Source organism: Ammospiza nelsoni, chromosome Z (assembly GCF_027579445.1).
Source record: "Ammospiza nelsoni isolate bAmmNel1 chromosome Z, bAmmNel1.pri, whole genome shotgun sequence".
In the NCBI taxonomy this organism is placed as follows: domain Eukaryota; kingdom Metazoa; phylum Chordata; class Aves; order Passeriformes; family Passerellidae; genus Ammospiza; species Ammospiza nelsoni.
The window spans coordinates 6,245,219-6,315,977 of record NC_080669.1 but is presented as its reverse complement, the minus strand read 5'-3'; the positions used below and the strand labels follow the sequence as shown (position 1 = coordinate 6,315,977).

Genomic DNA, 70,759 nt, shown 5'->3' with positions numbered 1-70,759 from the left:
CGTGGCCCTGTGCTGGGGAGCACTGCGGCCACAGCTGGAGTGCTGTGTGCAGTTGTGGGCCCTGGGAAGCAGAAAGTCACTGATGGGCTTCAGCATGTGCACAGAAGGACACAGGAGCTGGGCAAGGGTGTGGAGCAGAGGCCCAGTGAGGAGATGCTGAGGGAGCTTTAACCTGGACAATGGGAGGCATAGGAGGGACCTTCAGCAGACTTCCAACAATCCCTGTGTGACAGTACTCACCACACGGGCTGTTTCCCTACTAAACATGCCCTCAGTGGAACCAAGTGCTTTCAACACTGGAGTGGGTGACACTTCACTCTTGTGACTTTTTGGCTTGTTGTTTTTCTAGGAGAGGTTTCCCTGTTAGTTTTCCCTTTTTCCAGCAACCAAAGAGTACTCTGCACAATGTCACCTGGCCCTTTCCAGCCCTGGATGAGATGGTGATCCTGTGGGAGTTTTCCGTGTCTGCAGCAGCAGCAGTAAAGGCGTTGCTGTCGTTTTCCTGCTTTGCCATTTCAGAGCATTCAAGAATTAAAATTTCTGTTTTGCTGAAACATGGTTGATTACTGATTGCAGCCAGGGAGGAATATCAACCTCATGAACACCCACAGTTCTCTTTAACGGGCCCGTTTTAACTTGGTCTGTGGGACTTTCATACCCTATGTCGCAACGGAATGTTCTGATTTCTCCTTAGAAGATGTGGTGGTAGATCTGAAAAGAAATGAGGTTCTGAATAAGAGTTGATAACTTGTCCTTCATGCTTCTCTCCCTGCCACAGCTGACCGAACCAAGAGCCGTCTCTCCTCTGGCTCCCTCTGCTCCTGGAGAAGAAGCCCAGGAGGAGCAAATTGAGGCGGAAGAGCTCACGTTTCCATCAGGGGTCACAGCAGAGCCTGGATATCCTGAGCCCGTAAGTGCCAGTTGTATGTGGTGCTGTCTTTAGAGCAAGGCAGAGGTGCAACTTTTGGAGCAGCCAGCACTTCATATTGCTGGCTGAGGATGCTGAGTGCTGGAGTGCTGCCAGGAGCTCGGGATATCCTGCAGGCAGCGACAGCAGAACTTGGCCTTAGACCTTTGATGTTGAGGCCCCCAAGGGCTGGTGCCTGTGGGAGAGCATCTGGCTGCTTGGCACAGGGAAGCTCTATCTCTGGCCTTCTGCAGTGCTATGGCCGAGGGCACAAGTGGTAGTGCTGGAGGTTCGAGGGCTTTGGTTGTTTTCCCTTGTTGGAAAGGTGTGGGTGGCTTGTGAGAGTGCTCTGCAGTATTCTTGAGTTAATCTTTAGTTCTGCAGAGTCTTTTGGCCCCGTTATCTTTTGGCTTTTGATCAAACTCAAGGAGATGGTTGCTATATGTATGAAGCTGTGTGGGGCCATTCTCATTCCATGTTGCCAAAGAAAGAAAGTGAGTGGTTAGGGAAGCCTCCTGGTGAGGCAAAATTTTTTGGGGAAGGTTTCTGTTGATGCATTTAGTGATGAAGTCTGGAGTTTTGGCAAGTGCCTTGGAGCCTGGAGTGCAGGTGAAGCTGCAAGTCCTTGACTGTTTTCTTATGTTGCTCAGAAGAGGAAGGCCATCTAGAAATGGGTGATGCTGTATTTGAAGTCAAATGTGCAACTCTGCGGCTGGGGAGCTGTGTGGGTCCAAAAGTCCCAGGGGTGTGGTAGAAGATCAGCTGAAGAAGAGCCAGCCTGGGACCAGGTGTCCAAGAAGGCCAAGGGCATGGTGGGCTGTGTCAGCAGCAGTGGGGCAGCAGGAGCAGGGCAGTGAGCGTGGCCCTGTGCTGGGGAGCACTGCGGCCACAGCTGGAGTGCTGTGTGCAGTTGTGGGCCCTGGGAAGCAGAAAGTCACTGATGGGCTTCAGCATGTGCACAGAAGGACACAGGAGCTGGGCAAGGGTGTGGAGCAGAGGCCCAGTGAGGAGATGCTGAGGGAGCTTTAACCTGGACAATGGGAGGCATAGGAGGGACCTTCAGCAGACTTCCAACAATCCCTGTGTGACAGTACTCACCACACGGGCTGTTTCCCTACTAAACATGCCCTCAGTGGAACCAAGTGCTTTCAACACTGGAGTGGGTGACACTTCACTCTTGTGACTTTTTGGCTTGTTGTTTTTCTAGGAGAGGTTTCCCTGTTAGTTTTCCCTTTTTCCAGCAACCAAAGAGTACTCTGCACAATGTCACCTGGCCCTTTCCAGCCCTGGATGAGATGGTGATCCTGTTGGAGTTTTCCGTGTCTGCAGCAGCAGCAGTAAAGGCGTTGCTGTCGTTTTCCTGCTTTTCCATTTCAGAGCATTCAAGAATTAAAAGTTCTGTTTTGCAGAAACAAGGTTGATTGCTGATAGCAGCCAGGGAGGAATATCAACCTCATGAACACCCACAGTTCTCTTTAACGGGCCTGTTTAAACTTGGTCTGTGGGACTTTCATACCCTATGTCGCAACGGAATGTTCTGATTTCTCCTTAGAAGATGTGGTGGTAGATCTGAAAAGAAATGAGGTTCTGAATAAGAGTTGATAACTTGTCCTTCATGCTTCTCTCCCTGCCACAGCTGACCGAACCAAGAGCCGTCTCTCCTCTGGCTCCCTCTGCTCCTGGAGAAGAAGCCCAGGAGGAGCAAATTGAGGCGGAAGAGCTCACGTTTCCATCAGGGGTCACAGCAGAGCCTGGATATCCTGAGCCCGTAAGTGCCAGTTGTATGTGGTGCTGTCTTTAGAGCAAGGCAGAGGTGCAACTTTTGGAGCAGCCAGCACTTCATATTGCTGGCTGAGGATGCTGAGTGCTGGAGTGCTGCCAGGAGCTCGGGATATCCTGCAGGCAGCGACAGCAGAACTTGGCCTTAGACCTGTGATGTTGAGGCCCCCAAGGGCTGGTGCCTGTGGGAGAGCATCTGGCTGCTTGGCACAGGGAAGCTCTATCTCTGGCCTTCTGCAGTGCTATGGCCGAGGGCACAGGTGGTAGTGCTGGAGGTTCGAGGGCTTTGGTTGTTTTCCCTTGTTGGAAAGGTGTGGGTGGCTTGTGAGAGTGCTCTGCAGTATTCTTGAGTTAATCTTTAGTTCTACAGAGTCTTTTGGCCCCGTTATCTTTTGGCTTTTGATTAAACTCAAGGAGATGGTTGCTATATGTATGAAGCTGTGTGGGGCCATTCTCATTCCATGTTGCCAAAGAAAGAAAGTGAGTGGTTAGGGAAGCCTCCTGGTGAGGCAAAATCAGTGGGGGCAAGTTTCTGTTGATGCATTTAGTGATGAAGTCTGGAGTTTTGGCAAGTGCCTTGGAGCCTGGAGTGCAGGTGAAGCTGCAAGTCCTTGACTGTTTTCTTATGTTGCTCAGAAGAGGAAGGCCATCTAGAAATGGGTGATGCTGTATTTGAAGTCAAATGTGCAACTCTGCGGCTGGGGAGCTGTGTGGGTCCAAAAGTCCCAGGGGTGTGGTAGAAGATCAGCTGAAGAAGAGCCAGCCTGGGACCAGGTGTCCAAGAAGGCCAAGGGCATGGTGGCTGTGCCAGCAGCAGTGTGGCAGCAGGAGCAGGGCAGCGAGCGTGGCCCTGTGCTGGGGAGCACTGCGGCCACAGCTGGAGTGCTGTGTGCAGTTGTGGGCCCTGGGAAGCAGAAAGTCACTGATGGGCTTCAGCATGTGCACAGAAGGACACAGGAGCTGGGCAAGGGTGTTCAGCAGAGGCCCAGTGAGGAGATGCTGAGGGAGCTTTAACCTGGACAATGGGAGGCATAGGAGGGACCTTCAGCAGACTTCCAACAATCCCTATGTGACAGTACTCACCACACGGGCTGTTTCCCTACTAAACATGCCCTCAGTGGAACCAAGTGCTTTCAACACTGGAGTGGGTGACACTTCACTCTTGTGACTTTTTGGCTTGTTGTTTTTCTAGGAGAGGTTTCCCTGTTAGTTTTCCCTTTTTCCAGCAACCAAAGATTACTCTGCACAATGTCACCTGGCCCTTTCCAGCCCTGGATGAGATGGTGATCCTGTTGGAGTTTTCCGTGTCTGCAGCAGCAGCAGTAAAGGCGTTGCTGTCGTTTTCCTGCTTTGCCATTTCAGAGCATTCAAGAATTAAAAGTTCTGTTTTGCAGAAACATGGTTGATTGCTGATAGCAGCCAGGGAGGAATATCAACCTCATGAACACCCACAGTTCTCTTTAACGGGCCCGTTTTAACTTGGTCTGTGGGACTTTCATACCCTATGTCGCAACGGAATGTTCTGATTTCTCCTTAGAAGATGTGGTGGTGAAAAGAAATGAGGTTCTGAATAAGAGTTGATAACTTGTCCTTCATGCTTCTCTCCCTGCCACAGCTGACCGAACCAAGAGCCGTCTCTCCTCTGGCTCCCTCTGCTCCTGGAGAAGAAGCCCTAGAGGAGCTAATTGAGGCTGACGAGCTCCAGCTTCCATCAGGGGTCACAGCAGAGCCTGAATATTCCGAGCCTGTAAGTGCCAGTTGTGGGTGGTGCTGTCTTTATTTCAATGCAGAGGTGCAAATTTCAGAGTAGCCATTGCTTCCTGTTGCAGGTTGAGGATGCTGAGTGCTGGAGTCCTGCTAGGAGCTAGGGATTTCTTGCAGGCAGCGACAGCAGAACTTGGCCTTTGACTTATGATGTTGAGGCCCCAAAGGGCTGGTGCCTGTGGGAGAGCATCTGGCTGCTTGGCTCAGGGAAGCTCTTTCTGTGGGCTTCTGCAGCGCTGTGGCCGACGGCACAGGTGGTAGTGCTGGAGGTTCGAGGGCTTTGTTTGTTTTTTTTTTTTTTCTCTTTTGCAAGGTGTGTTTTGCTTGTGTAACTGCTCTGCACTTTTCTTTAGTAAGTCTTCAGTTCTACACGCTCTTCTGGTCTTTTGGGTTTTGATAAGGTGCATGGTGGTGATTGTGTTGGTTTTCCTGTGTCTTTTTTTTGACATTTTCCAGCACTATGAGAAATTCTGCCTAAATTTTGTTTTGCCTGTTGACAGTTTTTTAAGATCCAATACATTTGCATGAGAACACTTAGTTTGAGACACACGTGTTCGTGCATATGGAACTTTTCTTGTTCCAGGGTAGTTAATTCACCTTGCACCTCCCATTCAAATTAACAGTACCTCTGTCTTTTTGCAGGCCATGTAAGCAGTTTTTGTTGTGCCTGGGTTTGGGCAGGAAATCAATGCCCTTGCATTCCAGCTGGTGCTCAGAAATCAGAGCAGCTAGGAGGGGCTGATTATAGCTCCCTATGCACCATGTGTGTGCTCAAGTTCAAGAGAAGAACTTGCCTGAGCACAGATGCACAAAGACTGCAGCTCCCAGTGCAATGCCCTGAGCCTGATCCTTTTCCACAAGGACTTACATGCTCCAGATTCCACAAGAATGTGGTTTTTGAGCAACAGGAAAGCAACCTCAGGATTTCTGCTGAGCAGGGCTCTGCGACAGAGTGTTGATGTGTGTAGCAACAGAGAGGACAGTAAACAGAGATGATAGTGGTGATATCCATCGGTCTGTCTGTCTATCTGTCTGTCTACACTATGTAACATTTGCATAATTGAATATTCCCGACTCTGGTCCAAGGCAGTTGGAGGTGCAAAGGTCACCTAAAGCATCCCTTTCAGGAGAGGATTAGAGACATGTTCCCTCGACCGATTCAGAGCAGGCAGAGATGTTTCCCCCTTCAGTTATTGTGGTTTTTTTCCCCTCAGAGCTGTTTTTCTCCTTCAGCCTCTTCTTCCCTGAAGCCCCCAGTTAATTCTTTAATTTTCTGCCTGTCTTAGAGTGGTGAAGTATTCCATGTTTTAGGTGGTGAAGAGAATATGAACTCTAGATGTGTCTCTCACAAGGAGTGAACTAACCCAGGAAGCACCTGCAGAGCCAGGATGGAGCTGTGGGACAGGGCAGGGTGTCAGTCACTACTGAAAGACAAACAGGACATGGCAGAAGCAGAAGGAGGTCCTCATCAGACCCTTGAGAAATGCCTCAACTTCCCTGTCAGCTGCCTGAGAGGCTCTTGCAGCTTCAGTCCCAGATGGCCCCTGATTGTAGGGCCAGGGTCACTTTGGAATCTGTGCCTCCCCTCAAAAAGAGAATGACCCAGGAGATCAGCAGAACAGTGCTTTGGGAATGTGTGAGCCCAGCAGTCTTTGAGTCTTGGCCCACAAAGTTTGTATGGGAAATTGAAACCCATCTTCTCTTGCTTTTCTGTGCAGGCGCTTCTAGAGAGAGAGCAGAAGCAGACTGCTTTAACTGAGATGCCATGGCAGACTCAGGGAGAGCTGTTCCCAGCCCAAGAGCAGGAAGAGCAGCTCGGGCAGCCGGTGGAAGAGCCACAGGAGAATGGCCAGGTAAGCCTGACTGACCAGGGCACAGAGGGAAGGGCAGGGAGAGGGGCATAAACCAGAGCTCTTGAAACTGAGGAGGCCAGGAATCCCACAGGCACTGGAAGCACAGAGCCTTGGAATCTGCAGAGATCAGTCCTGGGACAGGAGGGTTACATTGGAAGCAGATATGGGTAGGGAAGCAGAAAGAATTGGCTGAATAAATGTGATTTTGGGGCTGCAAGAGGAAAAAGCTGAGCCTGATGGCAGCTCCCAGTCACTTGCTCTGCATTTGTGTGTACAGAAGATCAAGGCAGAGCCACAAACAGAGCTGCCTGAAGCTCAGAGTGACATCATGGACATGAAGAGAAAGAGCAAGGAAGACTTGAGAAGTATTCAAGAGGAGAATCTCCATCAGCAGAGGGGCGATCAACAAAACCAGGTGAGTGAAAAAGTGGCAGGCACTCCACCCATGAAACATCCTCTCTCTTTTTTTTTAGAGAAGATGAAGGAACAGCTGAACGCAGAGCTTCAGACAGCTCAAACTCGGATGAAGGCAAGGCTGAAGAGGCTGGAGGATGAAATGAAAATCATCAGAAAGAAACTTAATCCCCTCCCTCAGGCTCTACAAAAGCAAGTGAGTGAATGAGTCACTGCAATCACCAAACTGGTGGTTTCTGCCCTTCTTGCCTTTCCACTCAGAGCAGCAGGGAGTGGGGTGATGCCATCCTGCTCTAGTGTGTATCACAGTCACTCTGAAGGACATTTCCTGGTGTGCTCAATCTCTTCTGCTGCCCTGGATAGAGGGACTTGTCCTTTGGCCTTTTGGCCAGCAGTCATCCAAATTGATTCCTCCTGGCCTGTTCCTGCTCTCTTGGTTTCTTGAGGTGTTTTTACAGGGGAACATGGTGACCCAGATGGAGGATTGAAACAAGCTGTCTGTATCTCTTGTCAATCTGTTCTTTCCCTTTCCTCAGAGTCGATGACTCCTGGCTGACAGGAAAAAGCTGTAGTGTCTGACTGCTTTGTTCTGTTTCATTTGAGGTGCAAGTGTTGACATCTGACTGGACAGCCTCTGAAGATTTCCAGCAAATGTCTGCCACTGAAGGGCCCCAGGTTAGGAGTGAGGCGCAGGAACAGTGCCCACCAGAAGTGCTGCAGGTTGGACATGACCTGAAGATGGTGCAGGAAAAGAGAACGCAGTGGGAGGAGGCAGAACTCTTAAACAAGGAGTTGCAAGTGTGTCTGCAGCTCTTGGAGGGGGAAAGGAATCCTTGAGAGGAAATAGAATGATGATTGTGGCAGTCATCCTTTGGAAAATCCACGAAAATGGAACATGAATCTGGCCATGAACTCGAGTAAAACTAGCCTGTGGTTTTGATCCATCCAGTTTGAGAAGTGGACATCAGAAAAAAGCCATTTAAAAGCCGTGCATGTTGCTGACAGCACACTTCTAAGGGCTTGCATTTCAAAAAGGGATCTCAGGGTAATTTCTGCCAGCCACCTTTCTGACATCAACTCATTTCTTGTCCCAGATCTACACGGGCTCTTTCACCAAACCTGCTGCAGCAGCAGCAGCATCGTCTAAAGGAGCCTTTTCTCCCCGACCTGAGAAGTGGAGCCAGGGCAGTTTGTTCACCTCCCGCGCTGACCCAGCTGCTGCTCAGCAACAGGAGGTCGAGGGTGACTCTCTGGAGCTACTGAGTACGTCTGCTGTGTTTCTTGTCTGAGGGACAGTGCATTGTGTGCAGGTGTCAGCATAGCCGTACCAAATGTTTCTCCTGAGTTTGGTGTCACAGGCACATTCAGGAGTCCCCACAGGAACTGCTGTAGAAAATCAGTCTCTGTGCTGGCCACCTGTGCTGCAGACCTGTCTGCCTGGTTGTTGTTGTTGTTACCCAGCTGAGCACAAAGGGCTCAGAGCTCCAGGCACTGGGGCTGCCTTTTGTATCTCCTGGAAGCTGAGGTCTCTGCTTTAATGTCAGCATCTTGCATTTTGTTTCCCTCAGGGAAAATAGTAAACAAGGAAAATCCCAGGATGAAATACACCAAACTGGAAGATATTGGCAGCGGGTGAGTCCAACCTCAGTGACTTCTACATAACCACGGGCCAGGTGTTTTTCTGGTGGAATGTCTATCCACCCTGCAGTCAGGCAAGCTGCAAACAGACAGGTATCCCCTGTTCCCGCACTAGGGATAGACCCATCTATCCCGGTGTCCCATCTCTCAGTGCTGCTCAGAATTTGTGTATTTGCTGCTCAGAAGGCACTGTCAGAGACACCTCCATGCTGCCAAAGTCTTGCCTGCAGCAGGGAACAGGACCTGGAAAATCTCATCTCTCAAGTGTGAGACACTTCTGTGTTAATTTCCTTAGCATTTTTTTATATCTCCAATTCATACTGCCATCCTAATAAAGAGGGAAGAAAGTTGCTTACCTGAAGGAGAAACCTACTCCCTGATAGCTGTCAGATAACAGTTCTCAGGAACATTTCTTTCTGAGAGTTTGCTGAAGGAAATACTCTGTGGTCAGGATAAAAACTGAACAGTTTAGAAACTGAAACCTGAGATGAAAGACGCAGCTTTATTTTTGAGCTGAGGCAGTAAACCCAAGAACTTCAGGAACAGGCCCAGTGCCTGCACTTGAGAGGAAAATCCATCATCTGTCTTCTGGCAGAGCTCTCCTGCATCCTGCAGGTTTTTGGCACTCATAGCAGAGACCTCCTGAGTGGGCTGGCTTTCCCTGAAAGATCTAAATGGCTTCTACTTTCCTCGCTGTTTTTTTTGTTTCTAGGACTTTTGGGGATGTGTGCAGAGCAGTTGACAATGCCACAGGAGGAGAGGTAAATGTCAACAGGCCCCGCAGACTCTGCTGCTCTTAGTGGCTTTCCCCTCTGGTGTGAGCTGTGGCTGGAGCTTTGGCTAGAGCCGTGCTGAAAAAGCACAAGAAGCACAGAGTGGTGCCAGCCTGCAAAATACATTTGGCACTTTGTCCTCCTCAGCTGCTGGGAGGGAGGCACGCAGGGCAGCGCTTCCTTTCAGAGAAGGACACGCTCACTCGCTCTCCATTGCTAAAACAAAGGTGGTGCCTTAGAGCACCTCACTGCTCTTTGGGGCTACAGCTTAAAGTCTTGCATTCTCATTTCTGGCTGCCAGCAAATCCATCTGAAAGTTACTGGTAGTTCCTTAGCCACCTGCAGTGCTGCACTTGAGAACTGCACATAGGGAGAGATCTGCAAGGTGTCCCTAAAAGCCCTAAGTCCTGCCCGTGGCCCAAGATGTATCCACGGAGTATTAAGGCATGGATTACTTCTTCTGAATCCCAAACAAAGCAGCAGAGAGTGTGGTCAGAGGTTTGGGGGTGATAGTTTAGACACCACTGTTACCAAGTGGTCAAGACAAAACGTCAGTGGCTGCAGGTGTCCTGTAACTGTCCCCCAAGGAAGCAGAGAAATGGGCTGTTGGAATGTCAGTTCCTAATTACTGCAGTGCCTAATCACAAGGCAGTTTGGCACAGCTCAGCTGTGTCATTGCAAAATCACTCGCTCCATGTGCGCTGTGGTCTCGTGCCACCAACTTCTCAAGTTACTGATTTTCAATGTCATTTTAGGTGGCCATAAAGAAAATAAATCTAAAAGGACTGAGGAAGAAGAAATTAAAAGTCAATGAACTCATGGTCATGAAAATTAATAGGAATCCCAACCTGGTCAACTATTTAGACAGGTGAGATTTTGTGAATGTTTCTTTACAGAGAGCAAACATGCAAGGTAAAATCCCACTTTGGTCAGTGGCAGAAAATAGAGCTGTAATTATTGGCCAATTATTATTGCTGTTCTCATCTCTAATGGATGGGAAGAGAGTGCATCTTGTCTGCATGAGTCTTCTCTGGCATACATAGTTTGAAAATTACTCAAAAACCGGGATCAGTCATATCTTACTAAATCAATAGCCTGTAAGTTCACAGCCACCACTTTGTTTTGGGGCTTGATTTTTATCAAGTGTCTTTTTCTGTCCAGATAGACTAATATAAATTTCCGTTGGATTGTGTCCCCTGTTTTTCCATTGCTCTGCATGCCAGGAAGACTAGGTGCTTATTTTCAGAAACACACAGTGTGACAGGTTTTTTATGTCTTAATAAACTGCATTTTTTACTTGCTGGCCATTTAAGTTCCTTTTTCACAGCTGTGCCTTTCTTCTTTGAGACTGCACAGATTGCAAACAATGCACAGCTGAGAGGGAATGTCTATTCCTTTGATTCTGTCCTAGTCACAAAGGAACCTGGAAACGAGAATCAATCAAGAACACACCCTAGCCATGCATGTTCATCTCCAAACCCTTGTTTCCTTCTTTCAGCTACCTTGTGGGTGATGAACTCTGGCTAGTAATGGAGTTCATGGATGGAGGCACTTTGAGCGACATCATCAGCAAGACTTGCCTGTCTGAAGACCAGATGGCAGCCATCTGTCAGGAGGTCAGAAATCCGATCTGTGTTTCTGAGGGCTTGGGCAGGATTGTCTGGGGCTCAGAACAGGAGAGGTTTCATGTGCCAAGCTTTGTTTCTGTGTAGCTGGTATGCTATGGGCCAGTAAAAGCACTTCAAGTGAAAGGCCTGCCAGTGCCCCTGCATTCACTGTACTCAGGTCCAGTACTCTTATCTCCTGCTGTTGTACGCTGACTCTTCCTCTTGTATTTGTATTTGCTGTTCTCCATTTTGCCTCTCTAAACTTGCCTGGAGCCTGTTTTCACTGCATTCCTTGCATGTGAAATCAAAGTTGCTGGTGGCAGGATTTGTAAAAAAGCAGCAAAGAAAAAAGAGAGACTCATTTCTCACAGTCCTCCGCTGAAAAGGATAGTAGTGCAGCCAAAATGCTCTTTACTTCAGGAAGGTGACTGATGTGACACTTCCAAGTCTGTGCTGAGGCCAGCAATATAACCTTTGTCATGCAGCCTCCCACCCAAAAGTGATCTGCTTCACACCAAAGGGAAGGACTTTTTCTTTCTCAGCAAAACCCTCATTTGTCTTCTGCATGGAGATAGCACATCCACTGCAGCAGCAGTCAACCTGGCTGGTTTGCAGGGGACAGTCTACAACAGCAGGTGCTGCTGCTCTTTCAAAAGCTGACATGCGTTTCCTCAGAAAGGTCCTGCTCTGCAAGTGTTGGAGCAGCAAGCTCTTGCTCTCAGTGGCACTGTGTTCTGCCGTTACTGCCCATTCCCCTGGAGAGGGAATCTTTTCGATTCTTTGTTTCCTTTCTTGTGTGATGAAATCCTATCACTTGTTTTTGCCCTCCTCTTTCTCTTTTCTATCTCAGTGCCTGCGAGGACTGTATTTTCTTCACTCAAACCATGTGATCTATCGAGATGTGAAGAGCTGCAACATCCTTCTCAGAACCAATGGTTCTGTCAAGCTGGGTCAGTATATTCTTGGTCAGGTGCAGCATTCCAGGGATGTGGGTGTAGGGCTGCTTTGAGTGACTGCCAGCGCCTCAAAAATGGGGCTGGTGGCAGTGCAGGGACCCCTGCTGTGAGTTGAGGGCACAGTTGCAATGTGCACAGAGGTATGAGAAGGAACCACAAGCAGTCAAGACTGCTCTTGGTCTGTGTGTGTCCCTTCCAGAGGGAGGGAGCTACAATCTAAAGCTTCAGGGGAATAAAGTCCACTGCTGGAGGGAGTGTTAAAAAACCTGGGGTTTTTTTGGATGTGGCCAACTTCATACTACCTTGGCTAAAGCCCCAAGGAAATCAAGCGTGGACAGTTCTCTGGGAGAATCAAGAGCACATTCTTAGACTGAGAGGGGGGAATTCTTTTGCTTGGTTTCCTAATTGGAGCTGGCTTTCATGGTTTGTTGTTTTCCCCACAGCTGACTTTGGCCTCTTTGCTCAGCTCACCCCTGAGCAGAGCAGACGGAGCTCCGTGGCCGGCACTTCTGGGTGGCTGGCGCCTGAAGTGGTGACAGGCCAACCATATGGCCCCAAAGTGGACATATGGTCTTTGGGAATCGTGGGCATTGAAATGGTGGAACAAGAAGTTCCTTGCAGGAATGCAACTCCTGTTTTGGTAAGGAACAAATAATGACTGATCCCTGTGTCTTTCTCACCTGTCCCATGTTCTGCATGTGCCATTGGACAAAATCCCATTGCCATCTGCTGGCCCCACTTCCACCAAGGTCCCCTTCTAAAAATGTCCCTGCAGCACATCAGCATCCACTATAGATTTGGTTGCATCAGAAGGGAAGTGGCAGTTCAGAAACCTAACCAGTTCAGAAAGTTGCCATTTTGGCCTCCAGCCATGCCTGACATTTCTCATTTGCTTTTTGAACCCTGTTGGAGCTGTGGCTCTTAAGGACAAGAATTTTTCAGTGGAACGGTTGGATGTGTGATAAATATCCTTTGAAATGGAGGTTGAGTCTTCCCAGTTACAATTTTACAGAAAAAGAACAAGTGAAAAAGAAACAACCAACAATGCAATGCCCAAGCAGTTCTGCTTTCTTTTCCCTTTTTGAACCAGAGCACATCAAATTTCCTCCATACTGTAGCATGTTTTTCAAATCCTGTGGGTCTTTGAAACTTTTAGATTTTCAAGTCATCTGTACATTGTTCAGTCATGTGTGTGGGATGCCTGGATGTGTTTAGGATGCGTTTTTCTCCAACTGCAGTTAGAATTGTACACCAAACCCTTGGCTGTTTCTTGGTACTTTAACAAGTTGATGAGCTTGCAGTCAGGTGCCTGGGCTGGGATCCAACGTGGGCAGTTGACGCCAGTGCTGTGTTTCTTTACCACAGGGGCAGGGCCATCCCTGGCCTGCACAGTTCTAATGACAGTGAGGACTCCAGCTCCCCACCATGGCCAGTGGCTGAGCAAGCTGCAGAGGGACAGGATAAAACCCCCTTTGTGACCTCTGGTGGTGTGGGAAAAGAAAGAAAGATGTCCTAATTATTTATAGTCAGGCAGAATGTGTTTGTTGTTTTAGGCCTGGAAATTTTCCTTTGGGTTGAAGAGGATAATAACAAAGTCTCTTTGGTCACCATCTATTTCAGTGCCACCAGCACAGAGATGTTTGCATTGTGATGGGCATTTTTATGGATACCAGGCCGCAGCCTGGGGTCATGGAGATGCTGCCAAACCTCCCATTTCTTACCCAATACTTTCTGCGATGGCCACACCTTTAATGCATTGACTTGAGCAAACAAATGAGCAGAGAGTGACCATAGGCATGGCACTTCTTCTTCTGATTTGACCATGAAAAGGTTTCCTTTTGCCACATAAAGAAGCAAAAATGTGCATTGAGAGACAGAGCTACAGGGGGCTCCTGTGCACCCAAGCAGGCATTTTCATCTCAATATATTTGTGCATGCATCTTAATGTGTCTGTGTTGAATATCAGATTCCAAATGTTTGTTTTCTTTTCCTGAGGAATAGCTGGTGGATTTCCTTTTTTTCCTTCCACTTACCACTGTTTTCTAGAAGAGGAAAAGAAGCTCAGTGAGATTTGTTTTATGGCAGTTGTGTTCCAGGGACCAACAAGCACTGCAGAGATGCCTTTCATGTACTAATCCTTGAAATTAGTTAGTATAGCAAAGTCCCTCTTCCAAAAAGCCTGTCAAGCTGGTGTGACTCCTTAGGGAAGCAAACATGCTTTGCTGATGTAGTTCCCACTAACTAGGTGAGTCAATGAAATCAGCTGTCAAGGCAAGATCTGCAGGATGGTGGAAAAGCTGTGGCTGCATCGGGGTTTGGGTTTTTGGTTGGTAAAGGAAAGTCATCTCTGGGTCTCTGCCAGGGCAGGAACTGCCACCGAAGAACAGAGGTTAAACAAAGAGATCTGGGAGAGTACCTAGAGATGTGAAAGTAGCAGGTGCAGCCTGGTGTTTCCTTTTACTGCAGGCACCACTCTTGACCGCCAGGGGAGAGAGACCACAGCTGCGGCAGCCCAACAGATTCTCGTCTTGCCTGCGTGACTTCCTGAGCTGCTGCCTGCAGATAGACGTGAAGTGTCGCTGGTCTGCCAAGGAGCTCCTGCAGGTAAAATGTGAAGGGACTGCGGGTGAAACAGGCTCTAAGGGATGGGCTCCTCCTCCACTCAAGTCCAAGTCATCAGCTGAGCCCCTTTCCTCCTCATCTCCACTCTTGCTGCTCTTGAAATGAAAATGGTGAGGAATCCTAGACTGGGCTGGGCTAGCAGGGCCCTGCAAAGGTCCTCCCTGGTTCAGTGAGCAAGGACATCTTTAAAGCAATCAGGTTTCTCAGAGCTCTTTGGCGCCTGACCTGGAATGGGGCACCTACAAGCTCTTGGGACAGCCTGTGCCAGTATTGCACTATGCTCTGAGTAAACAAGTTCTTCCTTAGACCTAGTCTGACTTGATCCGCATTTTGATTAAAAATATTCATCACATTCTGTTGTAACTGGACCTTTTAAAAAAGATGTCCCCACTTTCTTAAAAACCACCCTGAAGTCTTGGAAAGTGGCACAAGAGGAGCAGGGCATGGAAAGGTAGACACTGCTTTCTGTCCCTGTGGAAATTTGCACAGTGCCTTTCTTGCAAAGGCAGGGACCTATGTAAGTCATTGGAGTTTCCTGCAAGGAAGAAATCCCAGGGACAAAAAGCACCATTTCTAGAGCACCTGCAGGGCAAAAATCCCAGCAAGATGAAGACATCATAATAAACAGATGAGTGGGATTGCAGGCCAGGTTTGCCTGTGATGGCAAGGTCATGCACAGGATGATTGGAGGAGGAGATGGTCCCATTGCTGCTCTTTCTGGGTCTTTTTAGGATCTAGAGGAACCCTGACTGAGTCTCTGAAGCACTGAGCTTGGAAAGTCATGGTTCAATGTCCTTTGTTTTGTTTTTTTTCCTGTGGACAGCATCCATTTATACGTTCAGCCAAGCCAGCATGTATCCTAGCACCACTCATCAACGCAATCAAAAAGAAGAAGGAGGAGTGGAGAAAAAGAATGTAATAATCAAGGTCTTATCTCCATAACCAATTTAGAGTAGGATTGTAGAGTAGGACTCTAGGGTAGGATTGTTGAGTAGTTTTGGTTTATAGAGTAAGTTTATAGTTTAGGTTTATAGAGTAGGATTATTATTAAATAAAGTTTCTGAAACATCAACTCATTTGAAGATTCCCCTCCTTCAGACCCCTTCAGACAGCTCAGCATTTTCTTCTGAATGACCACTTGTTTTTTACTGGTGCTAAGTCACATGGCTTCTTTGGTGTGGTTTGTAAGTGGAGAAGGTTCTTCTTCATTCATCCTCTCCAGACTACACTGCCTTTGGAATATGGCCAACTGGCTGATTTTGGCACAGCTGTGGTATTTCTAGTTGAGGCAGAAAAAGTAATGGCATTTGCAGGCAAAACCAAAGGAGGGGTGAGGCAGCCAAGAAACCCTGTGTGGATTCAGGCCTTCAGTTGTCACTCAAGAGCATTTGAGTTCCTGCCACTTGGATTTGTATCCCTAAGGGCAATCTCATTGGCAGAAGGAGGGCCTTGCTCAAGTGAGAAAGCAGAAAGATCAGAGAGGGTGCTCGGGAAGGTCTCCTGTGGTGCAGAGCTTGACAATTCCCACAGAGAGGTACTCTGTTTTCTGACTGTTTCTGTTGCCTTGTTTTGTTTTTGTTACGCTGAATTTTCTGAAAGGAAGAAACCCCAGGGAGAGAAAGCACAATTTCTAGAGCACTGGCAGGGCAAAAATCCCAGCAAGATGAAGCAACAAGAACAAATGGATGAGTGTGTTTCTGGGCCAGGTTTACCTGTGATGGCAAGATCCTGCACATGAAGATGGAGGTGCAGATTGTCCTGTCTATGCTTATTCTACATCTTTCTCGGAAGTAGAGGAATCCTGATGGAGCCTGCCTGTGAAGCACTTGAGCTTTGAAAATCATGCTTCACTGTTTTTTACTGCTTTGGTTTTTATTTGTGAGCAGCATCCATTTGTAACATCAGCTGAGCCTGCTTCATTCCTGGTGCCACTCATCATTTCAGTGAAGAGGAGGAAGGAGACGTTAACACTGTGATAATGACATCAGGACCATTTACTCCATAACTAGCTTAGAGTAGGATTATAGAGTAGGACTGTAAATCAATAAATTGTCAGGAACTTCAACTCATCTGGAAGATTTCATTATTTCTCACCCTGTGAATAAGCTCAGCATTTCCTTCTGAGCTATCAGTTGTCTCTTAAATGTGTAAAGTGACATGGCTTTCTTTGGTGTGTCTTGAATGTGGGGAAGGATCTTCTTCGTTCATCCTCCCCAGAGCACACTGCCTTTGGAATAGGACCCACTGGCAGGTTTTTGCCTAGCTGTGATATTTCTAGTTGAGGTAGAAAGGGCAATGGCATTTGCAGGAAAAAGCAAAGGAAGAATGGGGCAGGCCAAACACCCTGCGTGGATTCAGGCATTGAGTTGTGACTCAAGCACATTTGGATTCCTGCCGCTTGGATTTGTATCCCTAAGTGCAATGTCTTTGGCGGAAGGAGAGCCTTGCTCAAGCGAGAAAGCAGAAAGATCAGAGATGGTGCTCGGGAAGGTCTCCTGTGGTGCAGAGCTGTCAGCGCCTGGGAGGTGAGAGCGGGCCCGGCCTTGGCCGGGGTGGAGCCCCAGCAGAGCGCCGGCAGAGGCTGGAGCAGGCTGAGCCCCGGCAGAGACAGGCTGGAAGGAGGCCCTTGGAGCTGCAAGAGGCAGCAGCCAGGCCCTGGGTGCCTGTTCGTGGGAGCGGGCGAATCCTCCGCTCTCAGAGCCCAGGTGGCAGCTGGCTGCTGCCGAGGGGAAGCGCAGCCGTGCTGGGCACAGCCCAGCCTGGAGGCATTGGCTGTCTGCAGTGTGCCCAGGAGCAGAGAAAGGCCCAGGGCAGCCGAAGGCCACTGGGCTGGCTGAGGATCCTCCTCTTCTGCCAGCTGCCCTGCAACTCCTGGTAAAGGTCAGCAGTGTGTGCAGCACTCTGGGCACCGGGGCAGGGAGCCGGGCTGCTCGGCAGGCTGGAGCACAGGGCAGCCTCCTTCAGGCCCAGCACTTGTGCCAGGGGAAGCGAGGCCAGCGTAAGGCAGGGACAGCTTGGCAGGGCACATCTGCAGGAGCCAGTGCCTCACGCAGCTCTGGGAGGAAGCGCCTGCAATCCTACAGTTCTGCACTGAGCCAGAGAAAAGGTGTGAGATGCAGAGTGTTTGGCAGAAATATTCAGGCCCACCATGCCAGCCTGCTTTGTGCTGTCTGGCACACAGCAAGCACTGTGCAATGCAGCTCTGAGCTGCTGGGAGATGTGAGGGTTTTCCCTGAGTAGTGATTAGGAAGGGAGCAGAATAATTTCAGTAGGCATTTTGTGTTTTCTACATTAATTTCAGAAAGAAATTTGTAATGTGTCTTCATTCATCAATAACACTTGCAGGACTTTATGACAAAATGTTTGTGTTTGATACCCACAATAGGAAGGAGAAGTGCTGGGAAAATATTTAAGTGTAATATCAAATGGGGCTTAGTCTTGTGAATTCCTTTAGCTTTAGCAGGCAACTTTTTCCTGTATTCCCCTATTACAGTACTTAATGTGTGCAAATGGGTATCTTGGCTTTGAGGATAGAGTCTTCCTTCTAAGAAGGTAGCTGGAATGCATTCAAGGGACAGAAAGTGTAATATATGGTAGAAATAATTCCTGCTATTAAAGAATGTATGTTATGAGGATTGTAAAATCCAAAACGTGTCTCTGACCACACACGGCCCCGACAGCAGATGTCCATTCAGATTCAAACGAATTCCCAGACACAGCTAAGATAATGATCAATGCTTTCGTGTAAGAATAGACGCTTCCAGGATGATGATCACCAGTATCTCGAGTCATCGGATACCGCCTAAGAGCAATCATTGCCCTGCTGATAGCATCAATCAAGATAGCCAGCGATGCCAGAATTATATATCTGAATACAAGGTTCTCCCAGAGCCCATCAACGCTTACTATCCACCTGGAGATGATCTTTGTCCCACTCTGCACACTGAAAGGAACAGCGATGAATGTGAAGAGTTACAAAAGAAATTTGGACTCCTTCGCCTCAGGCACAATAAACTGTATAAAACCTCACCGTAAGAAGCAGTTCTCATGAACTGGGGGGATTCCGATGTGATAGAGGTTGGATCCAGGTTTGACGCTGCCTCTTTGGCTATGGTGGTTTTGAAGACCATAATTCGGTCGTGTAGAAAGATTAATAGATCTTTTTGCAATTTTTGATAATTTGGCTCACAATTGATCATTTTTAACAATTCTGGTGACCCCAACATGATTTGAATTTGGGGTTCGTGGACCCCTTCCAAGCCAGAAGATGCCCCGCTGATTTCAGGAGTCTGAATGGGATTGGGAGTTTGTGAGACCAATCAAAAATCACTGAACCAAAACCAGAGCCACAGCCAAAGAGGGATAAAAACAGGCCCAGTTCTCGGAAACTCGGTACAATCGGAGGGGATCCACTCGGAAATCAACATGCACAAAGAATCCTCACGGGAAAGGAACCGTGAGTATCACGTGGTTGAGTGGGGTGTGACCGAGTGTGTGTGTGAGACGTGATTCTATCATGAAGCGAGTGTGGATTTCCACATAACACATTCCACACGATTGCATTTCTACTATCTCACGAGGGATGTGGTTGGTCAAGGGGGAAGCAGACGCTTTTTCTTAACACACGTGGGACCCAAGACTCATAGGGAGTTCAGGGGGGAATTGGTCACGGTTGGGTCAGAAAGGGGATAAAGACGGTCCTGGAAAATTCTGATAGCCTGTCTGCCTTCTGATCTGGAGGAACAGGTAAGAAAATCCGAGACCAGTTTAAAAGTCCGCGGAACGGTTCTCTGCGTGACTGGGTAAGACTGGTGGCGTTTCGCAAGCTCAGGAAATCGACATCGGACAGAGACTCGGGACCCACATCGAGCGTCCCAGCCGGAGGAGACAAGGTGAGAAAATTCGCAGGTGGGATTTTTGGAAAAATGGGGTTGGGAAAAAGCAGGTTCCAGAAAAAGCCCCAAGAAAAATCTCCCCAGGGTCCCGGGAAGGTTCTGCCAGAAATTCCAGGGGAAAATCCATTGGGATGGATGTTAGAACATTGGGACAACAGCCCCAGGAGAGTGGAGAGGTTCAAGGAAAAAATGATACATTTTTGCATGGAAAAATGGGGAGGAAAAGAGATCAGAAAAGATGTGGTTTGGCCAGTGTTCAGCACTTTTGAGGCGTGGACATGTGAGTCCCTGTACGACCATGTATTCAATCGCCGCCCGCAGGATTTCGAGGAAATTGAGTATGCTGAGATGTGGAGATATGCTTGTACGAGTTTATACCTGGTATGAGCTGGGGAAAGGAGTGGGAAGCCCTGGACAATCATCCCCTACCCCCTACCCCCTACCTTGTCCCTCCACCCCAGCCTGGACCAGCCCGGGTATCACTGGTGCCCACATTGCCTCCCGAGGTGGCAATCCCTCAGGGACTGGTCTCGGCATCGCCGCTCCCACTGGAGCAGGCTGCGGTGCCTTCCCTCCCATGTTAACAGGCAGTGGCGCCTCCGCCTCTATGTGAGCAGCCACTGCCACCAACCCTCCCCACGACCAAAGAAAATCAGGTAATTTTCCCCAAGAAAATCAGTCTCCCCTGGCCCATCAAACGATGCGGCAAACGAGAAGGGCAACCACTGGAGACAGTGAGGATGAGGAGGAGAAGCCTGGCATCTCTCCTTTATGGGAGGTGCTGACGGCTCCGGGAGTTATTGGTTTCGTACATGTGCCAGTTGATACTGGAGATGTGAGGGCGTTCAAGAAAGAGATGGGAAAATAGATGGACAATCCTTTGGGGGTGGCAGAAAGACTAGATGAATTTCTAGGAACCAGCACCTACACTTATGAGGATCTCAATGCGATCCTGAGGTTGCTGTTCAGTAATGAGGAGAGAGAGATGATCAGACAAGCCACAATCAAAGACTGGGAATGTAGAAATCCCAATGGGGAGAGCAGGGACCAGAGGTGGCCAAACCAGAAACCATCCTGGAGTGCCCAGACGGAGCAGGGGAGGCAGAAAATTATAAATCTAAGGAACGTGATAATTCAGGGTGTCAGAGAACCGCTACCCAAGGGGCAGAACATGAGTAAGGTATTCAGAGAATGCGAGGGAAAGGACAAAATGCCCAAGGAGTGGTTGGAGAGGCTCCGAAAGAGTCTGAGAATGTATTCAGGGACAGATCCTGATTCTCCGATTGGGGTGGTTTTGTTGAAAACTCAGTTTGTGGCAAAATCTTGGGAGAACATACAGAAAAAGTTAAAAAAGACAGACAGATAGCAGGACAAGGGATTGCAGGAATTGCTCCGAGAAGCCCAGAAGGTCTACACAGAAGAGACGAAGCAAAACAGAAGATTCAAGCAAAGGTATTGGGAGCTGCAGAAACAGGAACAGGTCAGAGACATGGCAAAAGCAGCACCGGCAAAGAAGCAAAACCCTTCTGAAGGAAAAGGATTGAATAAACAAAAGAAGGGCTTTGAGTGCTATTACTGAAAGCAAAAGGGACACATTCAAAGGAATTGTCCCAACAAAGCCAAGGACCAGGCGGTGTTTCAGGAAGATTAGGGGTGTCAGGGGCTTTTCAGTTTGGGGTCCAGAACACTGAGGTAGCCCTTGATAAAATTAAGAATAGGACCCTACAGGCAAGAGATGTGTTTTTTAGTAGATTCTGGGGCAGAACGAACTGCGGTGCAACAGCTACCGCAAGGGTGCTCTCTAAGCAACGACTCGATGGTAATTGGGGCAAAAGGGTATCATAAAGGTGTTGAGATAGAGACAGAAAACAAAATATATACAGGAAATATGTTATTGATAAAGGACGTGGACTTTAATTTGCTAGAGCAGGACTTGATGGTAGCCCTGGAAATTGGTTTGGCAGTGGAAAATTCCTGGTTCAGGGTGAGACTGTATAAACTCACCGTCCAGAATGAGGAGAAAATAGATCCGAAGGTCTGGTATGTCCAAGGGGAGGCTGGACACAGAGCCAATCCATGTTGAAACTGAGAGACCAGAGGACCCCATTTGGGTCAAACAGTACCCCATCTCCATGGAAGGGAGGAAGGGATTGAAACCGGTGATTGATGAATTAATGAAGAAAGGAACGTTGGAGCCATGCAGGTCCTGGCACAACACCCCAATTCTGGCTGTGAAAAAGACGGACGGTAGCTACAGGCTAGTGCAAGATTTAAGGGCTGTGAATCAGAGAACTAAGACTTTGTTCCCCATGTTCTCAAATCCTTACACCCTGCTGAATTACATTTCTCTTGAGGACACGTGGTACAGCGTGATGAATTTGAAAGATGCTTTCTGGACCTGTTCTTTAGCAGAGGACAGCAGAGATTATTTTGAATTTCAGTGGGAAGACCCGGAGACGAACAGAAAGCAGCAGCTCAGATGGACATCGTTGCCCCAGGTCTTCATTGATTCCCCAAACTTATTCAGGCAAGCAGTAGCAGGTACTGAGTCACATTGTACCAACAGAGGGGACAAAATTGCTACAATATGTAGATGATTTGTTGGTTGGAAGTCCAAGGGAGGAAGTTGTGTGGGCGAGTACCATTGAACTTTTGAACTTTTTAGGGGAAAAGGGGTTGAAGGTGTCGAAGTTGAAGTTGCAATTCACAGAGCCCGAGGTCAGGTACTTGGGACATTGGTTAACCAAGGGAAAAAAGAGATTAGATCCAGAAAGGGTGGCAGGGAATATTGCCTTACCACCCCTGCAAACAAAAAGGGAAGTCAGACAACTTTTGGGTCTGTTGGGATACTGCCAGCCGTGGATTGAAGGGTACAGTGAGAAGGTGAAGTTTCTATACAAGAAACTCACAACGGACAGAGTCAAATGGACAGAAAAAGACGAGGACAAATTTAGGGGAGTCAAGGAAGCACTCATGGCAGCACCAATGCTGAGCCTCCCTGATGTGAAGCAACCATTCCAGTTGTTCGTGGACTTGAGCAATCACACACCACATGGGGTGCTGACACAGGACTGGGCAGGGGTCAGGAAACCAGTAGGTTACTTGTCAAGGCTTTTGGACCCAGTCAGCAGAGGCTGGCCCACCTGCTTGCAAGCGATTGTCACTGCAGCATTGCTGGTGGAGGAAGCTAAGAAAGTAACCTTCAGGGCACCTTTGGTAGTATTTGCACTGCACAATGTGTGGGGCATACTACAACAGAAAGCAGACAAATGGCTCACTAATGCTAAATTTCTAAAGTATGAGGCCATTTTGATTCATTCACAGGATTTGGAATTGCAGACAACAACCACACAAAACCCTGCGCAGTTCTTGTTTGTGGAAGCTTTGGAGGAACTCGTTCACGATTGTGTGGAAGTGGTTGAGTTGCAGACAAAAATCAGAGAGGATTTGGAGGAGGAAGAATTAGATGAAGGGGGAAAAATGGTTTGTAGATGGGTCAAGCAGGGTTATTGACACGAAAAGAACGTCAGGGTCTGCAGTTGTGGATGGACAAATGGGAAAAGTGATTGAAGCGGGCCCCTGAGTGTGGGTTGGTCGGCACAGGCTTGCGAACTGTACGCAGTTGTCCTAGGGTGACATTATGATGCTTGTATCCCCATTCATGTGTTCTGTTAATGTTGGATATTATGTTCTGTACCTTTAAGACTGGCTCTGAATAGTGAAAGTTTTGTTTTGGTTTTCTTATCAGCCTGGCTGGGACATGGGGACTGCGACTTTTGCTGCTTTTCTCTTTGCTCTTGCTCTTGCTTGCTTCACTCCTGCTAGCTTTTGCTTCTGCTCATTACCTAGTTTAGCTAAACAGTCCAAATTGCTTCCTGGACTGTTTCTCCTCTCCTTTATTCGACCATCCCGAACCTGCTCTGGACTGGGACCTGGGAACACCGAGAGTTTACACCTTGTGGCCTGCAGCAGCTGCCCCAGCGCTGGAGGGACTGAGAACAGAGCGACCACTCCCTGAGAGAGACTTTCTGAATTTGTCATCTTTTTCAGAGTGGTGTCATCTGGTATTGTTCATTCTGTGTGCTGGGGGATGCAGTGCCTGTTAAATAAACTGGTTCTTTCCACTTCTCTCTGAAGAATTCTTCCTGAACCTGTTTGGGAAAAAGGCCGTGTGGGTTTGCTTTCTGGAGGGGCCCTCCTTTGGAAATTCTCTACCAAATTTGCCCAAAACCAGTACAGCAGTTCTGAGAGCCTTGAAAGTACTGAAGGGGAAGAAGGGAAAAATTTTTACAGACTAGCTATGCCTCTAGGGTGGTTCACACCTTCGGGAAAATCTGGGAAGAAAGGGGGTTGATCAACATGCGGGGAAAGGGACTGATGCATGGAGAATTGATCTGGTAAATCTAGGAAGCACTAAGGGGGCCAGAGGAAATTTTGGTGGTCCACATGAAGGGCATCAGGCAGGGATGCAGTTCCGAACCTGGGGAAATGCTGCTGGCAACTATATACATTCATGAATGAGACAGGGCACTCCAAACCAGTGTCGTGAGCTGTTTATTCAACACATCAGTCTCAGTACATTGTTAGGACAATGGAGACAGATTATGTTAACAGCTCTCTGATCCAAAGGAAATGCCAAGGGGGTGTTACATTACAGCATAACATAAAGCCATCCCAGCATAGGTTTCAGCCAATTACACATAGAGCAAGACATATTGACAAAAATTCTATCCAATCATATGAAACACACCTAATGGTAGTTAACACAATGGCTTGTTCATGAGAGACAAAGCACAGAGACTCATTCATACTAACCTTCTAAAGATATACATTAAAAAACCTTGTTGCAATCTATGAAGACATTACAAAAGTTTACTGTGCTATTTCTCACCTCTGCTCTACTGCTTAGAAAACTTTTTGCTGTATTAGCAATGTTCACAATTCTGCTGTCAGAGGCCTGCCTTTTTAACCACTTTTCTAAAAACCCTCTAATTTTATGAATCCCAGCAATTCCCCCTCTCTGTTGACTCAAAAAGAAACTTGCATTTTCTTGTCTTTTACTACTTGCTTTTCATAGCTCTACTATAAAATTTCTGCTTATTATCTGCTGGAGGCCTATCCACGCTGATCCTAAGCATTGCTCTGTTACAGTACAGCAACTTAATGCTCTGAAGACCCAGTCCTTGAAAGAGATATGAATCGCGTTTGACAATACTTACAAGTCATTGTTCAAAAAACTCTGGTCGATTCCAGGGTCTTAATTCAAAACCTTCCTCCATCTCTACACATTTGTCTACTACCTCCATGAGATTTTGAACACTCTCTGTGCTTCTACTTCCTAATTCTCTCTCTTGTATGACAAAAACTTCTCAGACCGTTTTGTTCATCTATTCGCCGTACACACTGAAGTATGCAGGGTATTACTATCAATATCAATACCAGAACACCCAATACATAAAGACGTATCTTGCAAAGTTGCCTTAGCCAAGGTGCAAAGCTCTATTCTTGAAACAAGTCATCCAGCCAGGAACCACCATCTTCTTTAATTTGAGCTGTCAGATCTTTCAGGTTTTGTACGCTTCTGTGAATGGATTCAGAATGATCGGACAAATTCATACAACACAATCCTTCAAATTCCTCACAACCATGCCCTTGTGCTAGTAAAAGAAAATCAATGGCTGCTCTATTTTGAAGAGTAGCATGTCTAACACTATCATCATCAGTTAACATATCACTAATTGCAGAGGATGTGACATTAGCTTGTTTGCTCAGCCAGCATCCAACTCGATCTAATTGTTTCAATGCCACTGCTGAAGCCAATTGGGGTAAAAACAAACCTGCTGAAACCCTTCTGGCAGCATTCCAAAGCATAAAATCACTCTGACAGTTCTCCTCATAATGAGGAACAGCTCCCGTTCTCCTTTGTTTCTTTTTCATAACTGCTTTGGCAGTGGGGGCAATTATAGTGAGCATACCAATGCTACAAGGGCCACCTTCAAGGTGTGCTGGAATACCTTGCCAAGATCTGTCTCCACAAATGAACCAATACCCCTTTGGCAATTGCCGTGGATATTGATCAGCCTCAGAAAGCACATCCCAACTGTTTGAAAAATTACACCAAAATATCAAATTCCTATATGCAAAATGGTGGGGGGTAACATTGTACTTTGGGGGATGACCTTTTCGCCAGGCACAAGCTATGCAAGTAAAGCAAAAATCCATGGTCAAAGAACCAAGGATTTCTAATTCTTGAGGTTCAGATGCTGCCTTGGGAAGTTTTTTGGACCAAACATTCCAGTTCAATGAGGGATTGTTTCCATTGTCAATTCCACCTGGCTTACCATTGGATTGTTTTTGACCAAAGGCAACTCTTTTACTGGCACACCAACCAGACAGGTTGAAAAAGGTTTTTCTGGTTCCGAGTTAGACAAACATATAGTATCCGAGCCAGCTGCCTTGGCTAAGGTCACCCAAACATTTGTTTTCGGTTGTTCCACAGGCAAATCTGCACAAAAAAAAAAACAATTAAAATCCACCAATACGAACATACAACTTGAATTTGCTCCATCTTTTTCATGAGCTAAGTTTTGGCAGAATCCTTACAAATATATCAATTTTAAAATTTTGTTCTTAACAAAAACAATAACCTAAACTTTTGCCAAAAATTAGCTCTGTTAAACAAACATTCAACATACAATCGACACACTCATAAATAACATTAACACAAAATCAGATTTTGCCAGTTGTACTGATGCACAAAGAACGTCAGGCACAAGGAACGTCAGGCGAGACCCGGGATCCCGCTGCTCGGCTCACGTCTGCGTACTTGCTTTCTCTGTTCTGGGTTCGTCAGCAGGTTCTGAGGTGCGATATGGCTTGACGTTTTTGGCAGGGACCCACTTAATTCCAGCACCTGTAGAGACAGAAGCATACCCTTTGTCCCATGTTATTAATCGAAAAGGACCTTCAATCTGTCCAGTTTCAGGGTTTCAAATTAGAAAAGCAGGATTTTCTTTCAGTTTTGCCTGTGTGTTATTTGAAAAGTGCCTAAAGATGGGTGGATCGGGTTCTGCACTTGAACTGTTTAGAAAATTAAAAACATACAGAGCCTTGTTCAGCCTCATCTGTGGTGTCATCTCCATTCACCCTCTCTGTTGATCTAAAATGCATTTTAGGGTTTGATGTGTCCTTTCAATAATTGCTTGGCTTGTGGGAGAATGGGGAATACCAAATATGTGCCGAACACCCCATTCGTTGAGAAACGTGGCCAATTTTTGAGATATGTATGCGGGACCATTGTCAGTTTTTACTTCTTGGGGTACACCCAGTGAAGCAAAAGCTTGCAGGAAATAATGACAGGCATGATTGCCTGTTTCACCTGTGTGAAGGGAAGCAAAAATTGCACCAGAAAACGTGTCCACTGAAACATGAATTTTTTTGAATTTACCAAAGGAAGGGTATTTAGTGATGTCTGTTTGCCACAACTGCAGGCTTTGCAAGCCTCAGGGTTTGACCGCTCCTGTAGAAGCAGGAGGTTGCACAAGCTGACAGTCAGGGCAAGTACTGATAGCTTTAGCTTGATTTTTAGAGATTTGAAACATTTGTACAAGTGCTTGTGCATTTTGGTGAAAAAAAGCATGACTCGATTTTGCTTGTTCAAAAATGTTTGGCAAAGTGTTTGAAATAACCATTGTCAGTTTGTCCGCTCTCACATTTCCTTCCACTAAAAATCCAGGAAGCAAAGAATGAGGCCTGATGTGAGAAACAAAATATGGATTAGGTCTATATTGCAAAGTTGTAAAAAGACATGAAAGCCAACAATATAAAATTTTGTTGCTAACATCCTTTAAAATTGTCCCTTCTAATCTCTTAACCACAGTAGCAACATAAGCAGAATCTGTGATTAAATTAAAAGGTTTGAGGGAAAAGCTGAAAATCTCGAATGACAGCAGGATTTTCCGTAACAGAGCAATGAGCTTGTCTTCTTTGGAGAGATGATTTCTCAGCCTTGGATGTTTGTTGTATCCTAGGATTTTGGTCATAAAAATGTCAAGTCCAGCAGGCTGGATTTCAGTCCCAACACTAGCACAGGTTTGCTGCATCTCTGTCTGCGTTGAAGCTGAAATGAGCAAATCATCTATGCCGTGGAGAATCTGGAATCTTGGAAACTTCTGTGAACTGAGGACAAAACTTATACAACAAGACATTAGCAGATCATATACATCATGTCAATCATATCTTATCACAGGTAGAAAGTTATTTTGGTTGAAACGTTTACACATGACAATCCTTTTTTAACATGACCAGGTTTACAACAAACAAAGCAATGAGGCCTTTTGTCAGAATCCAACTGCCAGTGCTAACAGCTTTTCAATTTTATCCATTCGTTGTGTCAAATTGTCTTCCAATATTTTTCCCAAAGCATTTACCTGTGAATTTGAAGGAACCCATAAGTCTACTGCAAGCTGTTAGCATCTGGGTAATGGTTGGAGGCTGATCAGGCAAAGTTAAAATCATTTTTCTACATTCATCATTAGCCTTTACATAAACAAGGTTTTGAACAATATAGGAATGGGCTTGTTCATCTGGACATTGCCTTTTGACTGCTTGAGTTAATCTATCCAAAAAAGAACCATAGGATTCTGTTTCACCTTGTTTGATCAGTGGATAAGAATTTAAATGTGGGCCAGCTGGCTCAAGTGAAAACAAGGCCTTTCTTGCAGCATCTTTAATATCTGTTAATACAGGCCAAGGCAGGTCTACTGCTTGATTTTCAGCTCTATGGTAAGGTGAGTCACCTGCTAATTGAGCAACATCTAAATCTGCATAATCAGTATTTGCATATCCTTCAACCAGCTTATTAAGAAGTTTTTTCCATTGTAATTCCCATAGGTGGTACTGTGAATTGGTTAAAATCAGAGAAGCCACATTCCTACAATCAGCAAGGACTAAATCATAAGAGTGAAAATTATTTTTCAACACATTGTTAAAATAGGGAGAAGAGAATCCACTTTCTTTCAAAGCCTGACGTAATTCCTTTATATCATGGTGACTGAGTCTTTCATATCGTGGGTTTTGGTCATTCCTACCATCTCTTACTGGTAATGCAAGGAATTGTTTCTTTGAGTCTAAATCTTTTTCTAACCTCTGATTAATGTAAGGAAAATCTGGCAACCTTAATGGGAAATCAGAATTTTCACTTTGTTCAATTGTAGTTTGCTTGTTACCTCTGATCTCTCATCAATACCTTTTCTGACTCTGGAAAGCAGACCATTTCACTAATACCAGACATTCCAGGCATTTTGCCCATGTCCAAATTCTTGACAGGGACATTGTAAGCTTTTCTGGGAACTCGTCCAGCTCCAGGAACACGTCCAGCTCCGGGAACTCGTCCAGCTCCGGGAACTTGGCCAGCTCCGGGAACTCTGTCAGTGTGAATATGAGGACACACCTCCAGATTCTTGGCAGAGACTTCCAAACAACACGGCCTCCTTGGAGCCCTGCCATGAAGGACAGGGGAGGGCTCCATCAGACAACACGCCTCCTCCGAAGCCCTGCCCAAAGGGGCCAGGAAGGAGGTGTGTTCCCTGAATCCAGGAACAAAGCCAAAATTTGCCTCAGTGTTCGTTCTCGAATTTATATCTCTGATAACATTAGAAGCATTACTGCATGTTTCACAGTGTCTCCCTGCCAACGAAAACTCAGCTGGAGAGCTGCCAACATCAAACTGAGGATTTAAACTTCTATCTTTTTTCTCCAAATTAAGAGGAACAAACTCCGGGGTTTTTAAAACTTCAAATTGTGTTTTTCCAGAGAACTTTTTAAGATGTTCTGCTCTTTCATCCAGCTCTTTCCTCCCTCTAGCTTGACTCAATTCCTGGCTACCACTGCCAATCATTACATTTGATTCTACTCCCCTGCTCTCTGGAAGCAAAGCTGCTGTTTCTTTCTCTGTATCAATAGCTTGGCAAGCCATAGAAAATCCAGGCCTTGACTTATTGGAACAGTTCACCAAAAAAGAATTCCTAGAATTCCCAAGCACCTGACATGCTTGAACTGAACTTGGAGCGGCAATTTCCCAAGAAGGAGCAACCCCCACAGCTCCAACCCCCCCATCAGGGAGAGTAGACTCCAAATCAGTTTTCACTGTCCATGCACGCACAACTTTAGAACACACAGTCTCTTTATCACAAAACCTCTTTTCATCTCCCCTTTCTACACATCTTACCCCCTCCCCCGAAAAAGTTTCACAAATTTTCACATTCCCAGAATGCAACGAAAAGTCTGAACAGTTTTCCTGACAAGGCAAGAGTTCCTTTTTTCCCAGAGGAGGGACGGAAGGCTGTTTTCGGCTGCAGGGATGCTAGGAAGCCCGGGAGAAACAGAGGACGCAACACTGTCCACAGAGTCTGGAGATACACCCGATAAGCATGCAAGATCCATTTTACTTGGATTTAAAGAGTCAGCGCAAGATATTTTGTTTTGTGAGTCAGAACTGTCCTGGTTAATATTAGTCTGTTTAAAACACTCCAGCAAAGCCCTAGAGACTGGTACAAGCACACTTAGGCTCTCATTTTTTTCGAGAGAGAACAAGTTATAGATTCTCCAGTTTATCTGATCCCAAAAATCAAAGGTAAAAGCAGACTTTAAATTTATATTTTGAGTATTCGCTTTCACCTAGATGAGTAAATTTTTAAGCTCAGTTTTTGAGATATCAGAACATCCTTTCTCATGTAACATTGTGTCTAATTGGTAAAATACATCCCATTCTGCTTTAGTTAAGAGATTTCCCATTTTCATCATCCAGGTGCCCCCTTGTAAAAGGATTACTTACAAACACATAGGCTGCAGGCAGCGAGGGGGATGGTAAAGTCTTCCTGATTAACACCTGGGTCTCCAGCGGCCAGGTTTTCCACAATTTTCTTTTTTATCCTAGTCTACTTTCCTCGCACGAGGTACACCATTTGCCACTGGCAACTATATACATTCACGAATGAGACAGGGCACTCCAAACCAGTGTCGTGAGCTGTTTATTCAACACATCAGTCTCAGTACATTGTTAGGACAATGGAGACAGATTATGTTAACAGCTCTCTGATCCAAAGGAAATGCCAAGGGGGTGTTACATTACAGCATAACATAAAGCCATCCCAGCATAGGTTTCAGCCAATTACACATAGAGCAAGACATATTGACAAAAATTCTATCCAATCATATGAAACACACCTAATGGTAGTTAACACAATGGCTTGTTCATGAGAGACAAAGCACAGAGACTCATTCATACTAACCTTCTAAAGATATACATTAAAAAACCTTGTTGCAATCTATGAAGACATTACAAAAGTTTACTGTGCTATTTCTCACCTCTGCTCTACTGCTTAGAAAACTTTCTGCTGTATTAGCAATGTTCACAATTCTGCTGTCAGAGGCCTGCCTTTTTAACCACTTTTCTAAAAACCCTCTAATTTTATGCATCCCAGCAGGGAAACAATTTGGCAAACCAGGAAGCCAAGACCATGGCACTGATGATGGTAAGTACCCCGGAAATTGAAGGGATCGAGGTCCCAGACTACCCTCCTCAACACTCCCAAAAGGAGATTGAAAGCTATGAGAAGATTGGGGGGAAATTGGAGGATGGTAAGTGGAAATTGCCAGATGGGAGAGAACTAGTCTCTAAGAGTTTTACCAGGAGGATTTTGAGGACACTGCACCAGTGAACACAATGGGGGGCGCAGGCCCTAGTGGAACAATTTTTGAAATTTTTCGAGTGCAGGGGAATTTATGAATTGGCCAAACAAGAGGTACAAGGACGCCTGATTTGTCAGAAAATTAATAAGACTAAAGCAAGACAGGCCATTCTGGGGAATCGCCCCATTGCATACCAACCCTTTGAAAGGATTCAAGTCGATTTCACTGAATTGCCCAAAGTGGGGAGGTTCAAATTCGTGCTGGTGATTGTGGACAAATTGACCCACTGGGTGGAGGCTTTCCCCAGGCCTCCGGCAACAGCTCAGACAGTGTCCAGAAAATTGCTAGAGGAAATTGTGCCCCAATATGGGTGGTGAATTACATTGATTCGGACCAAGGAACTCATTTTATGTCAAAAATTATTAAGCAGATTGCAGAGGCACTAGGCATTCAATGGGAATACCACACTCTGTGGCATGCCCAGAGCTCAGGACAGGTGGAAAGGATGAATCAGGCTTTGAAAGTGTAGTTGTCCAAATTAATTTTAGAAACTCAAATGTCTTGGATGAAATGCCTGCCTTTAGCATTGCTTAATATCAGGACAATGATATATTGCTTAATATCAGGACAATGATAAATTCATTCGGAGATGGGGCTCTCACCCTTTGAAATGCTATATGGAATGCTATATAAGCATGGGATGCTGGTGGGACACCCTAGGCTTGAGGACAGTCAGATTCAACCATATTTGTTTGCGATCAACAAAAATTTACAGGCTTGTCCAGCCCTTGCTGCTTGACTAAAAGGCTGCAACTGTGGTGTTTTCACCTCAGAGACACTTTTGGCTAAGCTGGATGCTGCAGCTGGGCATTAGAGACAAGTCCAGACATGCAGCATCTCAGGTTTACCTTGGCAGAGTAGCTTTAAGGCAAGAATGAAGGAAAGGAGTTGGGTTCTGCTAGAGAGTTTCAATCCAGAGCTTTATTCCTGGCCCCAAAGGCCTCTGAATCCAGTAACAGCTCTAACAGAACCTCTCAAACCGCGTGGTTGCTGTTCCTTTTAACCTCAGGGAGAGGGGGAGGAAAGAGGTAGGGTTCTCACCAACCAGGTGCAGGGGGAGAAGTCTCTGAGGGGAAATGACACCAGGATGGCCCAATGTCCTCCAGGGGTGTAAGGCATCTTTTGAACTCTGCCAATCACTCAGTGGCCTTCTGGAATGCCAGGACTGAGAGACAGTGCTCAGCAGGGGTCAGGGTGGGGAAAAGGAGAGGTGATTGACACAACCTCTGGGGAAGAACCTCTTCTTTCTGGGGAAGAAATCTACAGGGAGAAACCCAAGGTATCTGAGGCAACCCATGACATCACACTGCAACATCTCCCCCTTGTTTTGTTTAAAATGAAGAGGACTGGGTTTGTGGGGAAAATCCTTGCCAAACCACAGTAGGTAAATTGGTTCCTCCTTTTCAGGAGGGTCAGTGTTTTCTTCTGCGGCTTCCATATCATCATCTTCTGGAAGACTGAGGGCTTCCAAATGGTAGACTTCCGCAGGGGAAGATGAGCTTGAAATTAACTTGTGAACCATGTACTTGATTAGTCTGAAAACAATGCTACTGGCTACAATAACAATAACTAGAATAAACAATACTAAAGTACAGTTTTCAGCATAGGTCTCAACCAGCCTGAGAGTCCCCAGCCCTTGAACAGTCCTCTCAGCCAGTTGTATGTTTCTCTCTTGATATCATAATTTCAGGGTGGTCCATACATTTGGTTTGGGCTGACGGACAATCCAGGAGATTGCTGGTGGAATGATTGCGAGGAGCAGGCTCAGTCTCATGGAGACTGCACACAAACAGTGTGATCTCAACTGGTACAAGGAACTTCAGAAAAACATATATTACAAACTATTCCAGATAGGAAGCTTAAATGGAATTTCTTCCAGGGAACACGTGCAGTGTTTCCTTCTCCAAAGCAGCATTAGCAACCTGGGGTGCTTCTGTAGACTTCCCTGAGAACTTGGGGACCTAGGGCCTTACCCATTTGGAAGGAACCCACTTTGAACTAGAGAGGGTGGACATGCAGGTGTATCCACGTCCCCATGTAACGAATTTATAACTGTCCCACTGTCTTCCAAGTCTCAGGGTCCTTTATTAAGACTGAAGGTTTTTCTTTCACTAACACCTGACTGCTCCCCCCAAAGTGGCGTACGAAGGGCAGATTCAGGGTGTCAAAAGAACAGTTCAGAAAACTGATTGTGAACAGTGCCCTGGACAACTGGATGTGGGGAGGTTCCACCTTCAGAACCTGATGTTGCTGGTCCAGGACTCTTTTGACATCACAGTGAGTCCTTTCTACTATGGCTTGACCTGTAGGCGAGTAGGGGATGACTGTTTTTTGCTCTACTCCCCATTGCTGCAGGAAACTCCTGAATTTCATGGATTTGTAAGTGGGCCCACTATCATATTTCAACTCTTTGGGGATGCCCATGAAAGAAAAATCCTGTAAGAGGTGCTTTATGGCCTTGGAAGATAATTCTCTTGTGTGGACAGAGGAATGGACTGCTCCAGAAAAGATATCTACACTAACATGAATGTATTTCTGCTGTCCAAATGACTGTGTGTGTGTGTTACATCTGTTTGCCACCGTTCACAACTGTTCAACCCCCTTGGGTTTGCTCCCATACTCACTGTAGGGAGTGCATGTTGTTGGCAAATGAAGCATGTGGCCACAATTGCTTTGGCCTGTTCTTGAGTGATGTGAGACTGACAACCCAGGCCAGGTGCATTTTGTTGGAAAAGCTGGTGGCTGAATTTTGCCTGTTCAAAAACATTTGGGAGAGGGGTCATCTCTGCAGGCGCAGCACGAGCATCTGCCCTTCTGTTGCCTTCAGCGATAAACCCTGGCAAGTCAGTGTGTGACCTGACATGCATCACATAAAATGCTTGCTCTCAGGGGGAAACTAACTTTACGAGTTTTGAGAACAATTCGACAAGTGCAATGTTAGACAATTTTTGCAGTAAGTATCGCTTGATCTGGCCTGGATACCACTCGTGCCACATATGCAGAGTCTGTAATCAGACTGAATGGTTCTGAGAACTTTTCAAAGGCCCTAATAACTCCAGCCGACTCAGCAACCTGAGGTGAACCTTCCACTTCAGCAATGTTTGTCTCCCAGTGCTAGGTTTGAGGATCCTTCCAAGTCATAATGGACTTGTGGGACCTCCTGGACACGTCTGTAAAGACGGTCAGAGCCTTTTTTAAAGGTCTCCTACTTTGAACACTTCTCAGTTTCAGAGTAAATTGAACATCTTGTTTGAAAATTTTGTGGGCAGGCCGATGGATAGAAATTTGTCCTAAGTGGGAATTCAGAGCAAAATGCAGCACCTCATTTTCCTGAAGCAAATGTTCTAACATTTTTTTAATAATTTGGCCTGATTTTAACTTGATTGGAATGTGAATGCACTCAAAGTCACATCCTGCTAGCTCCCTGATACCTAAGTTATATAATTTCTCCTCCCCCTTATCTCCTTATAAGTAAACTTTTCCTCCTCCCTGGGCCCAGTCAATCACCCCCCACTCCTCCCAGCTTTCCAGAATCTTCTTCTCTCTGGGGGTTGTGGTTGGCTGAGGTCCCGTGGCCCCTCCTTTACTTTGTATCTATTGGTTTCCCCCTTATGTCAGTTATGCTAAGGTCATCCTTTCACCTTTCCCTATTGGTTCCCTGTAAATCCCTCCCATATACACTCCCTTCCTTTAAAACCTCACTTTTCCCTCCCGTCAGGGCCATTCTCTGGTTGGTGCTCCTCGGTAGGCTACTTCATCAATAAACCGACCTTCACCCCCAGTGAGTGTGCGGCTCTTTTCCTTGTCCCAGCGGCAGCGAGTTCCGTCTGCAAGCCACCTCAGCCCTAGGCCAACAGATGCTGAGGGGGGCTGGCAGTTTATGCAGCTGGGTGTCGGCCATTGACCCTCTGCTAGCCGGACTATGCCTTATTGGCCACATACACCTGGCCGCACTTGTGCAAGGATATGTCCTTCAGGAAGAAACGGGTGGGTGGAAACAGTGCAGGCTGAGAACTAATTGCTCAGGATCTGATGTTGTCATTTCTGGAGCAATTTTGATCTCTTGTGGTATGTGTTTGGTGTCCCCAATGATGATGCACTTACAGTGAATTCAGTGCCAAGTACCCTGCTGTTGTGGGCTGACGGAGACAAAATGCCAGTCAGTGTCTTTCAGGTGGAGTGGTTCTGTCAGCTGCAAAGTGAAACGCTCAGTAACAGAAGTTGTGGTTAACATAGGTTCACCTAAGTCATAGCAAACGTTATTTGGTTTCACTTTCAGCGGTGGACCAGCAGAATTGGTCCTTGAAGCATCTGCTTCACTTAGAGGAATAGGGATGTTGCCGCGCACTTGGTCTTTTTTGCTTCCCTCATTCCCTTGGCCTGCTTTTTTGGTGTCTGCATGCCTGGCAGGCTGGCGCTCCACATTCGGTTTTATTGTTGTTGTTCACCCCCAGAAAGCGCTTGTATTTCTCCTCCCCTGCTATTTCTGAATTCATCAAACTGCTTTTTTCAGGGGGCACTGGTTACTCCAGTGCCCAAGGTGGTTACAAAGCAGGCATGGCTTTGTGGGGTCAACCATTGCTGGTCTTTGCTGCTGCCCAGGGTACAGCTGGGCTGAGGGAATGGGCGCTGGGCTGGAAACGGCAACTCTCTTTGGTGGTCTTGGTCTGGTGTCTTCAGCAACACTCACCAGAGGCACTTTCCTGTTACAAACTAGAAGCATATCTTTTAGTGTAGTGGGGGGTCTTGGTTCATGGCAAATTTTGAAGAGGACTTCTAAAAGGGTTCTTCTAGGAAAGCAGATTCATTTGACTTCTCTCCCCAGCTGGTCTGGGAGAAAATAGCTCTTTGGAGAAAAGTGGAAAAAACCTGTTTATTAAACAATAAAACCTAAACAATATTAATCAATAAAACTCCTTGCTGCTCCAAAAGAGATGACAAATTCAGAAAATCCCCTCCCTGGGTTGCAGCACAGCTCACTCAGCCTCTTATCAGTGTTTCTGGAGCTGGAAATGCTATGGTCCAGGCCCGGCCCAGTGGGCCACAGGTGTGAGCTACCAGTGCTCTTCTGGTGTTCAGTCCAGAGCAGGTTTGAACAGGTCTAAAGAAAGGGGGAAAGGAAAAAAAAAAGTACAGTCCAGGGAACTTCTTTGCCTCAGCTAGCTAAACTAACTAAAAGCAAAGGAGAGCTCTGTCTCGCTGTCTATCTACAGACAACACAGTCTAGGAGCAGGAACATGGAGGAGTGAGTGCAGTGTCTGAAAACAAACTTCTTCTTTCCCCTCTTCACTCTCTGGAACAAGTTTTAAAGGTGCAAAACTTATTATTCAGCATAAACAGAACAAGACAATTGGGGATAAAAGCATCATAAAGTGAATCTAGGACAAGGGATGTAACCTAGGACAAGGGATGTTCTAGAGGTAAGTTTAAAATTGCTGCTTGACACTGTTCATATGCATTTGTAATTGCCATTTCCTCTAAAACTTCTTCCCTTGCATTCTCTTTTTTAACTTGGATTTCAATAGCTCGTTAACCTTTCTACAAATTTTAAAAAAGGCTCTGATGGTGGCTGCTTGATCTTACTGTATGGCTCAAATGGGCCTTCAGGTTGGAGGGTAAAGAAGGCTTTTTCAGCTGCTTCTTTGACTCTCTCAAGTGCTTCTACAGGAATACTGCAGCTTGGACTGGCGCTAAGGACCATTCGAGAGATGCTCAATGGTGATTGGCATGCCATTGGCATCTTTTGCTGTGTTTTTATCAGCATGCAAGTCTAGGAGAGCTTCTTTTAGCAGTTGCTTCCATGCCAGTTCCCATAATTTGAATTCTGTAGAGGCCATGAGGAACGAAAAAAGCTGTTTTAAATCATGTGGGACTACTACAGTCCTACCCAGTTTGGTATTTAAAAGGACATGGCTATGTGGGCCACATACTCTTTGTGTGCTTTGCAGACCTCTCTTATCATTTCTTGTCCAAAATCTTTTCAATTAGCAGTTGGGCTCCTCCCCCTTGCCCTGCATGCTGGTATGTAACAGGGACAAATGACAAACTGGAACCCTGTATTTGGTCTGCAGTTCCCTGCCCTATATCCTTTGAATCGGAAGCATTGGGATCACAGGTACAGCCATAGGGACAAGCAGTGGCCGTACCCCCACTGTGGGAGGGGGTGGGGACACTGTGGGAAGAAGGGGTGGGACAGGGGGGTGGGACAGGGGGGTGGGAGGGGCGGGGACACCTGGTGACATCACATTGGCAGACACCCCCAGGGAGGGGTAGAGGGGTGGAGCTGAGGTTATGGCAGGCAAGGTGGGGGGAGGGAAGGTGTCAGGAGGATCAGAGAGGGTGGGGGGTGAGGAGGGATTTTTGGGATGCTTCAGGGAATCATGGGAAGAAGGAGACCAGATATGGCATGGTGCCACGTGGCATCCTCCATTTTCTTGGCCCCCTAGGGTCTGGGAGCAATTTTAGGGGTCACTGCTCTCCGAAAAGCTAACACGTGCTCTGGGTTTCAGAGCAGGGGACACAGGGGTATGGGGAGAGTTCCACGTGGTCTGGCCAGGACTTTGTGGACAGCTGAACTCAGGCATTTTAAGGTGCTCAGGGAGCTGGCTTCCCTGGGCATAAGCAGAATCTGCTCTCCTAAAAACACCAAGATTTGGGGTAAAGGGTTCAGAGCTGGGGGGGAGGAGAAACAGGAAGGGCAGAGGTACATTCCTTGTGTGGCTTTTTCTCCACTTCTCTCTGTTTGAGTAAGGCTGATTCAACTTGTAAGCTCCAAAACACAAATTTAGCTGAGGATGTGTCCCTGGACTTTCCAAGGTTATCAATTCATGCCCTATTTTATCCCAGAACTGAATATTATAGACTTGTTCAGGAAAAATTTGTGGGAAGTGTAGAAAAAACACCTTATAAAATGTTTCCACTTTCCTTTAGAAAGTGTTACATTTCCACTAACTAAAATTCCAACAATCATACTCCTTATTGTGCTGTGCTTAACTTAGAGCCTATTTTAGATGTAAAAGGCACAGCACAATATCCCGCCTACCGAAAACAAAACCGAATCAGCTACGTATTTCCAATAACTGCGGTTAAGAAGGGAAAACACGCAGACTTTTAGCCCTTCACAACGCAGCTGCTTGTACAGCTTTTTAAAGTGCTGCCAGTAGCAGCACGGAATTGGAACTCACCGTGCCGCCCGGGGGATAGACAGAGCCTCCCCGCCCACACAGCAAACCTGAAACCGGAGCCACCCCGTGCCACTCTGGGAGCCCCCACACGTCGTGCTGCAAACGCACGCCATGCGAGCTGTGCCGCCCCATACTGAGAAAGCCAGGAAGCCAGGCTGGCAATGTTGTGAAGGGGAAGGGTAAGGGAGAGTCCCCCTGGCTCCTCTGAGCCGGCACCGCGCTGCAAGCTCGCTGCCACATGATTTCTAAAAATGGCAAAGCTGCGCCTCTCTGGGCTATGCCTAACGTGCTATCGCTCCTGCTCCACAGGGCTGTGCAGCCTTTTTGTGCTCTGAATAAGAGTGAAAAAGAACAGATCGCTCAGCAGAGACTGTATTTGAGCGTCTACCCCTCTATGGAGCAGAGATACTCAGCCCAAACTGGTTCTTTTGGTGCCATCATCTGGAAGGGTCTTCTCTTCAGCCTGAATAGGACCCTACGGGCAGTAGGGGCTACCCTATTCTCCCTCTCGGAAAGTCTGTTCACCAAAAAGGAACTGCACTTTCCAGAGGCGCAGAATGTCCTTGAGGCTTCTGTGGGCTAAGTCCCAAAATCTCTGCTGGAGAGCTATGCTGTCAAAGCTCTGGCCAGTGGACACTAAGCTGCCTTAAAATCTTTCCAAGGTTCTGGGAGCTCCGGAGTGTCTTCTCAGGGCTGCAAGATTGTGGAACAAATATATTGGAATTATTACCAATATAGCCAGAAGAGAAGTGCCTGGGCTTGTCTGGCCCTTGCTGCTTGACCCAAAGGTGGCAACTGTGGTGTTTTCACCTCAGAGACACTTTTGGCTAAGCTGGATGCTGCAGCTGGGTGCTGGAGACAAGTCCAGAAATGCTGGAGCTCAGGTTTACCTTGGCGGAGAGGCATTAAGGTGAGGATGAAGGAAAGGAGTCGGGTTCCGCTAGAGGGTTTCGATCCAGAGCTTTATTCCTGGCCCACAGGCCTCTGAATCCAGTAACAGCTCTAACAGAACCTCTCAAACCAGGTGGTTGCTGTTGCTTTTAACCCTGGGGAGACGGGGAGGGAAGGGGTAGGGATCTCAGAAATCGGGGGGGAGCAATGGATAGCTCAATGACCTCCAGGAGTGTAAGGCATCTTTTGAACTCTGCCAATCACTCAGTGGCCTTCTGGAATGCCAGGACTGAGAGAAAGTGCTCAGCAGGGGTCAGGGTGGGGCAAAGGAGAGGTGATTGACACACCTGGGAAAGAAATCTACAGGGAGAAACCTGAGGTATCTGAGGCAAACCATGACATCACACCACAACACATGGGTAGTTAATCTTCGAAAGAGGAACAATGCATAATGGAGCCATTGTTGCCATGTGGTTGGTATTGTGAGCCATCATGGTGAGGCACAGAATAAAACTTGTCACTAGGTAAAGTTAGAAGATGGTGTGTTTATTACAGCACCAGGCACACCATGAGTCTTCTCCAACATATGCAAAGAATCACAGGCTCTGGCTCTTCATCTAAAAAAGTCCTACATATTCATATAATTCCCAAAACACCTTATAAATATTCATTAGCTAACCCACCTACCCCCACTTTAAAATTTATTATATTTTAGTCCGAAGTTCCTTCACGCTTGTGCAATCTTTCACATCAAATAGGCTGGTGGGTTTAAAGTGGGGAATGGTCTCCTTCTGATGAAGGCCGAGATGTCTTCCTCAATTTGACCTCTTTACTTATGACCTGTTGGCAGGCTTTCACACCCCTTGGTTTTAGCTGAAGTTTTAGGGCCCAGGTGCAGGCTACGGTCCTCCTCTTTGTCACAAAGAAATCTGCATCCCATCCTGCTTCTTTAAACATAGTAAAGACAGGCAAGTGATATATTACCCTAGCCTTAACTACTTTACCTGCTAAAAATTACCTATCCCTTATTATTTCTACTCTTGCTATACTCTCCCCCTCATACTAAATATAGTAAACTTTTACCTCTTTAAGTTTTATTAAATCCTTGCTTCATTCCCCCTTTTCTCTATAGGGTTAGTAAGTTCTTTTATTAATATACAGTTTCTTCCTCATCCAACCAAGTCATACAGTAAGTATCTTTCAAGGCTATTCCATATGCTGTTGGCAATGAATTCAAGACTGCCATTAGTTGTAGCATCCTCCAATTCCAAATAAGTGTTGCAATGGACAAAATTAAGCTTCTGGCAGCTAAAAGGAGCAAAACAATAATTGGAGGGATTAGGGCATTAAGTATACCTGTTGCTTTTGGTGACCATCCAAAAAGTACATCCCACCAATGATGACTTGCTTCTTGCTTTATGTTTTGCAGAGCCCTGCTAATTTCTTTTGCATGCTGATGAACAGTTATTAAAATTTTCTCTCCGTTCTCTTTCATTTTTCTCAAGATCTCACTAAGATCTTTATCTTTTATCAACTGTTTTACCAAAGTAAGGTTTATGCCAATGGGTGCAGGTGATAAAGGGTGATATATTTTATAGTTGGCCTTTTATCAATTGGTGAGAGACAACTGGTACTGAATATGTAAAATCACAGTCTATAATGTTAACAAAATTACAAATGCAAAAATTGGAGTAATTTTTAATAAGTAAATATCTATTTTCATTGTCTATTTTTACTGAGGCATAGGCAGTTATCAAGCTTACAAATCTCTTACCAGTGTGTATAAGCGCTGTTTTCTGAATGGTGTCTGGGTGGATCTCAAAGTGGCACACACTCTGTTCAGTATCTAAGCATATGTCTTGGGCATCAGTGGTATTACTTTCGCAGATGAATCCCCACTGTTGTTGAGTAACAAAGGATTCTACCTTTGAAGTTTGCCATTTCTTTTCTACCATTCTGGCCCAAACCCAGTGTTCAGAGAGGTAAAGTACTGCCTTGTCACGATTTGATCCTGATGCAATGGATACCATCAATTGTGGCTCTATGTATGGTAAGTGCAAAGGCAGTGGTCACGTTAGTAATGGGGTCCTAAGTTAGATTTCCATATGTTGGAAATGGATTTGTAGAGAGTTCTCAGGGCCTGACAGGAGGTCCACACAGTACGCATCCATATGCAAAGTTTGAGACAAGAAATGCTGACTTAGATAAGCCATGGAATAGCTATGGATAAGCCATTGTTGAGAGAGAAATGGAGCTAGAAAAAAGTTTCAAAAGATGGCCTTGCAAATGAGACTTGATACTTTGAAGAAATCTCGGGTTGCTGTTGATAATTGCTGCCCTGAGATGCATAGGATGTCTCTGCTTCGGCCCGTGCAACTGAAGAATGTGTCTGGACTCCTCACTTTTTGGTCTTGAGGTTGTTTATTAGTTCTTATCTAAAAAATTTTCTTTCTGCCCAGCTGAGGTCTGCTCAGCAGGGCAGCCACGAGCACTCTGACCGCCCCCGAGGCGGTGTTGTGTTTTTATACTACAAACTATGTATAACATATTTACTCTTAATTCCCAATACCTATCACCTATGTTAGACAGTGCACTTCTACTCTAAATCAATCCCAAATTGCCAACATCATTGCAGAAAATGGAGAAGAAGAAGAAGAAGAAGAAGAAGAAGAAGAAGAAGAAGAAGAAGAAGAAGAAGAAGAAGAAGAAGAAGAAGAAGAAAGGCTAGACATGCCCAAGTTCCTCCATCTTGTCCCCATAACCCCCAAATCAAAAATCCTAAAATCTACATTTTCACACTGTGATAATTTTATTATTACACTATTCAAACTTCTGTGACTTTCAGGTCCTCATACAAAGTTGGCAACTTGCTCCAGGGGTCAAAATCTAATCCCCAGGTATTTTGGACTGCATGCAAAGGTTTCCAAGCCCCCTGGTGGGGTCCTCAGCAACTCTGGACACCTGGAGGGAGGTACTGAATTCCGACATCTCCCCTTTCTGTTTCGCCGCACACACAAAAAGATGCATGGCACAATGAGCATGCAAACCAAAAGTCCTTCTGAAATATAAAACCCTATTTTAAAAGCTCTTTCCACAATGGAGAAAGATTGAAAAATCCAACCACATTATTGATCCATTGATCTCCCCAAGCTTTTTTATACTTCCTTCTCTCTTTTTGATGTTCTCATGAATTGACTTTGAGTGATCTGACAGGTTCATGCAGTACATTCCCTCAAATTCCTCACATCCATGTCCATGTGCCAGCAGAAGATAATCGATTGCTGCTCTATTTTGAAGAGTTTCCTGTCTCACACTGTCAATGTCTTTTAACGTGTCACTAAGTGCAAGAGAAACAGCTCAAGCATGTTTGCTCAACCAACAACCCATGTGGTCCAGTTGAGTCAAGGCCACCCCTGACACTGTCTGAGGTGAGAAGACTGCAACGGCAATTCTCCCAGCCTTGTCCCAAGTGTTTACCTCATCATCACAATTTGGACTATACTCTTCCAAGGATCTTTTCCCTTTGCATTTTTGCTCTTTCAATGATTTCAGATCAGGTGACAACAATGAAATTCTTCCAATGCTGCATGGACCACCTTTGACATTTGCAGTGATGCTATGACAAATTCTGTCTCCACAAATGAAAAAGATCCCTCGTGGCAATTGTGCTGGAACTTGGAGCGATGCTTTGGTTGTCATCTTGGTGTATTTGCACTAAGCTGATGCATTTTTGTATAAAGCATGATTTGGAGTGACATCAATGATCTTATTTTTTGTCACATGCAAAATTTTGAATTTCATGCAAAGTTCAATTGTCATGGACCCAAAAATTTCCAGTTCCTGAAGATCAGAGGAAGCCGCAGGAAGTTGTGTCCCAGAACACCACTCATTCACAGGATCCATCATGACCTGTGAATCTTTTACAGGATGTGTTTTGGAATCAGGTATTCATCCACTGGCAAACCTACTATGCATGTTGAAAATGGTTTCCCTGGCCTTGAGTGTGTCAAACAAATGCTGTCTAGATTTGCTGCTTGAGCCAAAGCTTCCCAAACGTTTTGTTTTGGTTGAACAAAGGCAAAATCCACCTCATTGCTTAAAGCAACAGGCGGAAGAATGAGGCACAACAAGACATACCAAGCTCATGGCTTCACTCTTGGTGAGAAGCTTTGCCATGTTTTTAACACCCAAACCCCAAAAGAAACCCCCGAGTCCTTGAACTTTTATGTCTTTTCTGAGTTGATGTCTGGAGTCTGGTTCTCTTCTGTCTGTGTGCTCGCTTCTCTGTTTCCGGGATCAGTATCTTCTTGCTCTCAAGTCCGATAGGGCTTCACATGTCATGCTGACACCCACTTCAGACCTCGCCCTGTGGAAACACAAGCTAAACCCTTGCCCCACGTAATTAGTTTGAAGAGACCTTCTATTTGTCCTGTCTCTGGGTTTCTCATCAAGCTAAAGGATTCTCCCTTAGTTTTGCCTGAGTGCTGTTCAAAAAATGTCTTGAAATGGGTGGATTGGGCTCTGAAAAGGAGCTGTTGAGAAAATTCAACACATACAATGCCTTGTTCAACCTCATGTGAGGCGTTGCCTCTGGCTCCCCCCTTTTTTGTCTATTCAAAAGGGATTTTAGGGAATGATGTGTTCCTTCAATGCTTGCTTGACCCATGGGGGAATATGGAATACCAAACGTGTGTCTGACACCCCACTTTTAAAGAAAAGTGGCAGACTTTTCTTAAAAAAAACCCGTGGCAGACATGGGTGCTGTCTGAATATTTACACCAAAACCTTGAATTTCTCGATGCAAAATAATGGGGAGTAACCTTGTACTTTGGAGGATGACCTTCTCAGCGATCATTAGCTGTAAGGCAGAAATCCATTGTTAAAGGACCAAGGATTTCTAATTCTTGGAGTTCAGATAATGCTTGGGAAAGTTCTTTGTCCTAAATGGTTTTGGGGATTGCTCCCATTGTTAATTGAACCAGGCTTACTACTGACTTGCTTTTTGACCAAGGGCAAATCCTTTACTGTCACACCGACTAGACAGGTTGAGAAAGGCTTTTCTGGTTCTGAATTAGACAAACATGGTATCCAAGCCTTATGCCTTGGCTTAAGTCACCCAAACATTTGGTTTTGGTTGTTCCACAGGCAAATCTGCACTACAAAAAGCAATTAAAACCCACCAACCAACACCAGTGTATCACTGGATTTTGCTCCATGCTTTTTGTGAGCTAATTTTTGGCAAAAGGTCCTCCCATATCCTCTTCAATTTAAAAATTTTGCTTTTGACCTTTAACTAAAATTTTACCTTTCTAAGTCCAAGAGAGGGGATCTATAACATAACAAAACAAAACCCCATGCTTTTGCCAAAAAAGCTCTATGAAACCAACAATTGACACATTTATAAAAAGCATAAAATCAGAGTTTGCAGGTTCCACCAATGAACAGGGAACGTCAGGCATGACCGGTGATCCCTCTGTTCTGCTCACGTCTGCATACTTAAATGAATTGCCATAATTGCTTTTAATCAAGGACAGTGCATTGGCCATTTTAGGCTTGGAATTTTTCCTTTCCTTTGTGGAAGAGGAAAGTAACAAAGTCTCTTTGGCCACCAAGTATTTCACTGCCACTAGCGTGGAGTTATTATTATCCCGGTGGGTGTTTTTATAGAGACACCAAGGCCTCTTACCATTTTTATTTTTGTCTATTTTAGGTGGATTCTACAAGCTGAGGTTTGAGGAGTTCCAAGTCTGTTTCTAAATACCATCTTGCAAAAGCAGAATGAGCTCTCTCCCTCTGACTTGTCAGGATGTTAGAGCTTGGTTCTGTATGAACCACATTGGATATTGTTCCCCTGATGTCTTGCCAAATTACACTGTAATTCCTTGCCCTGAAGAGTATCAGGAAGACCTGCTGAGCTCCATGGACACTGTCAGCTGCATGGAAGTGAGCATCCTTGGCTTTGCTGAACAAACTGGAGCTCAGCTTAGGTTAGATGCTCTTGAGCAGGAGAAAGGCTGGAATCATCAGGTGGTTCCAGAGGCCTGTGTGCCCTGAGGGACTGAGTTCTGGGGAGCAGCTGGATGTTTCTGCACATCATGGAAGGGGATTGCCAGACAGCTCAAGCCTTAGCACAGGCAAACACTCCCCAACCCTTCTCATGCAACATATTGCTTTGGATTTCAAGTTGTTCCCACTTGTCTGTCTGTGAAGATGCCCCTAAGACCACATGCAAGCCTCACAGAACTGCTGTTACATTTCCAGAAATGAAGAAAAGAAGCCCAAACCCAGCAAAGTTTCTAAGGCAGTAGTTTTTAGAGAGGAACTTAAACCCAATGTGCTGTTTCTTCTTACTGGGAAACATGTCTGAAACCTGGACATAAGGGTGTAAAGGTCACAGAGTCTCTTCTGCTTCTTGTGCAGTGCTGCTGAAACCCTCAGTGACCGTGTTTCTCCCCTAGCCCAATGCACTTTATCCCACATCACCAAGCCAGAATCTGGTGATCTGGAGAGCCTGCCAAAACCTCCCAGTGTTTCCTGGCACTTTGCAGGATGGGCCTACCATTAACGTACTGACTTGAGTAGCCAAATGAGTAGAAGGTGACAAACGGGATGACAATTCTCCTTCTGATTTGACAATGGGAAGTTTTCCTTTTCCACAAAAGAAAAGCAGAAATTTTCAGACTGCTGAGAAACAGAGCGGTAGGTGGCTCCTGTGGGCCCAAGCAGGCATTTTCATCCCAATACATTTGTGCGGGCATCTTAATGTGTTGAAGATGAGATTGTAAATGTTTGTTTCCTAACCTGAGGAATACATGATGGATTTCCTTTCTTTTCTTCCAATTACCATTGTTTTCAAGAACAGCACAAAAAGCTTTATGAGTTTTGTTCTACAGCAGCTGTGCTTAAGGGACCAACAAGCACTGAGAAATGATTTTCATGTACTAATCCTTGGAATTAGTTACTATAGCAAAGTCCCTCTTCCAAAAAGCCTGTCAAGCTGGTGTGAATCCTCAGGGAAGCAAACATGCTTTGCTGATGTAGTTCCCACTAACTAGGTCAGTCAATGAAATCAGCTGCCAAGGCAAGATCTGCAGGATGGTGGAAAAGCTGTGGTTGCATTGGGGTTTGGGTTTTTGGTTGGTAGAGGAAAGTCATCTCTGGGTCTCTGCCAAGGCAGGAACTGCCACTGAAGAACAGAGGTTAAATAAAGAGATCTAGGAGAGCATTTAAGAGATGTGAAAGCAGCAGGTGGAGCCTTGTGTCTCCTTTTTCTCCAGGCTACACACCTGATAGCCACAGTAGGGACCCCACAGCTGTGGCAGCCCAACAGATTCTTGTCTTGCCTGTGTGACTTCCTGAGCCACTGCCTGCAGACAGACAAGCAGCAGCACTGGTCTGCCAGGGAGCTCCTGCAGGTAAAATGTGAAGGGGCTGCAGGTGAAACAGGCTCTGAGGGATGGGCTCCTCCTCCACTCAAGTCCAAGGCATCACATGAGCCCCCTTCCTCCTCACCTCTACTCTTGCTGCTCTTCAACTGAAAATGGTGAGGAATCCTAGACTGGGCTGGGCTGGCAGGGCCCTGTAAAGGTTCTCTGGTGCAAGTGTCCTGCAATGAGAAGGGACATCTTTAAAGCAATCAGGATGCTCAGAGCCCTCTGCCACTTGACCTGGAATGGTTCCAGGGATGGGGCACTGTAGAAGTCCATCCGAAAATCCTTCATTTTTTGCCTCACAATTGTCATGAGAAAAAGACCACCGAAGGGTTAAAAACTGTTGAGCCAGTTGGGAAAGAAAGTCTCATGCTTATCTAGTGTGTTCACATGTGGTGTTTGCAGAACATGCCATGCTGTACTCGGAGGGGGCATGCTGCCCTTTTCTGGACAATTGAACCAGACTTTCTTCCAAACTCCTGACCTGGCTGGACTGAGCTCTGGGGTGGCTCCCCCCCGCTCCATGAGAAGACCCCTCTTGCCTGCCTTCAACCACCGTGACGGACCAACAGAGATGCAAATCCCCTCATCAAGGAACCAAGAACCCCTCTGGCACCCTCATGGCACCCCCCTGGCAACCTCCTTCCAGAGACTGGGACTGTACCCCCTCCCAACTCAGGGAGGGGGGAAAAACCTGCCCAGAGTAAAAATACCTGTGAGCATTCAGCCATGAAAACAATGGCTCACCCCCTCCTCCTGTTCCTATTCTTCTCCCCTCCATGGAAACCTAATTTCAGTCACCCCCCAACCAAGAACAGTATATCTTGGGGTTTGGTTCGACTGCTTCTCTGAGATCTCCCCAAGATGTGTACCAGCAAGTTTTGGCGGCGGGACCCCAAAGACATCATGTTTTGGTAGCTATACCCCATTCCCTGACCTTCTTTCCTCCCTTTTTCCCTTGTCCTACCCTTCTCTTCCCCAGATCCCCTAACCAAATGCATATTTAGCTGTGGTTATCATCAATAAAATTGCATCTGGTTGATTTGTTACTGCAAAACCCCTGTGCCTTTGTTGGTTATTTTTGCACCCAAAAATCATTTGTCACCCGTTCATTTCGGGCAGACCTTCACAGGCACCTACAAGCTCTTGGGACAACAGTATGTGCCAGTGTGGCACCATACTCCATGTAAACAAGTTCTTCCTTAGACCTCCTCTGATTAGATGTCCTTTGTGTTTAAAAATATTTGCCAACATCCTCTTGTAAGCAGTCCTGTTAAAAAGGTGTCCCCCACTTTCTTCAAAGCCACTCTGAAGTCTTGGAAAGTACCTCTGCAATTCCTGAGAGGAGAGGTGCTCTGTTTTCTGACTGTTTCTGTCGCCCTCTTTTGTAATTTGGTGTCGTGTTCCTTTTTATCTAATGGCAAAAGAATTGAAGTAGAGCAATGCAGGGTACAGAGACAGGAAATGGTGGTGCAGGTACCCAAGGAAGCCAGTCCCAGCTGAGCAGTCAGAGATTTGGCTGTGGGAAGAGGGGCCGTGGGGGGCTCACTGTGAGCCTCTGAGGGGCCCTGGTTTGTGCCCCCCAGCCCACCCTTAGAAGTTTCTGCCTCACAAACAGGGACAGCTGGGAGGGAATTGTCCCAGCCTCATCTGCTGCCTGGCACACTCAAGCAGACGGGAACTGTGCCATGGTTACTGCCAGGTTGTGTGGCAGAGAGGGAACTGCAGGGCCCAGTGCCACTGGGCTGGCCCTGCTGGGAAGGAAGGTGCCATCCAGCACACGAGGGGCAGGGCATGGAAAGGTAGACACTGCTCTGTCTCCGTGGGGAAATCAGCACAGTGCCTGTCTTGCATAGGCAGGGACCTGTGTCACTCATTGGAGTTTCCTGATAGGAAGAAATCCCAGGGACAGAAAGCACCATTTCTAGAGCACTGGCAGGGCAAAAATCCCAGGGAGATGAAGACATCACAATAAACAGATGAGAGGGGTTCTGGGCCACCTTTGTCTCTGATGGCAAGGTCCTGCATATTGGGAATGAATGGGGAACAGATGGCCCCATTGCTCCTCTTTCTGGGTCTTTCTAAGAACCAAAGGAATCCTGATATGAGTCTGTGAAGCACTGAGCTAGGAAAGTCATGGTTCATTGCTGTTTGCTGTTTTTTTCCTGTGAGTAGTATCCATGTGAATCAGCCAAGCCAGCATCCACTCTGGCACCACTCACCATTTCACTGAAGGGGAGAAAAGTGAAGGACCATTTACTCCATAACCAGCTTAGAGTAGGACTGAAGAATACTATTATAGCCTAGATTTATAGATTAGGACTGAAAAGAAAGTTTCTGAAACTTTGGCTTATCTGGAAGACTCCTTTCTTTTTCACTCTGTGAATAAGCTCAGCAGTCCTTCTGAATTGTTATATGATTTATAGTGTCTTTGGTATAGTTTGAAAGTGGAGACAGCCCCTCTTTATCCATGCTTTCCAGACCACACTGCCTTTATAATATGGACCACTGTGCCCTTTTGGCAAACCTGGAGCACTTCTAGTTGCAGGCAAAACCTAAATACCGTGTGCATGGCGTTTGACTCAAGAGCATTTGGGTTCCTGCCACTTGGATTTGTATCCCTAAATGCAATGGCTTTGGCAGAAGGAGAGCCTTGCTCAAGTGAGAAAGCAGAAAGATCAGAGATGGTGCTTGGGAAGGTCTCCTGTGGTGCAGAGCTGTCAGTGCCTGGGAGGTGAGAGCGGGCCCGGCCTTGGCCGGGGTGGAGCCCCAGCAGAGCCCCGGCAGAGGCCAGAGCAGGCTGAGCCCTGGCAGAGACAGGCTGGAAGGAGGCCCTTGGAGCTGCAAGAGGCAGCAGCCAGGCCCTGGGTGCCTGTTCGTGGGAGCGGGCGAATCCTCCGCTCTCAGAGCCCAGGTGGCAGCTGGCTGCTGCCGAGGGGAAGCGCAACCGTGCTGGGCACAGCCCAGTCTGGAGGCATTGGCCGTCTGGAGTGTGCCCAGGAGCAGAGAAAGGCCCAGGGCAGCCGAGGGCCGCTGGGCTGCCTGAGGATTCCTCCTCTTCTGCCGGCTGCCCTGCAACTCCTGGCAAAGGTCAGCAGTGTGTGCAGCACTCTGGGCACCGGGGCAGGGAGCCGGGCTGCTCGGCAGGCTGGAGCGCAGGGCAGCCTCCTTCAGGCCCGGCTCTTGTGCCAGGGGAAGCGAGGCCAGCGTGAGGCAGGGACAGCTTGGCAGGGCACATCTGCAGGAGCCAGCGCCTCACGCAGCTCTGGGAGGAAGCGCCTGCAATCCTGCAGTTCTGCACTGAGCCAGAGCAAAGGTGTGAGATGAAGAGTGTTTTGCAGGAATATTCAGGCCCACCGGGCCAGCCTACTTTGTGTACTCCAGCACACAGCAAGTGCTGTGCAATGCAGCTCTGAGCTGTTGGGAGAGAGGGAATCGGGGATGTGCCTGAGGGTTTTGCTTGAGGAGTGAACTGATTTGGAAGGGGGCAGTAGTGTTTTAAGAAGACAATTTGTGTTTTCTTCATTAATTTCTGAAAAAATGTCATAATGTGTTGCACACAGGTAGGGGGTTTAGAAAAGAAAGGCCTTTTAAAATCAGGCCTTACTATGGTAAATTCCCAGCTGGCCTGTTACGTCTTCTACATTCAGCCAGCTAACTTCCCATGGGAATAGTCATAAGAATGAGTGCATTTAGCAAGCACTCAGTCTTATGACTATTCCCATGCACAACAAGCTATTGTGCTAAGAATTCCCATGCACAACAAGCTATTGTGCTAAGAAAACTGTTTGCATTTGTAATAAACAAGAAATCTCTCCCAGGAGCATCCATGAAAGAAAAATGTAAACACCTGAGTGAGTCTTAAAAAGAGAGTCCTAGCACGTACACACCAAAACACCTTCTAAGCAATGAATTAAGTGGCAAGGAAACTACCAGCCAGCTGAAGTTGACCATGAGGTCTGTGAAAACAATATAAAATGGAGTTATGTGAATAAAGAATCGTCGTAGTGACATCAGAAGGTTGCCTTGGTGCACGGAAGGCCTGCATGAAGAAACTGAGTCCCGCCTGCTTTATTGACACAGCAATGTGGCTTCACTCAGCAAGAGCACTTGCAGGGTATATTGATGAAACGCTTGTGTTTGATTCCCAGAATAGGAAGGAGAGGCGTTAAGTGTAACAAACAGGGCTTAGTCTTCTGAGTTCCTTTCGCTTTAACAGGAGTGCTGAACCCTGTATTCCCCCATTGCAGTGCTTACTGTGTGCCAGTGGCTATCTTGGCCTTGAGAATAAGGAGAGTGGTCCTGCTAAGAAGGTAGCAGGAATGCATTCAAAGGGAAGAAAGTGTTTATAGGAGGCTCCTGACCACCAAATGATAGTTTGAAGAATGGGAATATTTCCCAAATGACTGTGTCAGGAACCGGAGTCATGTCCCAGGCCCGGCCATATCTGATCCATGTTTGAACAGGTTGACAAGACAATGAAGAAAAGTGTCTTGTTTGACCCTTGAAAGAGAAACAATGTATTGGTCAATCAGTGGGCAGTGAAGCTTTGAAAGGGGAACAGTGCATAATGGAGCCCTTGGTGGCAGGGAGTCAGTGTCCTGAGCCATCATGGCCTCATCTCACACACCAGGAATGTGTGAGCTGCTGCTCTAACTCCTGCTGTAAAATTCCCCTCCTGAGCAGGAGATACAGGGCCTGGTTCTGGGGTGGAGGGGTGAGAAGGACAAGATGCACAATGTTTTGATCAAGGGGATGTCCTGGAAGTGCACTGCCTACCTGCCCCTGGTGCCGAGCACCATGCTCCATCTCCTCCTGCTCACCAGATTTTTGGGAATCCAGAGGTCAGTATGCTATTGCATACTGCAACTATTTGCTACTGCAACTAATGGAATAAATTTGCTTTGCAATCCCAGTTGTGTATTAGGTTCTTTTCTTCATGGGTCTCCTCCTGAACCTGTGGAAACAACCACCAGGGACCTACAGGACACTCCTACTCTGATGTCAATAAATTCTGATAAGTTATTGAAATATTTTAAAAAATCTGGGGTAATGTTTAGCTTGGGAGTTTCCATAAAGTACTGAACATGTCTTAATTCCATGGATACAAACTGGTAGGTGAGATTGCTGGCTGTGCAGGGCTTGGGGAAGTGATTCCTTATGAACCCAATGCAGAAATAAAGTAATGCCTCCTTTCTAACCCTGAGCTGGCAGCAGGGATCAGGCCCTGCTTGGTAACTTTCATTTTGGCAACTTCTATTATCAGGTAAGAAAGGTCAAAATGAAACCTTTTCCAGCTGTTTCCCTCTGGTTGATCTTTTTAGGCACCAAAGCTCTGTGCCATGGGTAGCCTGGGTGTGTGCAGAGCAATGCAGCCCCCACAAAGCCCTTGGTTTCCCCCCAAGTTGCCAGTTTGACTGCTTCCAAGGGGAAGAAAGGCAGAGATGTACATCCAGAGGTGTCCTGGCCATGTCCAATAAATGTGCAAATATGTGGGGAGATTTGTTAGGCATTATTTCAGTTGTTATGTCAACAGTGCCTTCTCTCCTGGTTCTGTGCAAATATGTGGGGAGATTTGTTAGGAATTATTTCAGTTGTTATGTCAACAGTGCCTTCTCTCCTGGTTCTGTGCACTACAGGTGAGTAATATAATAGTTGGCTCTCACATTTAATAGATATTCTGTGAATAGATATTATGTTCAAATGTAAAGTGCTGGTATTGTAATATGTCCTCCCATAGTCCTCTTTCTTATCCCCCTTGTAATGGCCTTGGTAGTCAGGGCATTTGGGGAGGGCTGGCTTGTGACCAGCAGGCAGGGTGTAACAACACCTGACCTCCAGTCAAGATGCAAGAATGTAATCTCCACCAATGGACAGCAGAGAAAGAGCTGACTGACAAAACAATGGGAGATGCTAAGGGTATAAAAGGCAGAACATCTCTTTTGTAGATGAGCACGTGGCTGCTAATCATGGAGACTCCCAGTGCTGCAATCTTTCCTTATTCAGTCTTTGTTAAGGTTTCATAAACCTTTAAAAAGTTACAAGTGAGAGTCATTTCTCAGATGGGCAATGATTTGGGCCATTTTCTTGGTCTGGTTTCCTTTGCTTGTGTCCCATCTGAGTTCTCAGTTGGGGTACAGTCTGTAGGTGCTTGGGGCACTCTTGAAGTTACTCTTGGATCCATTGAACAACAGGCTTTGGCCCATGAGGGGAATTTGTGCTGCTTTGTGACAGAGGAGAACTTTGCAGACTATTCTGTGTTTGCTGTAGGGAAGGTTGGTTATTGCTTGGCATAAATTCACAGACCAACACAGAGCGTTTGCTTTGTGATGTCGGGGCACAGTTGCCACCTTGTCGTAGTGACATCAGAAAGTTGCCTTGGTGCACAGAAGGCCTGAGTGTCAGAGCAGCCCTAGCGCTTGCTCAGTTCAGGAGAATCCTCCTGATTGAGGCACTTGTCAGTGGGCAGTTCCACACTCACAGGAGCCTTTTTTTTTTTACTGTGAGCACAGCCTGCAGACTTGCAGAGCAGTGCTACAATGATTGAGCAAATTGCCCCAGCGCTATTCACTGTATATGGTGTTACTTATGGTGCCTATTTTGTGACTAACCTGGCACGTAAGTAGAGGTTTTCCTTGGGTGTAACCAAAACGATGGCTTTTGTATTTCTTCCTGCTCCTTCTTAGTGACTGAGTTTCTGATTTTGAAACAGAAAGAACATTAGGAGGCCACTGGTTTGGCAAAGCCCCTGTCACCAGGTTCAACTAAAAAGGGGGTGTCAGTAGCCACAGGGGCAGCATTTGCAAGGGAACATGCAGAGGTACCGTTCTCTCCACGGGAGAGTCTGTGGCAGCAGAGTCTGTCATTTCCTCACTTTGCTGAGACAAGCAAGACAGCTTTGAAAATGTAGATTGGCATACCTTCTTGGAAGACCTTCCAAAATCTCTGCAGTTATTCCCAGAATTCAGAGAAAGCTGCTTTTTTTCTAAATTTTCTACTGAAAGGGGATTTCACTGTCTAACTTGACCCTTTACTGAGTGCTAAAATAGTGATTCCCTTTGCAAGGAAGTGCAAATTCCAAAGCAGTGAGTGTCTGCTCCAGAACCCTGGAGCTGCTGCTGTGCTGTTTCACAACAGAACTGCCACCGCTCAGGGGGATTTTGGGGAAGCTTTTCTGGGCAACTGTTTCCAGCAAGTTAACAGAATTAGTGCATGCAACTGATTTTTAAAAACAACCTGAGGGAGGGGATAAAAAAAAGCTGCATGATGTGTTTGATAGAACAGAAGCATTGAGTGTTACAGATGAATCTGCATTTTCTTGGTCATGTTTGTATTCATTTACTGACAAAACAAGCCAAAGTGTAGGCACAAGCAAGAATATTGTCCTGATCTTTTGCTGGCTGTGTGAATGAAATGTGTCTTTTGGAGGGATTTTGTGAAACGGGAAATCATCTCTGTTTGGGTTGACTTGTTCTGTGGGATTCAGCAGCCCAGGAAGTTTTCTCACAGCATCTTGTTCATTTTCTTATCCGCACTACAGGTCACCTCAGGCGTGTATTCAGTGGTGCGGATCCTAAGGTGAGTGAGAACGGGGGATTTCATGTTCCTGGTGATAAGAATTGTAGAGCCAGCTGTCAGCTTGGCCAGTGGCAGTAGAGTGTAGAGGGCCAGCTAGGTAGACCAAAAGAAAATCCATTTTCATGCCTTCAACAAAAAAAAGAAACAAAAAAAAAACAAAAACAAAGGCAAAAGCAGATATTTCCTAATTTCCATCTCCGAGCCCTGCAGAACAATAAACACAGTTTGGCAGAGAGAATGAATGATACTTGCTGGCAGCAGCCAGATGGGAACACTGAAGTTTGATAAAATAGACTTCGCCTATTTAAATTTACTCAAGAGTGACTGAGAATTCTATTCCCATAAATTTAGTGGCATCTCCTTAGAAGATGTAGCTGTAGAAAAAGGAGGACATCTAAAAATAGTGGATGCTGTATTTGAAGTAAAAAAGGCAACTTTATGGCTGGGGTTGGTTGGAGTGACTTAGAATGCCATTGCTAACAAAGTTGATGAGTTCTCCTTAGAAGATGTGGCTGTAGATCCAAAGAGAAATGGGGTTAGAAAATGGTAGGTAACGGTCTGTCCCTCATTCTTCTCTCTTGCCACAGGTGACAAGACAAACAGGCATCTCTCCCCTGCCTCCCTCAGCTCCTGGAGAAGAAGCCAGAGAGGAGCAAAATGAGGAAGACCACCACAAGTGTTCAGCTGTGGTCCCACCACAATCTGATCATTCCAAGAGAGTAAGTGCCAGTTGTGTGTGGTGCTGTCTTTAGTGCAAGGCAGAGGTGCAAGTTTCTGAGCAGCCAGCACTTGCTGTGCCTGGCCGAGGATGCTGAGTGCTGGAGTCCTGCAGGACGTAGCCTTTTCCTGCAGGCAGTGACAGCTCAAAATTGGCCTTTGATCTGTCCTGCTGAGGCAGTGCAGATCTGGGGGCTCCAGCTGAGCTTCTGGCTGCTTGGCTAAGGGAAGCTCCATCTCTGGGCTTCTGCGGTGTCATGGCCGAGAGCATATGTGGTAGTGCTGGAGGTCAAAAGGCTTTGTTGCTTTGTTTTCCCTTAGTGAAAAGGTGTGTTTGGCTTGTGGAAGTGTTCTGCAGTTTTCTTGAGTCGTTCTTCACTTGTAGAGTCCCTGTTGGCCCAGCTGCCTTTGGCTTTTGCTAAGCTGCAATGGAGATGTTTGTGTTGTCTATGGAGCTGTGTGGCCAAAGAAAGGAACTGCAGAGTTGCAAAGCCTTCTTGTGAAGCAAACAGCAGAAGTGGAAAGTTTCTGTTGATCCGTTTTGTCCTGAAGTCTGCAAGTTTGGCAAGTGCCTTGGAGCCTGGAGTGGGGTGAAGCTGCAAGTCCTTGCCTGCTGTCTTGTGTTGCTTGGAACAGGAAGGCCATCTTGAAATGGGGCCTGCTGTATCTGAAGTGAAATGGGCACCTTGTGGCTGGGGAGCTGCGTGGGCCAAAAGGACCCAGGGGTGCTGCCAGTCTTGAGCAGCTGAAGATGAGCCAGCCTGGGACCAGGTGTCCAAGAAGGCCAAGGGCATGGTGGGCTGTGTCAGCAGCAGTGGGGCAGCAGGAGCAGGGCAGTGAGCATGGCCCTGTGCTGGGCAGAGCTGCGGCCACAGCTGGAGTGCTGTGTGCACTTGTGGGCCCTGGGAAGCAGAAAGTCATGGAGGGGCTGCAGTGTGTGCAGAGAAGGACAGGGGAGGTGGGCAAGGGAGTGCAGCACAAGGCCAGTGAGGAGGTGCTGAGGGAGCTTTAGTCTGGACAATGGGAGGCATAGGAGGGACCTTCAGGCAGACTTCCATCAATCCCTACATGATAGTGCTCAGCACAAAGGCTCTTTCCCTGCCAAACATGCCCTCATGCATCCAAGTGCTTTAGATACATACATAGGTGACACTTCCATCTTGTGGTTTGCTGGTTTCCTGGGAGGAGAAGCCCTGTTCATTTTCTCATTTTCCAGCAAGCAAGGATGCTTCTGCACAATCTTTGCCTCGTTTACCAAGTACTGGAAGGCATTCTGTACACTTTTTGATGCAGAAGGAGCATTTGTGTTTCCAGACCTTCCAGCATGGCTTTAAAAATCACTTTGAGTTTTACACTGCCTGTGACTTTGTACAGCCCAGGGAATCAGTGTGTGTTGTGTTTAGGAATTAAGCAGAAGATCAATGCCCTTGCATCCCAGCTGCCCCTCAGACATCACAGGAGCTGGGAGAGGCTGGGCTGCATTTCTGATTCCAACCACTTTAGCACTGTCAGTGTGCTCAAGTCCAAGAGTAGAACTTGGCCGAGCACAGATGCACAAAGAGTGCAGTTCCCAGTGCAGTGCTCTGGGTCTGACCCCTTTCCATAGGGACCTACATGCTCCAGATTCCCCAAGAGTGTGCTTTATTGAAGCTACAGGATAGCAATCTCAGGATTGCTGCTGAATGGGGCACTGGCTACCAAGTTTTGATGTGCGTAGCAATAGAGAGGATTCAGTTATGAGATCTGACTGTCTATCTATCTATCTATCTATCTATCTATCTATCTATCTATCTATCTATCTATCTATCCAACATTTACATAATTGAATCTTCCTGGCTCTGGTCCAAGGCAGTTGGAGGTGCAAAGGTCACCTAAAGCATCCCTTTCAGGAGAGGATTAGAGACATGTTCCCTCAACCAATTCTGAGCAGGCAGAGATGTTTCCCCCTCCAGATATGGTGGTTTTTTCCCCAGTTCTCCAGCCTCTTCTGCCCTGAAGTCCCCAGTTAATTCTTTAAATTTCTGCCTGTCCTAGAGAGGTGGAAACATTCCAGGTTTAGGTGGTGTTCGGTGACTCTGGTCATACATGCCATGCATTAATGACACATGGTTTCCTACACTGGCATCCCCAGGGCTGTGTAATTGCATTCCTTAATGGGGCCTTAGGAGAGTCTCTGTTACTGCTGGTCAGAATTCTCAGTTGACAAAAGAGGGAGAAGAAACACTTTGGTTCTCCTCCATGTACTGATGTGGCCATAGAGGCTCTGTGACATCCATCAGAGAACTTACATGCATCCTCATCTTCTGAATGACCAGTTTTTCTAACAAGAATGTAGATGATGTCAGAAAGGCAGGAATGCTTGTGCAGGCCTGAAGAGAGCATAAACTCCAGAAGTGTCTCGCAAGGACTGAAGCCACCTGCAGAGCCAGGATGGAGCTGTGGGACAGGGCAGGGTGTCAGTCACTACTGAAAGAAAAACAGGACATGGCAGAAGCAGAGGGAGGCCCTCACCAGACCCTTGAGAATGCCTCAACTTCCCTTGTCAGCTGCCTGAGAGGCTCTTGGAGCTTCAGTCGCAGATGGCCCCTGATTGTAGGGCCAGGGTCACTTTGGAATCTGTGCCTCCCCTCAAACAGAGAATGACCCAGCAGAGCAGCAGCACAGTGCTTTGGGAACGTGTGAGCCCAGCAGTCTTGGAGTCTTGGCCCACAAAGTTTGTATGGGAAGCTGAAACCCATCTTCTCTTACTTTCTGTGCAGGTGCTTCTAGAGGGAGAGCAAGAGCAGATTACTTCAACAGAGATGCCATGCCAGACTCAGGGAGAGCTGTTCCCAGCCCAAGAACAGGAAGAGCAGCTTGGGCAGCAGGTGGAAGAGCCACAGGAGAATGGCCAGGTAAGCCTGACTGGCCAGGGCACAGAGGGAACGGCAGGAAGAGGGGCATAAACCAGAGCTCTTGGGACTGAGGAGGCCAGGAATCCCACAGGCACTGGAAGCACAGAGCCTTGGAATCTGCAGAGATCAGCCCTGGGACAGGAGGTTTGCAATGGAAGCAGAGGTGGGTAGGGAGGTAGAAAGAAGTGGCTGAATAAATGTGATTTTGAGGCTGCAAGAGGAATAAGCTGAGGCTGATGGCAGTTCCCAGTCACTTGCTCTGCATTTGTGTGTACAGAAGATCAAGGCAGAGCCACAAGCAGAGCTGCCTGAAACTCAGAGTGACATCATGGACGTGAAGAAAAAGAGCAAAGAAGACGTGGGAAGTATTCAAGAGGAGAAACTCCATCAGCAGAGGGGCGATCAACAAAACCAGGTGAGTGAAAGAGTGGCAGCCACTCCACTCATGAAATGTCCTCCCCCTTCTTGCTTACAGTCTGCCAAGGGACACATGCAGGCAGAGCTGCAGGACTCGGAGGCTAGCAACAAGGCAAGGGAGAAGAGGCTGGAGGAAGAAATGAAAATCTTCAGAGAGAAACCTAATCACCTCCCTCAGGCTCTAGAAGTGAGTAAAAGAGGGATGCAGCCACTGCAGTCACCAAACTGGTGGTTTCTGCCATTCTTGCCTTTCCACTCAGAGCAGCACACTGGGGTGATGCCTCTGAGTGCCATCCTGCTGTAGTGTGTATCACAGTCACTCTGAAGGACATTTCCTGGTGTGCTCAATCTCTTCTGCTGCCCTGGATAATGTAACTTGTCCTTTGGCCTTTTGGCCAGCAGTCCAAATTGATTCCTGCTGGTCTGTTCCTGCTCTCTTGGTTTCTTGAGGTGTTTTTACAATGGAACATGGTGACCCAGATGGAGGACTGAAACAAGCTGTCTGTATCTCTTGTCAGTCTGTTCTTTCCCTTTCCTCACAGTCGATGACTCCTGGCTGACAGGAAAAAGCTGTAGTGTCTGACTCCTTTGTTCTGTTTCATTTGAGGAGCAAGAGTTGACATCTGACCGGGCAGCCTGTGAAGACTTCCAGCAAATGTCTGCCACTGAAGGGCCCCAGGTTTGGAGTGAGGCACAGGAACAGTGCCCACCAGAAGTGCTCCAGGTCCAGCACATCATGAGCTCTGAACCTGCTGCTGTAGCAGTGTTACCTAGAGGAAGCCTTTCTATCAAACCTGGGACCTCAAGCTTGGGCAGTTCCTTCATCTCTCCGAAACCGGAGACTGAGGAGAAGTACCTGGAGATGCTGGGTATGTCTGGGATGTTTCTTGTCTCAGGGACAGTGTGTTGTGTGCAGGTGTCAGCAGAGCTGTACCAAATGCTCCTCCTGAGTTTGGTGTCACAGGGCCATTTAGGACTCCCCAGAGGCAGTGCTGTGCTCCGAGGCAGCGAGAGAGCGCTCTGGGTGTTCCTGCTGCCTCTGAGGACACCTTGGACTGGCTTGGGTTTGCCTGAGTTTCCCTCTCTGCTAAAGGCTGAAACAGGGATTGTTCTTGGATCAGCAGAAGGCTGTGACCTAGTAAATGATCTAGGCAAGTCCTGTGTGCTAGTGTTCAAACTGAACAGAATTTTCAGCTTCCTAAATTCTCCTTAGAGTCCTGACTTCCAACCAGTCATCAGAGCAAAATACTTCACAGAAATGGACTGGTTTTGGAGTTTTGTATATTTGGTTGGGGATTGGTTTTTTTTTGGGAGGGGGGAGGGGGGGAGTGGGTTGCTTATGTGTTGTTTATTTTTTGTGGGGGCCTTTTGGTTTTTTTGTTTCTGTGGAGGTTTTTTGTTTCTGTGGGGTTTTTTTGTTGTGTTTTGGGTTTTTTAGGTTGATGGTTTGTGGAGTTTTTTTGGTGGAGTTGGTTTTTCTCCATCCTGAAAGAGCTCTTCTGCCCCACATCTTACTGATGGCATTTTTATGACTGTTACTGTTACCACTACTACATCTGCAGTTTATTTTCATAAGAATGATGTAATTTTTGTCAATAAGAGAATGCTATATTGTTGTTAATAAGAACTACTTTGAAAGAAGATCAGGTTACAGGACAAATAGAGAGCACGAGGTGTTTTCCATTTGCCCCCAAAGAAAAAAGAGATACTTTTAGAACAACCTTTACTTAATCTTCTAGTTTTATGCTTATCAAGATGTGTCCAAGAGACACATCCAAGTGGCGCGATCAGATAAAACTGTACTGCAGGCATTTCTCAGGAGAGAGCCTCCAGCCCAGCCATGGTATATTCCTCAGATCCATGGCACTTTTTCATACCCAATTCCCACTCTTTCCCCTGACTGTTAGGATCCTACCTATTGGCCCAAGCCCTGCTCAGATCAGTCTCTAGGAAAACACACCAAGTCCTTTGTGATTCTGCAGCACAACCCAATGAATCTGCCTATTGCCCATACCAGCTGCCAGTGCTGTGCTCTCAGATAAGACCTGGTGGGGCTGAGAGCAGAGCCCAGTGGATTCTGTGTCTACCATCACCTGTTGGGACAAAAAGGGCACTGACCCACACCTCGGTGGAGCTGATGTCAAAGCCCATCCTGTTGTGTCCTGAATGGGGACAACACCTTGTATGGGGTTCAGGCTGGCTGTGGCTTCTTCCCACTGCCTGTCAGTGCTCATGCTTGGGCTTTGCCAGACTTATTGTGCTAGCTGCCCTGTCCCTGAGGACTAGAGGGACTGCAGAGGCTGGAGCCTTCCTTAGCTGGGAGAGGGGCATCTTTGAGCTCAGCCTGCTCATAAACAGGTCAGCGTCCTGATGTTGAAAGCCCCATTGGGATCATTTATAGCTTGAGCTGCTCTGGTTTACTAATGGAAAAGAATTCATCTGGCAAACAGCTGAAAGGTAGTGATGTCCTTCTCTCCTGAAAATGCATCTCCCCGTGCTTTGTTTCCTGTTAAGAGAACTCCTGAAAGGAAATTACAAAATCAGTCTCTGTGCCAGCCATCTGCACTGCAGGGCTACCCGTCCTGTTGCTGTTGTAGTGGTTGTTACCCAGCTGACCCCAAAGGGCTCAGAGCCCCAGAGAGTGGGGCTGCCTTTTGTATCTCCTGCAAGCTGGCATCTCTGCTTTAAAGTCAGCATTTTGCATTTAATTTCCCTCAGGGAGAATGGTGAACCCCATTGAAAATCCCCTGATGAAATACACTGAAAAGGAGCGTATTGGCAGCGGGTGAGTCCTACCGCAGATACTCCTGCATAGCGATGGGCCAGGTGTTTTTCTCATAGAATGTCTATCCAGCGTGAAGTCAGGCAAGCTACACACATTTCAGACACTGGGGATAGATGGTGCCATCTCTCAGTGCTGCTCAGAATTTGTGAATATGATCAGAATGCACTGTCAGAGACATCTCTATGCTGCCAAGGTCTTGTCTGCATCAAAGAACAGGACCCGGAAGACCTCCTTGTCTCTCAAGTGTGGGACAGTTCTCTGTTAATTTCTTTAGCAATTTTACATGTCTCTAAATCATGCTACCACACTAATGAAAAAAGAAGAAACTTGCTTGCCTGAAAGAGCAACCTATCCCCTATCAAAGCTGAGTGAGATAGCAGTTGCCAGAAACATTTATTTCCCCTGGTTTGCAGAAGGAAATACTCTGTGGTCAGGAAAGGAACCACCCAGTTTAGAAAGTGAAACCCAAGAGGAAAGACTAAACTCTCTTTAGAAGTTGAAGCCCAGTTCTTCAGGAACAGGCCCAGTACCTGCACTTGAGAGGAAAATGCATCATCTGCCTTCTGGCAGAGCCCTCCTGAATGATGCAGGTTTTTGACACTGCCAGCACAGATCTCCTGTGTGGGCTGGCTTTCACTTTAGGACCTAAACAGCTTCTCCTTTCTCTGCTTCTGTTTTGTTTCTAGGACTTTTGGACATGTGGTTAGAGCACTCAACAATGCTACAGGAGGAGAGGTAAATGTCAACAGGCCCCACAGAATCTGCTGCTCTTGAGGGGCTTTCCCCTCTGGTGTGAGCTGTGGCTGGAGCTTTGGGTAGAGCTGTGCTGAAAAGGCACAAGAAGCTCAGACTGGTGCCAGCCTGCAAAATACATCTGGGCCAGTCTTCGTCCCCCTCAGCTGCCAGAAGGAAGGCACAGAGGGCAGCGCTTCCTTTCAGAGAAGGACGCGCTCACTCGCTCTCCATTGCTAAAACAAAGGTGGTGCCTTAGAGCACCTCACTGCTCTTTGGGGCTACAGCTTCAGAGTCCTGAATTCTCGATTCTGGCTGCCAGCAAATCCATCTGAAAGTTACTGGTAGTTCCTTAGCCACCTGCAGTGCTGCACTTGGGAACTGCACATAGGGAGAGATCTGCAAGGTGTCCCTAAAAGCCCTAAGCCCTGCCCGTGGCCCAAGATGTATCCACAGAGTATTAAGGCATGGATTACTTCTTCTGAATCCCAAACAAAGCAGCAGAGAGTGTGGTCAGAGGTTTGTGGGTCATAGCTGAGACACCACTGTTACCAAGTGGTCAAGGCAAAACGTCAGTGGCTGCAGGTGTCCTGTAGCTGTCCCCCAAGGGAGCAGAGAAATCGGCTGTTGGAATGTCAGTTCCTAATTACTGCAGTGCCTAATTACAAGGCAGTTTGGCACAGCTCAGCTGTGATTGCAAAATCACTCGCTCCATTGCATTGTGGTCTCGTGCCACACACTTCTCAAGTTACTTATTTTCAATGTCATTTTAGGTGGCCATAAAGAAAATAAATCTAAAAGGACTGAGGAAGAAGCAACTAACCATTAATGAAATCATGATTATGAAGAGATACAGGAGTCTCAGTGTTGTGAATTATTTAGACAGGTGAGAGGTCTTGGTCTTATCCCATCAATGGGCATTTACATACAGCAAACATGAGAGGTTAAAAACCCACTTTGGTCAGTGGCAGAAAGTAGAGCTGTTAATTTTTATTCATTCATATTTCTCTATTCATCTCCAATGGATGAGAAGAGAGTGCATCTTGTCAGCATGAGTCTTCCCTGGCACACCTAGTTTTAAAAATTATTCCAAAATTATTCAAAACCTGGATCAGCTGTATCTTCCTAAGTCAATATCCTCGAAGTAGATTGCCTCCATATTTTTTCCAGATAGATTTTCTAAAGTTTCTTAAATGCTGATGAACCATCCTGAAGTGGATTTCCCTTAGATTGTTAGCGCTCGTTGCCATTGCTGTGCATGCCAGGAAGACTAGGTGCTTATTTCCAGAAACACTATGCCTGACATATTTTTATCTGGGCTGTTACTAAACTGCACTTTTCATTTGCTAGCTGTCTAAGACATCTTCTTTTTCACAGCTGTGCCTTTCTTCTTGAGACCGCACAGATTGCAAACAATGCACAGCTGAGAGGGAATGTCTATTCCTTTGATTCTGTCCTAGTCACAAAGGAACCTGGAAACAAAAAACCCAGAAGTAAAATATCAAGATAGCCATGCATATTTATCTCCACACCCTTGTTTCCTTCTTTCAGCTACCTTCTGGGTGAGGAACTCTGGCTAGTTATGGAGTACATGGATGGAGGCGCCCTGAGTGATGTCATTAGCAAGACCTACCTCTCTGAAGTCGAGATGGCAGCCATCTGTCGGGAGGTCAGCAATCCCATCTGTGTTTCCGAGGACTTGGGCAGGATTGTCTGGGAAACAGGGGCTAAGATCAGGAGAAGTTTCACGTGCCAAGCTTTGTTTCTGTATTGCTGGTATGCTATGGGCAAGTAAAAGCACTTCAAGTGAAAGGCCTGCTAGTGCCCCTGTACTCACTGTACTCAGTGCCAGTACTCTTATCTCCTGCTGCTGTATTCTCACTCTGTCTCATGTATTTGCTGTTGTCCATCTTGCCTCGCTAAACTTTTGTCTGTCTTCACTGCATTCTTTGCCTGTGAAAGCAAAGGTGCTGGTGGCAGGATTTGAAACAAACAGCAAAGGAAAAAAGAGAGAGACTCGTTTCTCTCAGTCCTCAGCTGAAAAGGATAGGAGTGCAGCCCAAATGCTCTTTGCTTCTGAGCACATGCACTGCAGCAGCTGTCATCCTGGCTGGTTTGCAGGGGACAGTCTACAACAGCAGATGCTGCTGCTCTTTCAGAAGCTGACATGCCTTTCCTCAGAAAGGTTCTGCTCTGCAAGTGCTGGAGCAGCAAGCTCTTCCTCTCAGTGGCACTGTGTTCTGCCATTACTCCCCATTCCCCTGGAGGGCGAATCTTTTAGATTGTATGGTTTCTTGTGTGATGAAATCCCATCACTTATTTTTTCCCTCCTCTTTCTCTTTTCTCTCTCAGTGCCTGCGAGGACTGGATTTTCTTCATTCAAACCATGTGATCCACCGAGATGTGAAGAGCGGCAACATCCTTCTCAGAACCGATGGTTCTGTCAAGCTGGGTCAGTGTATTCTTGGTCAGGTGCAGTATTCCAGGAATGTGGGTGTGGGGCTGCTTTGAGTGACAGCCAGCTCCCCTAAATGGTGCTGGTGGCAGCACAGGGACACCATGTCAACCGTGAGCTGGTGACCTGGTTGCAACGTTCACAGAGGTATGAGAAGGAACAAGTGGTCAAGAGTGTCCTTGCTCTGTGTGTGTTCCTGCCAGAGGGAGGGAGCTACAAGTGTAAAGCTTCCAAAGAACAAAAGCCACTGCTGGAGGCAGTGTTAAAAATGGGGGATTTTTTAAGTCGCCAATGCTAGGAGATTCAACAGCACACTTTCAAACTTCTACTGGGGAATTCTTTTGCTTGCTTTCCTAATTGCACAGAATTAAAATAAAATCAAAATTTTGCTTTTTCCTCAGGTGATTTTGGCCTCTCTACTCAGCTCACCCCTGAGAAGAATAGAAAGAGCGTGCTAGCCGGGACTATTTGGTGGATGGCGCCTGAAATGGTGAAGGATCAACCATATGGCCCCAAAGTAGACATATGGTCTTTTGGAATTGTGGGGATTGAAATGGTAGATCAAGAACCTCCTTACTGCAATGAAAGTCCTGCCTCGGTAAGGAGCAAATACTAACTGATCCCACTGTCTTTCTCACCTGTCCCATGTCCTGTGTTGGACATTGGACAAAATCCCATTGCCATTTGTGGGAACTGCTTTAACACCAAGGTCCCCTCCTAAAAATGTCCCTGCAACACATCAGCATCTGCTGTGGTTTTGGTTGCATCAGTGGGGGAACTCAAGCCTTACCACATGCAAACAAACTCCATTCTCAGGCAACACTCTGCTTTGGGTTATAAGTGGCTCCAGCTCTTTTGCCTTTGTAAATGTCCCCAGTAAAAGGAAATAAGCACCTTAGAACTGCTGTTATCTTTTCAGAAATGAAGGAAAGAAACCCAAGCCCAACAAAGTATCTTAAACTGTAATTTTTAGAGAGGAACCTAACCCCTTGTGCAGTTTCTTCTCACTGGGAAACATGCCTGAAACCTGGGCATAAGGGTGTAAAGGCCACAGTCTCTTCTGCTTCTTGTGCAGTGTTACTGAAACCCTCAAGTGACTGTCTTTCTCCCATAGCCAAAGGCACATTCTCTGTGTCACCAAGCCAGAGCCTGGTGATGCGGAGAGCCTGCCCAAAACTTCCCAGTGTTCCCCGGCACTATCTGGGATGGGCCTACCATTAATGCATTGACTTGAGTAGCCAAATGAGCAGAGGCTGACCACAGGGATGGCACCTCTCCTTCTTCTGACCATGACAATTTTTCTTCTGCTGCATAATGGGAAGCTGCAATTTTCGGACTCCTGAGAGACAGAGTTGCAGGTGACTCCTGCATGCCCAAGCAGGCATTTTGATCCCAATACATTTGTGCAGGCATCTTAATGTGTCTGTGTTGAAGATGAGATTGTAAACGTTTGTTTCCTAACCTGAGGAATTCGTGGTGTATTTCCTTTCTTTTCTTCCAATTGCCATTGTTTTCAAGAATAGCACAAAAAGCTTTATGAGTTTTGTTCTACGGCAGCTGTGTTTAAGGGACCAACAAGCACTGCAGAGATGCCTTTCATGTACTAATCCTTGAAATTAGTTAGTATAGCAAAGTCTCTCTTCCAAAAAAAAGCCTGTCAAGCTGGTGTGAGTCCTCGGAGAAGCAAACGTGCTTTTGTTGATGTAGTTCCAACTAACTAGGTCAGTCAATGAAATCAGCTGCCAAGGCAAGATCTGCAGGATGTTGGAAAAGCTGTGGCTGCATTAGGGTTTGGGTTTTTGGTTGGTAAAGGAAAGTCATCTCTGGGTCTCTGCCAGGGTAGGAACTGCCACTGAAGAACAGAAGTTAAACAAAGGGATCTGGGAGAGCATTTAAGAGATGTGAAAGCAGCAGGTGGAGCCTTGTGTCTCCCTTTTATCCAGGCGAAACAACTGATAGCCACTGCAGGCACCCCAAAGCTGCGACAAGCCAAGCACCTCTCGCCTTGCCTGTGTGATTTCCTGAGCCGCTGCCTGCAGACAGACGAGGATCAGCGCTGGTCTGCCAAGGAGCTCCTGAAGGTAAAATATGAAGGGGCTGCAGGTGAAACAGGCTCTGAGGGATAGGCTCTTCCTCTACTCAAGTCCAAGGCATCAGATGAGCCCCCTTCCTTCTCACCTCTACTCTTGCTGCTCTTCAAATGAAAATGGTGAGGAATCCTAGACTGGGCTGGGCTGGCAGGGCCCTGTGAAGGTCCTCTGCTCCAAGTGTCCTGCAATGAACAGGGACATCTTTAAAGAGATCAGGTTGCTCAGAGGCCTTTGCCACTTAAGCCAGAATGGTTGCAGGTACGGGATAATCTGTTCCAGGGTTGGCACATGCTCCGAGTCACCAAGTTCTTCCTTAGACCTACTGTGATTAGATCTCCATTGTGTTTAAAAATATTCACCCGCATCCTACTCTAAGCGGCCCTGTAAAAAAAGGCGTGCACCACTTTCTTCAAAGCCACTCTGAAGTCTTGGAAAGTGGCAATAAAGTCTCCCTGTGGCCTGGTCTTCGCTAAATTCAGTAATTCCACTTCTCTCTGCATTTTCTGAGTTGGTTGTGGGCAGGAGGGGTCGTGGGGGGCTCACTGTGAGCCTCTGAGGGGCCCTGGTTTGTGCCCCCCAGCCCACCCTTAGAGGTTTCTGCCACGCAAACAGGGACAGCTGGGAGGGACTTGTCCCAGCCTCATCTGCTGCCTGGCACGCTCAAGCAGACGGGAACTGTGCCAGGGTTACTGCCAGGTTGTGTGGCAGAGAGGGAACTGCAGGGCCCAGTGCCACTGGGCTGGGAAGGAAGGTGCCATCCAGCACACGAGGGGCAGGGCATGGAAAGGTAGACACTGCTCTGTCTCCCTGTGGGAATCAGCACAGTGCCTGTCTTGCATAGGCAGGGACCTGTGTCACTCATTGGAGTTTCCTGATAGGAAGAAACCCCAGTGACAGAAAGCACCATTTCTAGAGCACTGGCAGGGCAAAAATCCCAGGGAGATGAAGACATCACAATAAACAGATGAGTGGGATTCTGGGCCACCTTTGCCTGTGATGGCAAGGTCCTTCACATGACAATAGGGAAGCAGATAGTCCCATTGTTCTACTTTTTTGGTCTTTCTAGGATATAGAAGAATAGTGATTGAGGCTGTGAAGCACTGAGGTTGGAAAGTCATGGTTCACTGTTCTTTGTGTGCTTTTTTTTTTTTTCCTGTGGACAGCATCCATTTGTACGTTCAGCCAAGCCAGCATGCATCCTGGCACTACTCATCAACTCAGTCAAGAAGAGGAAGTAGGAGACGAGAACGTATCAATCGTGTCAAGATGATATCTTCATAGCCAATTTGGAGTAGGAATGTAGAGTAGGATTCTAGAATAGGATTGTTGAGTTTTGTAGAGTAGGATTGTAGAGTGGGATTCTAGAATAGGATTTTTGAAGGGTTTTACAGAATAGGATTATAGATTAGGATGGTAATTAAATAAAGTTTCTGAAGCATCAACACATTTGGAAGATTCCCCTTCTTCTGACCCCTTATCATTCCATTCTTTTTCCTTTGCTTGTAAGCCTTTTGATGAAATCCTTTCTTCTACTCTTTTAGTATACTTTCAATATAATATATATCATAAAATAATAAATCAACCTTCAGAAACATGGAGTCAGATTCTCATCTCTTCCCTGGTCCTGTGAACACCACCACAGCCCACTGGCTGGTCTTTGCCTAGCAGGGGTATTTCTAGTTAAGGCAGAAAGGGCAATGGCATTTGCAGGAAAAACCAAAGAAGTGGGGCAGCAAAGACGTCCTGTGCAGATGCAGGCATTGAGCTGTGACTCAAGAGCATTTGGGTTCCTGCCACTTGGATCTGTATCCCTAAGTGCAATGTCTTTGGCTGGAGGAGAGTGTTGCTCAAGGGAGAAAGCAGAAAGATCAGAGAGGGTGCTCGGGAAGGTGTCCTGTGGTGCAGAGCTGTCAGTGCCTGTGAGGTGAGAGCGGGCCCGGCCTTGGCCGGGGTGGAGCCCCAGCAGAGCGCCGGCAGAGAGCTTGCAGTAAGGAGGTCCTTGATCTACCATTTCAATTCCCACAATTCCAAAAGCAGCTCTGAGCTGCTGGGAGAGAGGGAATCGGGGATGTGCCTGAGGGTTTTGTTTGAGGAGTGAACTGATTTGGAAGACAGCAGAATAAAATTCAGTAGGCAATTTGTGTTTTCTTCACTAATTTCTGAAAGGAAGTCATAATGTGTTGCACACAGGTAGGGGGATTAGAAAAGAAAGGCCTTATAAATTCAGGCCTTGCCATGGTAAATTCCCAGCTGGCCTGTTACGACTCCTATGTGCAGCCAGCTAACTTCCCATGGGAATAGCCGTAAGAATGAGTGCAGTTAGCACAACAAGCTATTGTGCTAAGAAAACTGTTTGCATCTGTAATAAACAAGAAATCTGTCCCAGGAGCGTCCATGAAAGACAAATGTAATCACCTGAGTGAGAGTGAGTCTTAAAAAGAGAGAGTCTTAGCATGTACACACCAAAACACCTTCTAAGCAACGAATTGTGTGGCAAGGAAACTACCAGCCAGCTGGAGTTGAACACAAGGTCTGTGAAAACAATCTAAAAACAAGTTATGTGAATAAAGAATTAGCTTTTCCTGCATGAAGAAACTGAGTCCCACCTGCTTTATTGACACAGCAATGTGGCTTGACTCAGCAAGAGCACTTTCAGGGTGTATTGATGAAATGCTTGTGTTTGATTCCCAGAATAAGAAGGAGCGGCGTTAAGTGTAAAAAACAGGGCTCAGTCTTGTGAATTCCTTTAGCTTTAACAGGAGTGCTGAACCCTGTATTCCCCCAATTATTCCAATTTTTCCTTATTCAGTCCTTTGTTAGAGTTTAATAAACCTTTAAAAAGGTTAAAGTGAAGAGTCTTTTCTTAGATGGGCAATGCTGTGGGCCATTTTCTTGGTCTGGTTTCCTTTGCTTGTGTCCCATCTGAGAGCTCAGTTGGGGTACAGCCTGTAGGTGCTTGGGGCACTCTTGGAGTTCCTCTCAGATCCCTTGAACAACAGGCTTTGGCCCATGAGGGGAATTTGTGCTGCTTTGTGACAGAGGAGAACTTCGCAGACTATTCTGTGTTTGCTGTGGGGAAGGTTGGTTATTGCTTGGTATAAATTCACAGACCAACACAGAGCGTTTGCTTTGTCCTGTCGGGGCATGGTTGCCACCTTGTCGTAGTGACATCACAAGGTTGCCTTGGTGCACGGAAGGTCCGGAGCCGGTTTGTATTCCATCAGCGGCTCCGGTCTCGTACCATCCCGAGGCGGGGGGGGGGAACGCGTGCCCAATGGTCTCCCTTGACACAATAACAAATTAGGAGCTCTGCAAGGCCCAAAAGGATTACTCCCAGGAGAGTGAGAACTCCCGGGGGATCCTGAGGGCCTCTTTAGCAAGGTCAGAGGTCACCCCTTGTGACCTCCGGGACATTTTCTCGTGCCTCCTCAACCCCACCGAGTTTGTTGCAGGGATGCCATCCCGAGCCTGCCGATGGATCCGTCAATCTTCCTGCAATGGATGATCGAGATGTGCTCTCGAAGGGTCACCATGCCCTCCAGAGACCTCGACCACTGCCCCGCTGCGTTGCTGCTGCTGACATCCCAGAAGCTGTCCCAATGGGCTCTGATCCTGTTTTTCCTCCAGCTGACTACCGGCCTCGACCAAACACCCCTGAACCGGTTCACAAGAGCACTTCCCCTGCCATCTATGTGGGAATGTGGGCCACTGGATGCCTGACTGTCCTGTGCGGAAGGAGTTCTGGGAGTTTAGAAAGGAGAGCAAAGCAAATACAACACAACACTTTGTGACAGAGGTGAACTTCCCAGGCTATTTTCTGTTTGCTGTGGGGAAGGTTGGTTATTGTTTGGCATAAATTCACAGACCAACACAAAGCATTTGCTTTGTTCTGCTGGGGCATGGTTGCCACCTCGTTGTAGTGACATCAGAAGGTTGCCTTGGTGCACGCAAGACCTGAGTGTCAGAGCAGCCCTAGGCCGTGCTCCATGCACGAGAACCGTCCTGCTTGAGGCATTTGTTGGTGGGCACTTGCACACTGACAGAAGCCTTGCTTTTTTTGATGTTGAAGCACAGCCTGCAAACTTGCAGAGCAGTGTTACAATGATTCACCATCTCGCTCCTGCAGTTTTTGCTCCATATGGCGTTTCCTTTTAATCTATTTTGTGACTCACTTTTGTTTTCCATCAATTATGTGACTCACTTTGCAGATATGAAGAGGTTTTCCCTGGGTGTATCCTAACCTGGCTTTTGTATGTCTTCCTGCTGTTTCTCAGTGACAGAGTTTCTGATTCTGAAACAGAAAGAACATTAGGAGGCCACTGGTTTGGCAAAGCTCCTGTCAAGGCGTTCAGCTAAAAGGGGGTGTCTGTAGCCGCAGTGGCAGCATTTGCAAGGGAACCTGCAGGGCTTCTGTTCCCTCCACAGGAGGGTCTGTGGCAACAGAGTCTGTCATTTCCTCAGTTTGCTGGGACAAGCAAGACAGCTTGAAAATGTAGTCTGGAAGACTTTCTTGAAATACCTTCCAAAAACTCTGCAGTTGTTTCCAGAATTCAGGGAAAGCTGCTTTCTTTCTACAGTTTCTCCTGAAAGGATTTGACTGTCTAACTTGACCCTTTACTGAGTGCTA

General features: G+C 46.7%; 1 protein-coding gene across 1 annotated transcript; it reads left to right on the top strand.

Moving 5' to 3' along the window:
• The first annotated feature begins 38,254 nt into the window (after positions 1–38,254).
• On the top strand, positions 38,255–69,852 carry LOC132086434 (uncharacterized). The gene is made up of 14 exons (XM_059492111.1): positions 38,255–38,322; positions 38,453–38,627; positions 57,519–57,653; positions 57,931–58,257; positions 58,678–58,756; positions 60,789–60,855; positions 61,542–61,590; positions 62,361–62,473; positions 63,139–63,256; positions 63,940–64,039; positions 64,444–64,640; positions 65,986–66,123; positions 67,296–67,366; positions 69,585–69,852. Exons 1-14 carry the CDS (start codon positions 38,255–38,257, stop codon positions 69,850–69,852), a joined length of 1,905 nt encoding a protein of 634 aa, XP_059348094.1.
• The last annotated feature ends 907 nt before the right edge of the window (positions 69,853–70,759 follow it).

Coding starts and splice junctions, on each gene's coding strand:
- LOC132086434 (XM_059492111.1), top strand. CDS start 38,255: ATGCGAGCTGTGCCGCCCCATACTGAGAAAGCCAGGAAGCCAGGCTGG. Junction 58,757..60,788: donor TGAAGGGCCCCAGGTTTGGA/GTGAGGCACAGG, acceptor AATTTCCCTCAG/GGAGAATGGTGAACCCCATT. Junction 67,367..69,584: donor AACTCAGTCAAGAAGAGGAA/GTAGGAGACGAG, acceptor AGTTTGTTGCAG/GGATGCCATCCCGAGCCTGC.